The 72,089-nt window shown below is 43.5% G+C and overlaps 1 protein-coding gene and 1 pseudogene across 2 annotated transcripts in view; one reads left to right on the forward strand and one right to left on the reverse strand.

Annotated features, from left to right (window-relative positions):
- me1 (malic enzyme 1, NADP(+)-dependent, cytosolic) overlaps positions 1 to 1,405 on the forward strand; it is a 598,180-nt gene extending 596,775 nt beyond the window's left edge. For both annotated transcript variants that reach the window (XM_041187865.1, XM_041187866.1), the window contains exon 14: positions 1 to 1,405. This exon is cut by the window's left edge and continues 1,503 nt beyond it. The gene's annotated coding sequence lies outside the window, so the exon portion shown is untranslated.
- A 20,200-nt stretch (positions 1,406 to 21,605) lies between these two features.
- On the reverse strand, positions 21,606 to 46,666 carry LOC121277771 (annotated as a pseudogene).
- Positions 46,667 to 72,089: the final 25,423 nt, after the last annotated feature.

Below are 72,089 nucleotides of genomic sequence, written 5' to 3' on the forward strand. Positions count from 1 at the left end.
AAAGCTATTTTTTTCATATTGAGCATGTTATGATTTTTCAGTTTTGCTAAAGTAATTCACTTCAATTTCAAGAGGAAAAAAACCTCATTTAATGTGAGACTTTTCAGCATTGAAAATCAATATCAGGTGCTGGAAAATTTAAAAGTGCTGACAAGATAAGTGTGCTTTAAAATTAGATGTTTGGATATGATGCTGCTGCTGTGGCTTTGAGCTCCCCAACCTTCCCCCACCAAACAACTGTAACTTAAATTACACAAATCTTTTGAACTATAATGCAACTCTTCCAAACAGTCATGAAAGCGATGCTTTATCCCAAAAATGCTTGTATGGGTTATGGGTTTCATGGAAAAAAATAAAGTGTTTGGAGTAGAATTTGTGTATTGTTGCATCTGTTACATCGTCTTCTCCAATATAAGCAAAGTTATAACAACTCAATGTTAAAATGCAAGAGGGAAGCTGAGTACTAAAAGAGCAAAGTACTGGGTAAGTAGAAGTCTAAAATTAAATCAGGGTACATTGTGATGAGTGCTCTTTTATATATTCTGAATTTGATACAAGAACAAAAGAATGAGAGATAGTAAGCATGAATTTAAAAATTGGCTTCATATCGAAGGTTGTGGAAGAAATTACCCTTGGTTTTTCTGATGACTGGGGAAGGTGGAGGGTTGGGTGGTACTATCTAATTTTACATGGCCATTTATCTTACCTCTATATAGTAAAAAAAAATGATTGTTAGAAATAACCTTGAGCATTATCTGTCTGCATATTATATCCTAATAAACAACTATCAACTTCAATTTGAAGGGGAACTCTCCCAATATCCTTGAGTTTTTTTTGTGGCTGTAACACATCAAGTGGACTGTGGAAAGCCACATGTGGTGGTTTGGTACCACCTGCATGATGGGCAACCAGCTAGGCTTAAAACTGCCAAGATTGTGATGAACATTTGAAACAAAGAAGGAATTGGCTAATAGATGGAAAACAGTGAGTAACTAGTTAGGAGTTATTTGAGGCTAAGAAAGAGAATAATTGTTGAGTGGGACGAGAATCAGTATCGGGACTGTTTATTGCTTCTAATTCACATCAGTGACTTGGATTCAGAAGTCCAATCAAATTACTCAATTACCTGATTATATACCAAACTAGGAGACAGTTCAGGAAATACAAAATGAGCTTGGGTGAAATGTAAGTGGGCAGTCTCAAAATTACTATGAACATATAGAATGTATGACTCATCAATGGTTTATATTCTTTAATGCCCTCCTTAAAACTTACCTTTTTGACCAAGCTTTTAGTCACTAGTATTAATTCCTCCTTGGACGTTGTTACTTTCTTTTGTCTAGTTACAGTTCTGAAGCTTCTTGTATTAACCTACAAAATAAATACTGTTTGTGTTGCCATTTTACTGATTGTTACTTTTGTTGAAGTATCAGAGAAATTTCATGCACACACCATGTAACCTCAACCCCAAGATTCAAGTTCGATGGTTGCCATGTTTTATAATGAATTGCTTCACCAGTTATTTTTCAGAAAAAAACACATTTAAAGATTATTTCTTGCAAATTGAGTCTACCAACCTGACATGAGCTGCAATATGTTGCAAAATAACAGCATTGCCATAAATGCATTAATGATCTTAAATGGTTGATAGTTGGGGAAATGGAAAACACAAACAGCACAAGTGTCAAAAATAATTGTTGGCTGATGCATGATCACCAAACATTGCTAATTACTCTGCTATATATTTAGACCGATCAGAGCAGTAATTGTGAAAACATCTTGATCAGGTTGAATTTGCCAATAAAATGCCAAGTTTATTACTTGGCCTAACCAATAGTCCTTAAAAAGAGTGCTGGAGCCTCTATGAAAAGGATGAATTTTTAAACTTACTTTCAATTGGAACCAGGGTTCCTGAGAGCTCCTGCCCACTCTGTTAAAATTGTGGGTGGGCCACTGTCAGCCACCACATTGCCACTGGACTCACTTTAGATTCTTAGTTGGCATTCTGGCCAGACAATTTTGCCAACCTCTACAACTGATGCAATGCCTCTGCCAGCTGTGGCTCACCAGTGCTGATATAATGAAGCCAGCAGACCAACTTGCGATCTGGTCACAGGGCACCTTAGGCAAGTTTCTAGGGCACAGTCCTTTTAATTTAAAATGAAGACAACTTTTCAATTATTTTCATTTACTTGTTGCATGTTAGTATTCTAGCTTGAGATTCCCTTTCTAATTTGCCTTTAGTTTTTATACCCCCATATCCCAAGGACTCAAATCAAACATCACCTTGGGGAAAGAGAAGTAACTTTTGGAGCAGAGATTTTTTTTTAAAATGAGAGCTCATTTTATATGGAGAAACTTTTCTTTGTATTGTAAAGTGAAGTTTAAAAATTGCGGCGTGAGAAAGGGGTAGAAACAACTGTTAATAGCTTAAAGCACTGTTACTTGTAATTGGGTTTGATGCCAGCTGATGGTAGAATAAAAGCAATACTTAAAGCATCTGATTTTTCTCTTTTCTAATAATGTTGAAGACAATAAGTGCCACTATAGTTTGTCGTGGTGATTGGAGCCTAGGGTTCCCTTGTGGGTGCAGCCATCTTGACTCATTGTGTTGTGCTGCTGTTTTTTGGCTGCGTTAAAGTTCGATGTTTTCACCTAAACACTTGTTGGTATTGTGATCGTGTGTGTGTATGTCAATTTGCAAGTAAAAACAACCCAACAGTGTGGCTGGCTGCATCAGAGTATTTTCAAAAACCTCTTCAAATTAAATTGGTGAGTTTATTTGGCACTTATATTCAGATATTGACCTCTATTTAGTCCACAATATTACAGTGCTCTGACAGTGGAGCTATGGCAGCCACGCATTGGGCACTGGAGCAATAGTGCTTATGAAAGATTGAGACAGACAATTCATGTGACCATTGGTGTCAGAACCTAATCTACACTTTGACACTTGACTCTAACTTTGCCCTTCCCTTGTTGATGGTTTCACATGGGAGAAGAGGACCAAGAATAAACCTCTCTGTGGATTCAGCAATAAAGAAGGCGAAGGGACCTCACTGCCCAACAAAAAGTGAACTTACTGGACCTGATGCTGGGGCGGATAGTGAATTACTGCCCTGTTATATCATCAACTCCATAGTTGAAGCATTAATGTCAATCGTTTCAATATGGCAGATCATCCACCCTCATGTTTTCCAGGCCACAGGTGCTCACCTCTTAGACCTGGCTGATTTCAGGTTGCAAGAAGAGGCATGAGGATCTGTGTTAACATCTGATGGCTGCCTTTAAGGATAACCTATTGCAGAAAGGTGGGCTGGGTCATCGTGGCCTATCTCGTGACAAGATGAGGAGATGTCATCTCACTGGAGAGCATAGTGGTTCTACATTAGTTACAACTCATTCACCCTAACCTATCACATTTAGTGAAGGAGAGGCATGGTACCAAGCTCAGATTGCACACCCTGGCATCCATCAAGCCAGAGATCTTCCGAGCCTTGGATTCGCTGTTAGATAAGATTCACACATCTGCTGTTGCCAGGGCTGTCCGTGCTGCCACATCATCCTTCCAGGAGCACCAGACCATTTCACCTTCGCCTTACAAGACCAGACTCCATAGTTGCCTTCACGTTCATTGCAGGTGTCTTGCCCATTATGTAAGTAAGCCAGCCAGCCTGATAAACATTTGCTGCCAGATCAAGACTGTGTCAATATATGGCCAAAGCTCATAAGATAGCAGCTATCTTGGATGATGATAGCATTGCGGACTCTCGTTTAGGTGAAGGGGATGACAAATCTGATGTCTAGATGGAATCAGCTCTATTCCTTGTACAGATCCATTAGTCACCCTACATGTTCTTCATGCATCATGCTATTTGGGTGACAACATTGTGTTAGGCTCTATAAGACCCCCCCTTTCACCAGGCTAGCTATCCAGCCTGAATGTCCCCTCCCTCCTTCACATGCATGCCTACCTGTTGCAAGGCATCTGCCCTTCAAAGAAGCTTACCAATGTTTTCGATGTCAAATACTACCTCCAGGTTGTGACCATTGCATGAGATACTTACCATTCAGCACTTGGAGCCCCTTGCCCCTTCCAGGGACTGTATTATCATTCCATGTGATGTTCTGGAAGGCCTTATCATGCTCTCCACCTACATCTTGGTAATCTATCACGTCATCAGCTCAAATTGATGCCAATGGACAACACGACACCTTGAGGCATGCTTTCCTCTAGTTCTGCATTGGGCTTCGTCCATTCAGCACTTGGAGCCCCTTGCCCCTTCCAGGGACTGTATTATCATTCCATGTGATGTTCTGGAAGGCCTTATCATGCTCTCCACCTACATCTTGGTAATCTATCACGTCATCAGCTCAAATTGATGCCAATGGACAACACGACACCTTGAGGCATGCTTTCCTCTAGTTCTGCATTGGGCTTCGTCCACTGAATGGTCCCGGTGGCTGTCATGCAAACTGATCCTGCCCCTTGCTTTTCCGCCCTGTTAAGGGACAAGCTTCTGCAGGAACACTGCATTGCCATTGAGCTCAGGAGATTGAAGAACCCCCAACAAAAAACCAGTGGCACGGCAGGCAGTACAAGAATTGGAGAATGAGCTCCTAGGCTGCGCACAACGTGAAGGCCCCATCACACCTTTGGCCCTGTCCATTGCCATTGCACTACTCAACTCATGTCTTCATTTTAGGGCCTTTCTGCTAGAGAATTATGGACACTGAGAGACCAGTTCACCAACGTGCAGACTCCCCTGTCTGACGATAGCATTACTGAGACTCAACATCGGCTCTGTCAGGTTCATCACCTATACAGTCAGAAGCCCAAGGTTGCGCTAGGTATCCAGCCAACACTCGCCTCAGTTGATATTGGTGATCTATTCTATCTTCGTTCTGATCAAAGCAAGTCACATGCCCCAAAGCTACTTGGGTTAGCTCCATTGATGACTGCTGGTGCAATATTTGCAAATTCATCGATTCCCAGCTCCATAACACAAGTTATCAAGTCGAGAGACCTGAATACTACAAAGGCCCTTCCTTCTGCACTTGTTTTGCCATCCGTTGCCATTCCAACAATGGTCCAGCGTGGTGAATGCTCCCCGTCCATCTGGCCTGTTCCTGCAAATTCTGGCATACCGGTTGAGCTATCTGACACTACTGGAGCTGTGGATGGGGTAGAAGGGTGAGCTACTGGGTCAACCACACAAGCTGCTACGATGGATCCCACAGTCTGTCTCAATCACTGCCTTCAGAATGAATCCCTGAGCTGCTCCCACTCCCTGATGTGGAGACACTGATATCTGATCCAGGGCCATGGCCTTTGTCCCCTACTCCAGTTTTGCAGCTCCCAGCTCAGACTCCTGATCCTACCAGCTTTTAGCATGCCTTGCCAGCTGTCTACATGTACTACTAGCCCTGTTCACTTGATGCCTGTTTTGACACATCCACACATCAGAGACATCACCAGACTGTCTGACATACTGAACTGATAGTGGTACTTGGGTGCTGAATAAACCTTCCTGTCTTCACAGGAGTGAACTACCCTGGCCTTCGCATTTTTCAGGAAACCTCATCCACGGCCGGGATGAGGTTTCCTGAAGGTTTTATTAAATAAATAAAAACATTTCTGACAATTCATAAACATGCCCCAGCTCATGTGACACTGTCCACATGAGGGGACATGTCTGAATAATTTTAATATTTCTTTTTTCAAACTTTAAAGCTGAACTTAATCTCCCTGAGGCAGTGCCTCAGGGAGATTTCTGTACTCTTTCATGTGCGTTGCGAGTAGCAATCGGCTCTGTGCCCGCCCGCTGGAGAAAATTCTCCCCTTGGGAACATGATGTTGATATCACAGTGACATGGTTGAGGGAAGGGTAGGACTGGCAGCTTAATATTCCAGGGTATAGAATCTTCAGGCGTGATGGAGGTCGGGTGGGTGTAAAAGAAGAGGTGGCATTGCACTGTTGATCAAGGAGTCAGTTACTGCAGTGTGCAGGGAAGATTCCTCAAGCCATATGGGTAGAATTTAAAAAAAAGGGGGACAATCAGTTTGCTGGGAGTGAACTATAGGCTTCCAAATAGTCAGTGGGAGATAGAGGAGCAGATATGTAGGCAAATCTCAGAGAAGTGTAAAAATAATAGGGTAATAATAGTAGGGGCTTTCAACTTCCCCAATACTAACTGGGATAGTTTTAGTGTGAAAGTCTTGGAGGGGACAGAATTCCTAAAGTGCATCCAGGCGTTTTTTGAGCCAGCACGTAGAAAGCCATACAAGAGAAGGGATGGTACTATACCTAATCTTAGGGAATGAAGCCGGGCAAGTGGTAGAAGGCTCAGTGGAGGAGCATTCCGGGGATAGTGACCATAACGCTAAGATTTAAGGTAGTTATGGAAAAGGACAAAGATGGACTGGAAATAAAGATCCTGAAATGGGGGAATGTTGATTTCAATATGATAAGACAGGATCAGGCCAAAGAGGACTGGAAGCAGCTACTTGTAGGAAAGTCTACATCAGACCGTGGGAGTCATTCAAAAAAGAAATAGAGTTCAGGGCCGACATGTTCCCGTAAAAGTGAAGGGTGGGACCAACAGGTCCAGGGAACCCTGGATGTCAAGGGATATAGAGGATTAGATAAGGGAAAAAAAGGAGGCTTATGGCAGATACAGAGGGCTGAAAACAGTGGAAGCCCTAGAGGAGTATAGAAAGTGTAGGGCAGTACTTTTAAAAAGTAATTAATAGGGGGCATGAAAAAACACTGGTGGGCAAGATAAAGGAAAATCCGAAGGCATTTTATAAATATATTAAGGGCAAGAGGATTACCAGGGAAAGAGTAGGGCCCATTAGGGACCAAAGTTGCAATCTGTGCATGGAGCTGGAGGACTTAGCTGAGTTTTTAAATGATTACTTTTCATCTGCGTTCACTATGGAGAAGGACGATGTAGGGGTAGAAATCAAGGAGGGGACTGTGATATACTTGAACATATTAGCATTGAAATGGAGGAGGTATTGGTGGTTTTAGTGGGCTTAAAAGTGGATAAATCCCCAGGCCCAGATAAGGTGTATCCCAAGCTATGTGAGGCAAGGGAGGAGATTGCAGTGGCTCTGACACTAATTTTCAATTCCTCTCTGGCCACAGGAGAGGTGCCAGAGGACTGGAGAACAGTGAATGTGGTACCATTGTTCAAGAGGGGTAGTAGGGATAAACCAGGTAATTACAGGCCAGTGAGTCTAACATCAGTGGTAGGGAAACTATTGGAAAAAAATTCCGAGGGACAGGATTAATCTCCACTTGGAGAGGTAGGGATTATCAGAGATAGCCAGCATAGCTTTGTCAGGGGGAGATCATGTCTAACAAATTTGATTGAATTTTTTGAGTATGTGACTAGTTGTGTAGATGAGGGTGGTGTAGTTGATGTAGTCTACATGGACTTCAGTAAGGCTTTTGACAAGGTCCCGCATGGGAGAATGGTCAAGAAGATAAGAACCCATGGGATCCAGGGCAATTTGGCAAATTGGATCCAAAATTGGCTTAGTGGCAGGAGGCAGAGGGTGATGGTCAAAGCTCATTCTTGCGATTGGAAGCCTGTGGTGACTGGTGTACCACAGGGATCGGTACTGGGGCCCTTGCTGTTTGTAGTGTTCATTAATAATTTAGATGTGAATGTAGGAGGTATGATCAGTAAGCTCGCATATGACACGAAAATTGGTTTCATAAATAGTGAGGAGGAAAACCTTAGATTACAGGATGAGATAAATGGGCTGGTAAGATGGGCAGAGCAATAGGAAATGGAATTTAATCCTGAGAGGTTTGTGGTGATTCATTTTGAGAGGACTAACATGGCAGGGGAATACACAATAACTGGTAGGACTGTAGGAAATACAGCGGTTCAGAGGGACCTTGGTGTACATGTCCATAGATCCTTGAAGGCAGCAGCACAGGTAGATAAGAAGGCATATGGGATACTTGCCTTTATTAGCCAAGGCATAGAATATAAGAGCAGGGAGGTTATGCTGGAGCTGTGTAAAATGCTATTTCAGCCACAGCTGGAGTACACTATCAGTTGGCTCTTACCAGATGCTGATTGGGGGCCACCGTAGTCAACACCATTTCAGTCATGTGACCAGTCTGACTCCCCTCACATCTCTCATTACACTGCAACTCAATGACTGAGAACAGCACAAAAATATTGTTGGCAGTTTAGTTTAAAATCCGTTTACTGTTTAGATTCAATAATAAAATCTCCTTATGACAGAGATATCTGATGTGTGGTTTTTTTTAACCCTCTGTCCCAATGCTAAAATCAGCCCCTTAAAAACCCAGTTAAATCATATTCAACAAAGTGCTACTATTTCATTACTTTTTTTACGGTGAGGCTGATGGTGTGAAACGAGGAAGCTCACGCTTAGGGGATTGTATTCTTAGGGACCTCAACTCTGAACCTTCTGGAGGGGTTTAGAATCACTGACAGCACCTTCTGAATTTACACGCTTTACTTGGTGCTGCAAAATTCCCCAGCCTTTGACTTGCTTTTGCAGCCAACTATCTTGATGCCTCCCTCCTGTACCATAACCCCACCACTAAACACAGACCTTTCCACTGAAATGGGAAGAAAAGCATCAGAAATGCAAACCCTTCCAACCTTGTTTCGCTAATGCCTCAGAGGTGAATTTTTACAGGTATTCTCCGAATTGCCTGTTGTAACTTCAGCAGAAGAACGTCAGAAAATTGGTACATATGCTGTTTCCACCTTTTTTTCTGGTTTGTATGGCTCTTTTTTTTCAAGGTTGTGGCAGACAATCAGGCCAACAAGCACCTTGCTCATTAACAAGTAAAAAAGGCAAGGGAGGGAAGAGCTTGAACCCACACTTGATAAAATTAGACATTAGTTACAGGCTATTAGCTGTTAAAGTGAAAAATTATTCTGAAGTAAGAAAGAAATTTTGGAAGTACAGAGCAGGTCGATCAGACAAAGAAGGAAGGAGCAGGTGTCATCTTTTTTGTCAAAAATCTCCAGCTGACCGAAAATTTGTACCAAGCCATTCCTGAACCAATCATTTAACCCATTTGACCGAAAATCTGTACCAAGCCATTCCTGAACCAATCATTTAACCCATGCACAGTGTCAAAGGTTTCACACCTAGTCTCTGTTCTGCTTTAGAATGGAAAATAATTCACATGGGGAAGCATCCTCCTAGGTGAACAAAACACAAGGTACATTAGGAGGCTTGTTGATGCTTGCCAGTGCTGGTAGAATCTAGGATCTTCCCCCATCAGCCTTGCAAACCTTTCTGCTGGCCAGTGAAAATGGTCCCACCAAGTTTGCGCTGCTCGTTGCATTGATGCCTCTAAATAGAATCAGTATGATATGGAGTGCAAAATTTTTTTTCTGTAACCTAATCACTTGGATATTGTATTTGTGGTCCTTTGTGTTATTCAAACATTTATTGCTCTTGGCTGGCAGGATTACCAACCAGGTGGTTTAGGGGGACCTGGCACCCCTTTTGCAACATTAGCCAAAGAGATTGCTGGTTAAAAGGCTTATTTTGTATGAACACTACAACATGATTGCAAATGGGAATGCGGCATGGCAGGGGACCCTGTCTTAAGCAGACCATTCCTGACCCAGCCAATGTTGAAAGGCTTGCAGTAGCTTAAAAAGAGTGGGTGCCATCAAAAATTTGTTTTTTTTTAACTCAGGTGGTTACTCAGCTTATCGGAGGCAGCCTTGGAATGGCTGCAGGCCTAATTAAGATAAAGGAGGAAGGCTTTATTTGGGACTGAGCGGTGAAGGTGCCCACTCCAGTGAAAGGAAATGAACATGGCAGTCAACGCAATTCTATAACCTTCCATTCTGGAGTTGAAGTGCGATGGAGGGTGCAGAAGTGGCAGTGATTCCTACTTGGGAATGGGACACCTGACCATGTGAGAACAAGTGCTGGTCAGCTGATTAAATAGTCACTCTCGACGAGCTCGCTGATTCTCACGGTGGGCGTGTGCAGGAAGTTGACACCCTTGCTGTTAACTCATCGTGGTTGAAGGGCCAGGCGCCATATTTAAAGGGCACCCGGACAGCCTGCACTATCCCTTCCACCTTTGCCCGCCACTGCTCCACCCATCCCCTTCCTTGGCCGTCCTCTACGCAATATGCACTACCATCACCCAGTTTCAAGCTTAGGCTGGCATTTACACACACGCTCCCCAAAGAGGACAATGCAGCAGCAACTCACCCTTAATCATAGAAGTCTACCTTGCCAGGTGTGTGCCACTTACATGCAGTCGTAAATCTGATCGTTCTAATTTCTGACTGGTGGGGAACTTAATTCCAGCGAGGTGACCTTTTAATGAGCATGCACGATATGCTAATGCATGCAAAAGAACTTCTTCATGTTGTTTGTCAGGAAGATCAACCCAACTTTAGCCCACCTTTAAAGTCCCAAGAGCAGAATTCCAAAAGTTCATCCTGACATTGGGGAATTGAATTTTGGCCTCACATTAAATTAATTTCCCCCTACTGCCATGCTTCCTGCTGCTGACAGGACTGGAAGGTTCAGCCCAACGTAAATTCAGTGCTGCAACAGATTTAGTGAGAAAGCTATGGGGAGCTAGCTGCACCTTCCAAGAATACACTGCACTAAGCATGTCCACAACTTTCAGCCTCCTTCCCCCCACTATGTTCAGAGCTTGTCATCAATGATATAAGGTAGCGTGAAGCCCTCTATATCCTTAGCATTCACCTGCCAGCATTCATTTACTCACAGCTTTACTTTCATGTACCCCTTTAAAATCCTCATGTGGTTTGTATTTGTTAATTGGGGAGAGCTATCAGCTGCACTACTGGTTTTTCTCAGTGCAATTCGTCCAAAATTGTTGCAGAATTTTAAATGTAAATTATGATCAGTGCAGCTTTAGTTTTATGCTAATTTTTTGAAATATTGCACTTGAAGCTCCCCTGCCCACGAAACTGGCCATGACCCTCAAGTGAATTAATCACCATTCGGAAGGCCTACTCATTTGCAGGCGTTGGAGAAGGCTCCAAAAATGAAGCTGATACTTTTGTGCTCAAGGAGACTAACAGCAATATCTATAAGTTTCTAAATGCAATTATTTTTACTTTATGAACAAATTGGCTATTTATCAAATTTCACTTAGTTACCATTCTAAAATATATATCTTAAACTGGATTTAAAAAAAATTACATTTATAAACACGGATTACACTGATGCATGGCAGATTTTGATTACATGGAAATAAGTCTCAGTGGAAACTGGAAAGAAAAAGCTTCTTGAAACAGGTGACTGCAGTCCATGTGCTATAGGTCAGGGGTTCTTAAACTGGGGTCCATTTGAAAGTGCTTACAGTGTCTGTTTTCTTGGCTGCCCTAGCCTGGCGGCACACATGAGATCATTCATGCTCTTTCTGCATGGGATGGCCAACCCCTTCTGTGCAGCATTGGCACTTAGCACCACTGCCATTGCCGGAGTGATAATGTTGCTGCTCCTCCTGCGGCCAGAGCGGGGGTACAGGGCATCAAACCGTGCCTCCATGGCATCCAAAAGATGCTCGAGGGCTGTAGTTTTCTGCCTTTCGGGGCCATGCCTTCTTTGCAGCAGTCCTGGGCTGGAAGCACTGAGTGCGGCTGTACTTTAAACATGATGCCTAGCTTGATGAAGCAGCAAGGTGACAGTGTGCCAGGCGAATTGGAACCTGCTCATCATCAAAATGGCGTGCATCAGGGAAATGCACAATTAATGTGGTGGGTTTGGGATGATATGACGTGAAAAGCTGCTATTGTGGCTGGCAGGTAAAACATCGTTTTATCTGCTTGCTGCTGCACTTAAGGCGGAACCGTCCCAGATTTGTACTAAGTCTCACACTTAACCTGAAAGGATGCCAAGTGACAACTTTGCCGAAGATGCCTTTTTCCTTAAGGCCGGGAAAACAATGTAGAGATCCCATCTGGAAATGCAGGACAATTTGAGTGGCATTCTCCTACATCATAGCAAGGATAGACAGACTCTGCAGTGACCAATTTCACTGATAGCTATAAGTAAGCATCTGTTTTCTTAAAAATATTATTACACTTTCCATGCAACACTTTCATTTTATTGGTATTTTATAATATAGTTTAAATGAGAGGGGCCTATGGTTACTAATCCATTTGAAAAGAGGTCCTTCAACTAAAATTATTTGAGAACCCCTGGTGCAGGTACATCCAAGGTACTGTTAGGGTGTTCTGGGATATTGACCCAGCAACTATGAAGCAACATGAAATAATATTTGCAACTAAAATGGCATATGATTTGGAGGGGAACTTGCAAGTGGAGGTGTTTCCATGTTGTTGCTGCACCTGCTCTTCTAGATGGTGGAGATCACGGCTTTGGAAGGTACTGTCAAAGGAGCCTTGATGAATTGCTGAAGTGCATCTTGCATACGGTACGTACTGCAGCCATTGTGCATCAGTAGTGGAGGGGATGAGCGTTTTAAGGTGGTGAGCAGGGTACTGATCAAGCAGGCTGCTTTGTCCTGGATAGTGTTGATCTACTTGAGTGTTGCTGGATTTGCACTCATCCGGGCAAGTGAAGAGTATTCCATCGCACTCCTGATTTGTGTTTTGTAGATGGTGAACCAGCTTTGGGGAGTCAGAAAGTGAGTTACTCGCCGCAGAATTCCCAGCCTCTGACCTGGTCTTGTAGCCAAGGTATTTATATGGATAGTACAGTTCAGTTTCCAGCCAATGGTAACCCCCAGGATGTTGATAGTGGGGATTCAGTGGTGGTAATGCCATTAAAAGTCAAGGGCAGATGGTTCCATCTTATTAGGGATGGCCATTGCTTGGCACCTGTGTGGCCCAAATGTTACTTGCTACTCATCAGTCCAAACTTGAATTTGTCCAGGTCTTGCTGTGGGCATGTGGGTATGGATTGCTTCACTATCTGAGGCGTTGCGAATGGAAGTGAACACAGCAATCAATCATCAGCGAACATCCCCACAAGCCATTCACTAGACAAATATGATGGTCAAATGAAGATTAGCTGTATCAATTTGAGATTAATGTATCTTGATGCCTGCAACAAACATCCTTGGAATGCTCTTTGATATTGCCACTCCCCTGGCTTATTGTCCTATTGCGTGTAAGAGTCGTCTTCCCTTGAGGCCTTCATGAAGCATATTCACCAGGTAAACTATCAGACATCACTAGTAAAATTCTTGAAAACGGACCTGGACTTTATTTGGAGAAGTCTCACACAGGCCTATGCAACTGAAGTATGCCTTCAGCACTCCAACCATGTCCCCTGTATGGAGGAATGAACTTCACTGTAGCAATGTTCAGTGTCTATCCTGGAAGTGTACATGCACCATTAACCATACCTCTGGGGGATAGCCTTGATTTCCCAGAATGTACCTAGAGACTTGGGCCTCTAGCTGAATAAGCAGGACAGTGGACTGCCTTACAATAAAGTTTGAAACTGAGAAAGTTGGACCCCTCCATGTTGAAGTACAAGTACATGATGGGATTGACATAGCGACCATGTGTCTAATGAAGTGTGGACCTTTCCATCTGTAAAACTGTAGTGCCCAGTAACCAAGTTGCCAGTTGCCCATGAGAATATGGATGAACTGGCATGCTCTAGCAATCAGTTTGTAATGCATCTTAAGTATTAATGTCGCAGTGGCAGCCAAAACTGACTGCAGCAAAAATTTCAGGGTGGTTGTTACCTTTACAGCCATGAGTTTAACTGTAGCTTTCAGAATGCGGTATAATTGATTGATACCTTCCCTTGCAAAGGGAAGCCTCCAAAAGCATAGCTCCTGGGCCACCTGGAAACCATTCCTCAGTCTGTACATTTTCTAATATGAGTTTATTTATGGCTAGGTGTAGTATCCCCCATTAAGCTGCATGATCAGCATGACCTTCTTCTGTTGCACCTGCTTTTGTTCAATTTTTTAAAAAGCCCAGTTATAGAGGGCTCTAAATGCAGCCTTTATAGTTGAGGGTGAAGCAATGGAGCCCAGAGCAGAAAATGTATAAGCAGATGGTAAAGTAATTGTTAGCAGCAAGGAACCTAACATTAAAAAGATCCAAATTGGCTGAGAAGCGAGCTTTCAGCGAAACCTTTTGTGGTAATTGCTGAGATCTTTTCCTTGCAATGCCGGATGCCTGTATTATTTAGGGATGATTGATGTTCAACGTGAATGAACCCAATAATGATATTAAATGGGATGTATAATATTACAGCATTAAGTAACGCCTTATTAAAATAAGCTCACCCATTATAGGTCCAGTGTTCCCACCGCTGGATGAAAATTATGGTGGAAAATTTGTTGCCTGCACATCTGGTGTAATATTTTCACCCTCTCTAGAACACTGCTAGAAATCTAGGACTGCGAGGAGGAAAATTGGGACTATTACACCCTACATTTAAATCCTGATATGATTGTATTAAGCAGTGCAGAACTATTAACCTTGTTATAAAGAAGAACGATTTTCACACTTCCTGTCTATTCATTTGCAATTGCTTAATTGTAACATATTTAATTTTGGAAACTAAAGAATTTCAATACAATTAAGTGCCTTCAGCTCCCAAATAATCCATTTGAGTAATAATCATCTGTGATTTCTGTAAAATTCTCCTGATCTATTGCCATAACTTCAGTAGAAAAGTAGTGGAGCCCCAGAGAAACAGTGTGAACAGCTAAAAACCTGCTGCTTCCCCAGATCCCCGCTCATCATTTACTGAAGCCATGGTAGGAGATTAGATGAACCCTGTAGAAATATTGACCTAATAAGAATATTAGAACCTACAGGATAAATGTTTTCTAGAGGTCTATTCTTTTGGTGGCATTATAAGAGGATATGACAGCGTGGAAGATCAGCAATGATTGCCACCTGATAATGAATGAGAATGAGTAATCTATGGAGGATTTGGTCACTTGCAAAAAGAGGCTCAAGGAAGTTTTGTTTCAAAACCTAAAGTTTTTATTAAGCTTAATGAAGATGGTAAAATACAAGAATACAATTAAATGTACAAAATCTGGCAAAGTTTAACACCAACTAGATTCAGAGGCAATCAATCTTAAAGGACATTGTGCTCACACTTGAGTGATCTAGTCTCACTCTGGGAAAGTTCTTAAATATACCGTTTAAGTCTTCATTATAATCATCCATTCGTTCTTTCAGAATCCTGGGGATCCCCTCCTCCGTTTTTGAACCTGTGCATCAATTATTTTTTCTGTCACATTCCACAAAAAGGCAAAAGCAGACAACTAACAGTTTTCCATGTCATGATCTTACAAACATAAGACAGAGGTTGAGACAGGGCTTCTCACTACTCAGACATACTGAGGACTCACTACTGGAACAAGACATAAGCAAACTTTAGCTGAAGGTTCAAACTATTCAGTACAAGATCTGTAAGCTTTTTTTTTTACAGGAATGTCATGTGAAGTGCAGGTACTTCCACAAACAACAGAAGGAAATGTGGTAGGAAGGGCATGCACATACTGTGCTTTAACACCTTGAGGTGACCATTTCAGATTGCCAGTAATAGAATCCTTTTGGGTCCAGGTTTTGTATCAATTCAGCTGACTCTGGAGGACAAGGATGATATAGAGGGAATTTTGTGCCAAAGCAAAAGGAAACAAGCAAACACTAAGATCCTGTTAGCATAATATACCATTCATCAACACAACTACTTATTATCTCTCAACATGAGAATACATTTTGCATTAGAAATCTCAGATGAAATTCATCATAAAATGAAGCCAAAGTAAAAATCTACACTTTCAGTCACATAGTGATTTAATGAGATTTAAATAACATTGCAATCTAGTGAAATTGTGTTGTTGGACTGTAGCTAAGGGAGCTCTTGCAGTCACAGTGTGATGTAATGGGATCTCAGACTCACACTGCTGCTTAGTGAGATCTCAGATTTCCTGGCCATTCAGTGAAAACTGGAACATAATGATTTAGTAAGATCTGAGGCTCACACTACTATTTGGTGAGATCTCAGACTCACTATTTCTTAATGAGAACTCAGTGTCACTCTAGATTTGGTGTGATCTCTGATTCACAGTGCTGCTGTATGGAAGCTCAGACTCACATAGTAGAACATTAGAAAATTTCATTGAGGGCATTAAGGTGGATGTCAACAAGAGTGGTACTATATTGACAAAAGTAGATTCTGGGCTGCCTATGTTATGAGTTGAATCTTGCCTTATGGAAGTTTGCAGCTATCCATCTTTTTAAATTTGTCCCCTCTAACATAACTTTTGCATGTATAAAACAGTGCAATTTATGATCTAGAGTGCCCAAAACTGTTGGAAAAGAAACAATTTAAAAAGCCTGCCTCATCTAATCCTGGGCCAGATAGGCTGGGCAATAAAAACATGAAGACTCAGCTTGTATTAATAACATATAAACTGATGGACATTTCTTGTTTACAAACCTGAGCAACAGATTCATTCATTAAGTCTGATAATTCATTGAGAAAAAGAAGTAGAGATATTAATTGAACCAATCAATATTGATTCAAATTAGTTTAATACATGATGCTTTCACATAACAAGATTACATGAAAAATAGTATGAGGAATATATTTAAGACTTAAGTATAAATTGTGAACAAGAAAAGCTTCTGTTAGTGGAGCTAATGTTTTGTGGATAATTATGAGGAACCTAAGTCACTACCAATGCATATTGAAATATCATTGGATTTTTCAATATGTTTTCAGTGGGTGAGATTCTACACCCCTTCACGTAGTTAACTGGAAAATGATATTGAAATTGTATTTGTTTTCTAAAAACTGGAGATACTGAGAGATTCTGATCACATCTCGTCCCATTTTTATTATTGCTGCAAATAGTATAATATAAATGGCTCAGAATGATTGTCTTTTCTAGTTTCAGGTACTAGCGGACCTGCTTTGTGTTGGCAGCATTTACTGTTTTTATTTCAGATTTCCAACCATTGCGGTTATTCCTCTTCATTTTAAAAAATGAGCTATTTTGTTTGCAGCTCAAAACAGCTCTTAATCAGTTGAACTGATCCGAACTGCAAATCAAGAAGCAGATATAAAAAAAATCTAATTATAAATCTTTGTTCTCACCAGGAAAGTAAAGTTCAGCACCTGGTATTTTAATAGTGTATTATCTGAATTAGGGTAACTTGTAAGTGGAGACGTGTTTGCATTGCAAGTTTAGCATTCATATCAAGTGATTCTGCCACTAAACAGCCCACATATCTCACATGTTTGTGCTCAATATGACACCAGAGTGAAGCAGAATGATAATGGAGGTGGCTCACAATGCTACAGCCTGACAACGCAAGATGTGTATATCTAGAGAAGTATCAACAATGGTTTGGCAATTACTCATGAGGTCTATTGGATCATCCCTATTCTGGGCACTTTGCAATTCGTGTTTAGAGAGCAGAGATTCATCAATTCCAACACTCTAAACTTTTAAATTTATAATTTTTAAATAATAATGTTTGTATCCAGTTATTCACAGAACTCTCACCTAATCAGAAGACCTAAATCTCTAACCAGCTAAGAGCCAAGTAGTAGAAATTGGGTTGCTCTTGGATAGGTCCTGAATTACATGTACTATTTCTAACCATTAGCTTCAGTATAAATGCCCTGTGTCACCTAACTGAAAGCAATCTCTTTAGAATAAAAATGACCTGTATATTTAACAGAGTCCTTACAGAACTCTTAAAGATTCTTACTTCATACAGTTCTTCAATATGAGCTATTTATATCCTTTGCTAGATGGGAGATGAAAACCAAAAAAATTCCAATCATTGCATGTTTATAGCAAATACCTGAATTTAGTCCGATATGGGCCAGTATTTTACCAGCATGCTCGGATATTGGGACCAAATTGTTTGACCCTGGGCTATGTTGGTAGGTATCAGGACCCTGGAGGCTATTTTGGTGGTTAATGAAGAGGCTGTTGCCAAGACCACCATTCGGTTAAGGAAGACAGCCTTTCCAAACTACTGGCCCAATCAGAGGACTGGCAGCTTTGTAACCTCAGCAGCGCCACTGACAGAAATAGCCGCTGCCGAGGTTGCAAAGAGAAACATTGAGGCATCCTTGGAACTGTTTATCGTGCCAGGGCCAGGCAAACCTCAGAGATTGAAGGTGTAACCCATCTAGCAGCAGTGTTGAGGTGGCGGGGACAGTCACTGCTGCTGGTGGATCCCTCTGTGAGCCATTGGAGTAGACGGAAATGCCCCCATCCCCTCCCAGGAAGCTGCCAGGAGGCCACAAGATGTTCCTGGTGGCCTCCCAACGTGGCGGGGAGCCCTCATGATGCTCACGAAATACTGGTGGAGGTGTCAAAGGACTATTAATAGGCTAGTTAATTGGATTAATTGGTTGGTTGCCATCTAATCCACTTCCATTCCAGCTTCTGGGAATATCCCCTGGCAGGGGGAAGATGTTGGGCTTCCTTCCGATGCCTTTTGCTGCTTTTTTAAGAGCCCTCCCACCTCTCAGCCTGTCTCTAGGGGATTGGTAAAATCCTGGCCGTGTTCATTGGTGAGTTTTGTCACTTGTCCCTCGCCAAAATGTCAGCTTGTTTGCACCGTGAATCTCAGCTCCACAACTTTTATCAATTGGGTTTAGAAAGAAGGGAAATTATTCATATTCAGGTATCTAAATATTTGAGGTCCATGTGTGTTTTGAACCAAAATCTCAAAAAGTCAGAGTTCTCATCCTTACCAGCTTTTACGCTGATTCCCCACATACATCTGAATCAAAGTTGGATTCAGTTCACACTTTGATGTATTCACATGACATGCTATAGACCACAAGGATTCATCAAAGACTGAACCCTGTGAAAAATTGACTAGATCTTGTTGATTATGATACTCCCACAGATGCTTTATGAGTCCCTCGTGTGCATACATCTTTCTTGAAATAAAGGATGTAGCACTTTGGAAAGAAATGGCAACATAAGATGCCATAGTTTGATGCTAAAATTGAAACTACTTCAACTGCTGGGAGATATTGATCATCAGTGCTGACATACACAGGGACAAAGGAAATCCATACAATTAAGTAAATGAGCATGCTGAATGTGATAAACCTGACCTCATTGTAGATATCTGGCAGCTTCCTGCACATAAATGCCAGCAGGAAACAAAATATTGCAAAAATAGCTATATATGCAAACATGACACCAAATGCCATGTTAGAGCCTTCATCACATATTAGTGAAATTACTTTAGGTGCATCATAACTTCTTACAGGGTGGGGTCCTTGGAAGTGCCAACCACAGTGTACAAATAGTTAAAAACAAAAACAGAAATACTTGGAAAAGCTCAGCAGATCTGGCAACATCGGCGGAGAAGAAAGGAGTTGACTTTTCGAGTCCTCATGACCCTTCAACAGAACTGAGTGAATATTAGGAGAGGGGTGAAATATAAGCTGGTTTAAGGGGGGTGGGGGTGGTTGTAGGGACAAGCAAGCAGTGATAGGAGCAGATAATCAAAAGATGTCACAGACAAAAGAACACAAAGATGTTGAAGGTGGTGATATAATCTAAATGAATGTGCTAATTAAGAATGGATGGTAAGGCACTCAAGGTACAGCTCTAATGGGGGTGGGGTGGAAAGACTAGCAGGACATAAAAGATTTAAAACTAATGGAAATAGATGGGAAAAGAAAAATCTATATAAATTATTGGAAAAAACAAAAGGAAGGAGGAAGAAATGGAAAGGGGGTGAGGATGGAGGAGGGAGTTCAAGATCTAAAGTTGTTGAATTCAATATTTAGTCCGGAAGGCTGTAAAGTTCCTCCAGTTTGCGTTGGGCTTCACTGGAACAATGCAGCAAGCCAAGAACAGACATGTGGGCAAGAGAGCAGGGTGGAGTGTTAAAATGGCAAGCGACAGGGAGTTTTGGGTCATTTTTGCGGACAGACCGCAGGTGTCCTGCAAAGCGGTTGCCCAGTTTATGTTTGGTCTCTCCAATGTAGAGGAGACCACATTGGGAGCTAGTTGGAGGAAATGCAAGTGAAATGCTGCTTCCAATCTCCACCCGTCCGTCATTTTCATATGGTCCATCTCTGACACTTCCCTTCCCTTCCTTGACCTCTCTGTCTCAGTCTCTGGTGATAGACTGTCCACCAATATCCATTACAAGCCTACCGACTCCCACAGCTACCTCGACTACAGCTCTTCACACCCCACTTCCTGTAAGGACTCCATCCCATTCTCTCAGTTCCTTCACCTCTGTCGCATCTGTTCTGATGCTACCTTCAAAAACAGTTCCTCTGACATGTCTTCCTTCTTCCTTAACCGAGATTTTCCACCCACTGTCGTTGACAGGGCCCTCAACCGTGTACGGCCCATCTCCCGTGCATCCACCCTCACGCCTTCTCCTCCCTCCCAGAAACATGATAGAGTCCCCCTTGTCCTCACTTATCACCCCACCAGCTTCCGCACTCAAAGGATCATCCTCCTCCATTTCCGTCAACTCCAGCATGATGCCACCACCAAACACATCTTCCCTTCTCCCCCCCTGCAGCATTCCATAGGGATCGTTCCCTCCGGGACACCCTGGTCCACTCCTCCATCACCCCCTACTCCTCAACCCCCACCTATGGCACCTCCCCATGCCCACGCAAAAGATGGTCTTCCTCTCTCCTCATCATCCAAGGGCCCAAACACTCCTTTCAAGTGAAGCAGCATTTCACTTGCATTTCCCCCAACTTAGTCTACTGCATTCGTTGCTCCCAATGTGGTCTCCTCTACATTGGAGAGACCAAACGTAAACTGGGCGACCGCTTTGCAGAACACCTGCGGTCTGTCCGCAAGAATGACCCAAACCTCCCTGTCACTTGCCATTTTAACACTCCACCCTGCTCTCTTGCTCACATGTCTGTTCTTGGCTTGCTGCATTGTTCCAGTGAAGCCCAACACAAATTGGAGGAACAGCACCTCATCTTCCGAATAGGCACATTACAGCCTTCCGGACTAAATTTTGAATTCAGCAACTTTAGATCTTGAACTCCCTCCTCCATCTTCACCCCGTTTCCGTTTCTTCCCCCTTCCTTTTGTTTTTTCCAATAATTTATATAGATTTTTCTTTTCCCAACTATTTCCATTAGTTTTAAATCTTTTATGCCCTGCTAGTCTTTTCACCCCACCCCCACTAGAGCTGTAACTTGAGTGCCTTACCATCCATTCTTAATTAGCACATTCGTTTAGATAATATCACCACCTTCAACACCTCTGTGTTCTTTTGTCTGTGACATCGTTTGATTATCTGCTCCTATCATTGCTTGCTTGTCCCTACAACCACACCAACCCCCCACCACCCCCCCCCCCCCCACCCACCCACCCACCCCCCTTAAACCAGCTTATATTTCACCCTTCTCCTAATATTCACTCAGTTCTGTTGAAGGGTTGTGAGGACTCAAAACGTCAACTCTTCTGCTCCGCCGATGCTGCCAGACCTGCTGAGTTTTTCCAGGTTATTCTGTTTTTGTTTTGGATTTCCAGCATCCGCAGTTTTTTGTTTTTATCTCTGTACAAATAGTTACTTGAATTACATTACAGATTACCAGAATTGCTACGGGTTCATACAAATTCTTCATTGTTTTTACGGTCATTGGGATCAAACTTAAATGCCAGAATGATCTTCAAAGATTTGACGAAGATCCAAGAAACGTAAAAAGTAAAGCTTATGCCAAAGAGTGGCTGTTGAATGTAGCAGCCATAACTTGTCGGTTTACCAATAAAAAACCCAGTACTGACAAAGCTAAGGAGCAATGAGAAGAGTATTACATAACAGAATGGACCTCCAACAGATTTCACTACTGGTGTGTTCAATTTCAGTGTGAATATTATAGCAATGGCAATTATTAGAATAATACCAAAACAAGCAAAAACTACAAGGACAATTGCAAACCCATCATTCCATCTAAAGAATTCTGTGGTTCTGTCATTGCATTTTGAACTCCTAGCATCAGACCACTGGTCATCTGAACATTTTAAGCAGTCGTTCATATCTGTGATGAAATAAAAATCATAATTAGCACCCAGGACAATAAAATTAATATGGAAAAACTGGTAGAATTGTCATATTTGCAGAAATTATAAGCAGCTTCCACATTGTGAGATTTATTTATAAAGGGTCTCTATATTTTGTACAATTAAATGGTATTACATCCCGAAGACTACTAAATAAATGTAGATGAAGGAATTAATTCAGTTTACCGCAATCCAGCCAGTAATCTGCACTGTTTGTTTGCTTCCATTAACAGGTTTAGTAGATGATTTCAAATATTGATCACTCTGTGTGAAGAAGGTCGAAATTGCCTTTTGACCAGATTTAGTCAATTCTCCATTGTTCTGCTGTTATACCTACGTAAAAGTAGTGTTCTACAGTTGCCTTATCAATATCACTTAATATATTTATACATAGGTGATGTAAACATCTAAGACTTTATTAAATTTGATGAATTTGGAACCATGGGATAGTAATTATAATCTACTAACAAAACATAGGCCTGCATTTTTAGAATGGCGGTGGCAGAGAACACATCCCTGTTGAGTCTGGCTGCCCTGGAGCCATTTTATGCTCAAATGAGTGTTGATTGGCAGTAGGTTGGACTTCCCTGCCGCTCACTGGGGAGAAAGTCCCGCCTTGGAGAGTGCTGCAGTGTCTGGAAGAGGAGCTGCCTGAGACTAAGTCCCAGGAACGGGAGACTCGAGTAAGTGTCAGGAGTCCCAGGGTGGGGAGGGTAGGAAAGGCCTGGGGGGTGGCAAAGGGAGTGATTGGAGTCCCAGGGATAGGCTTGAGGGGGAGAGAGGTCCAAAGATCACCGGGCCTTACGGGGAAGGCGACCCAGTCAGAAGGGGGTGACCAACCCCCTCCATCTGAGATCTAATTTCCTTATTTTCGGGTATTCCCCCATGAATCTTCATCCCACCCACCAGCCTAAAAATTGAGTCTGGGTGGGAAACGGCCCTTAAGCGGCTATTAATTGACTACTTATGGGCCTCAATTGGGGCAATGAGAGACTTCCCATCCGCGGCCTTGCCCACCCCAGTGTAAAATCGCTGTATGGTCAGGGCGGATGGAAACCCAGAGGTAATCTATTCCCTGCAGTTTCACTCTCCCACAACCAACCCCCACTCACCCTAAAAACCCGCGAGGAGAAAGCGTCAAATCCTGGCCATAAAGATGGAGTTCATAAGAAAATTTTCATGTGAAAGGTTCTTAATGTATGAAATGCATAATCATGAGTGGCAATTGAAGCTATGCCCATGACAACATTTAAGAAAAAATTGGATAAAATATTGAATAGGAAATGTCTTAGAGAGCAGGAAAGTGGGATTAGAGCACTAAGTTCTGATGTGGACTTCTCTGGTTTTTCCTCAAAACTCAGGCCCAGATTTTTGCCACAACGGAGAACCTCTGTCATGGTGAAAGTGGCTGATGGGCCCAGAAATTCAAAGTCCCATCACTGAACACGGCACTTCCTATTTTCATGGGGGCAGGACTGGAGTTGGGCCAGGATTTGCACATGTGCGTTCGCAAAGGCAGCTTGCCAAATCACCAGTGCCTCCACTGAAGTGGGACTTTGGTAGGCCAGGAGTGCGAAACCCCATGTGTGCAAATTAGACCAGGTAAATGCTGATTTGAACTTTGTGGATTCCTTTGGATAGCCGGGGTACACCATTAGAGAGGTAAAGTACCCCTTTGGATATGGTCCTGGGACACCTTCGGGAGAGGTAAGACATTGTTTAGGATTTTTAAAAGTAAACATGATTGTGCGTAAAAAGTGCTTAAACTCATTGGAACTGTCAAAGAACTGTCGAAGCTGCCAAACAATTGTCAAGCTGTCAAAGAACTGAAAATTCATTGGAACTGTCAAAGCTGTGAATGGATTTAACTCTGCTGGGCTTTAAATGAAAACAAAACAGTCCGAAGTTCAAAAACATCAGGGCTTGATATTTCATTCTGTCTGTTGACATAAGCCCGAGGGCTGTGATCATAGGGTTTGTGTTGCAAGACTTATTTTACAAACTAACGTTATCACAGTGGAATGCCTGTTAAGTGAGCAGTTTGATTGACAGCTCCAAGTGGTTAGAGAATAGAAATGTTTCAACTGAATGGTTTTCTGTGTTTTTTCTAAATAGTGACATAATCAATAGACATGACTTTATTTTATGTCAACGTAGTTCCTGAGATTTGCCCATTGTGGATAATAGGTGAGTTGGCATGGAGGGGTAACGGCAGAGGGTATTGTATGGGAGGCATGGGTTGGCAAGAATTTGCACTAAGTTGGCATAGGGGCTATAAAGGGCCATGGGGATGTGGAGGGCAAAGGGGGTAGGAGGGCCATGGGATTGGATAGAATTTATAGGGTATATGAGTGGCCATGGGGATGTCGCTAGAGGGGCATGGGTTGGCATAGGGGAAGAGGGCCTGTGGGGATGGGGGCATGAGGTGACTTACATTGGCATGGATGGGGAGTAAATTGAGGTTGAGGGGAGGGATGAAGGGCTGTTATTTGTTTTAATCATTTTTAAATTAAATTCAACAAAGAGCCTTCTGCCCAGTCTGCCTCTGCACCCAGCAGTTTCCATACTCGTTTCAGGGACAGCAGGCTCAAACTTCTAGTCCAGCCTTCACCCCCAGAATGAAAGTCAGAACTGTGTGCATCCATTTTTAAAGGTCGGGTTTGCAGATCCTGATTCTGAACAGCCAACAGTGAAAATCTGGGCTTCTGATTCTAGAACTCAGCTTGGTAGCTATGCCACATGTGATAGTACTTACCCCAATCTACTCCCTCTGCGCAAGACACGCCTTCGTATCAACAGGCGTGTGAGGAATTTGAGTTCTTCCTTTGTCCAGGTTGGCAGGGCTGTGAGCAGTTAGAAAATATAGCCTATGGAAATATAATTAATAGTTGATTCATCCAAACTATCAATAAGATGATAGTAGTTGATTTTAAAAGTTATTTTGCTCTCACTAATCACCATGGGCATTCTTTTGTCAGCTGCACATAGAGAAATAGGTACTTTGTTTCTTAGTATGTTAGGAGCGTTCCTCCAACTCATTTTTAAAAAAACAGGTTTTATCAATCTTTCACCGAAGCATAATCACCTTGTGAAAAGAAAGGTTAAATTTCCATGATATAGTTAGATGTTAACTTCAAAAAGTTAATAAAACTTGTGATTTTTAAAAATGTTTTTCCACATCCTTCGACACATTTTATACCAGAGGTGATGTACTTAAATTTGCAACTCGAACCACTGGATTCACAAACAGAAGGTTTGATGTCTAATTTTAGTCTTGCAGTTGGGATTTCTTTAGAAATGAGCATGATAAATTAGGACTGAGACACAAAACACTAAACTGAGTGTATAGGGACCAGTTCCTGCATTCCTTATACCACAAGTGTGAACCTTAGCTCAGCTGGTATCACTCTTGCCTCAGAGGCTGGAAACTGTGTTTCAGACTGCACTGCAATCATATAACCTGGGCTGACACTTCACAGTAGTTATAATGGAATAACAGATTGTTGGAAGTGATGTCCTTTGGATGAAGAAATAAACCAAGATCAACCTGCTCAGATGGATGCAATTAAAAATAATCTAATGGCATTATTCAAAGAAGAGCAATGAGCTCTCCTGGTGCACTGGCGAACATTCCTCCCACAATCAACTTCATCAAATGCAGATTATTGAGTCATTTATCTCATTTCCGTTTGTAAGACTTTTGCAAATTGCCTGTCACATTTGCACATACAACAAAAACAGCGATTGTGCTGGAAAGTGATTCATTGACTGCAAAGCAGATTGGGACATCTGGGGATATGATTCGGCATCATATAAATGCAAATTATTTCTTTCCTCTTCTCTCCAAATGCATTTAAGATAAGAAAGGAGCAGTGTCATCCTCCTATATAGGTTTGCTCCCTTCTGTTCCATGTCACTTTGCAAACACAGAAGTGGATTTCAAGATGATACTGAAATGCTTAGTTTGCAATTATGTGCGAGTAAAGGAACATGTATTACCTTACTAGGTTTATTGAAAACTTGCCTTTTTGGGACAAGATTTCAGGGGTCATTTATTTTTATTCATTCAAGGGATATGGGTTTCGCATTTATTGCCCATCTCCAATTGCCCTTTAGAAAGTGGCGGTGAACTACCTTCTTGAACCGCTGCAGTCCATGTGGTGTAGTTACATCCACAGTGCTGTTAAGAAGGGAGTTCCAGGATTTTGACCCAGTGATGGAGAAGGAATGGCAAAATATTTTCAAGTCAGGATGGTGGGTGCTTGGAGGAGAACCTCCAGGTGGGTGGTGTTCCCATGTGTCTGCTGCCCTTGTCCTCCTAGATGGTAGTGGGTTGTGGGTTTGGAAGGTGCTGTCTAAGGAGCCTTGGTGAGTTTCTGCAGTGCACCTTGTAGGTGGTACTCACTGTTGCCACTGTGCATCGGTGGTGGTGGAGTGAATGTTTGTAGATGTGCCAATCAAGCAGGCTGTTTTGTTCTGGATGTTGTCAAGTTTCTTGAGTGTTGTTGGAGCTGCACTCACCCAGGCAAGGGGAGAATGTTCCATCACACTCCTGACTTGTGCCTTGTAGATTGTGGACAAGCTTTGGGGAGTCAGGAGGTGAGTTATTCACTGCAGGATTCCTAACCCCTGACCTGCTCTTGTAGCCACAATATTTATACGGCTTGTCTAGTTCAGTTTCTGGTCAATGGTAACTCCCAGGATGTTGATAGTGGGGGATTCAGCAATTGTAATGCTAATGAATGTCAACGGGCGATGGATAGATTCTGTCTTGTTGGAGATGGTCATTGCCTGGCACTTGTGTGGTGCGAATGTTATTTGTCAGCTCAAGCCCGGATGTTGTCCAGGTCTTGCTGTATTTGTATCTGAGGAGTTGCGAATGGTGCTGGACATTGTGCAATCATCAGCAAACATCCCTACTTTCTGACCTTATGATGGAAGAAATGTCATCGATGAAGCAGCTGAAGATGGTTGAACTCAGGACACTACCCTGAGGAACTCCTGCAGTGATGTCCTGGAGCTGAGATGACTGATTTCCAACAACCACAACCATCTTCCTTTGTGCAAGGTATGACTCCAACCAGAGGAGAGTCTTCTTGGGCTCCTTGGTGCCACGCTCAGTCAAATGCGGCCTCAATATCAAGCGAGGTCATTCTCGCCTCACCTCTGGAGTTCAGCTCTTTTGTCCATGTTTGAACCAAGGCTGTAATGAGGTGAAGAGCTGAGTTGCCCTGCAGAACCCAAACCGAGTGTTAGTGAGCAGGTTATTGCTAAGCAAGTGCCACTTGATAGCACTGCTGATGACCCCTACCATCACTTTACTGATGATCGAGAATAGGCTGATGGGGCGGTAATTGGCTGGGTTAGATTTGTCCTGTTTTTTGTGTACAGGACATACCCAGGCAATTTTCCACATTGCTGGGTAGATGCCAGTGTCATAGCTGTACTGGAACAGCTTGGCTAGGGACACAGCAAGTTCTGAAGCACAAATCTTCAGAACAATTGTTGGAATATTGTCAGGGCCCAAAGCCTTTGCAATATCTAGTGCCTTCAGCTGTTTCTTGATATCATGTGGAGTGAATCGAATTGGCTGAAGACTGGCATCTGTGATGCTGAGGACCTCCGGAGGCTGAGATGGATTATCCACTCTGCATTTCTGGCTGAAGATTGTATCAAATGCTTCGGCCTTATCTTTTGCACTGATGTGCTGGGCTCCCCCATCATTTAGGATGGGAATATATGTGGAACATCCTCCTCCTTCAGTGAGCTGTTTAGCTGTCCACCACCATTCATGACTGGATGTGGCAGGACTGCAGAGCTTAGATCTGATCCGTTGATTGTAGGATCGCTTAGCTCTGTCTATCACTTGCTGCTTATGCTGTTTGGCTTGCAAATAGTCCTGTGTTCTCGCTTCACCAGGTTTACAGCCCATTTTTAGGTATGCCTGGTGCTACTCCTTATGTCCTCCTGCACTTTTTATTAAACCAAGATTGAACTCCTGGCTTGTTGGTAATGGTAGAGTGGGGAAATGCCAAACCATGAGGTTACAGATTGTGGTTGAGTACAATTCTGCTGCTGCTGATGGCCCACAGCGTCTCGTGCTAGATCTGTTCGAAATCTATCCCTTTTAGCATAGTGGTAGTGCCACACAGCATGATGGAAGATGATCACTCCTACCGATTCTGTGATGCACAGATGCATCTGCAGCAGGCAGGTTGGTGAGGATGAGGCCAAGTATGTTTTTCCCTCTTGCTGGTTCCCTCACCACCTGCTGCAGACCCAATCTTGCAGCTATGATATTTAGGGTTTGACCAGCTCGGTCAGTAGTGGTGCTACCGAGCCACTCTTGGTTATGGACATTGAAGTCCCCTACCCAGAGTACATTCTGCACCCTTGCCACCCTCAGTGCTTCCTCTAAGTGGTGTTCAACATGGAGGAGCACTGATTCATCAGCTGAGGGAGGGCGGTACGTGGTAATCAGCAGGAGGTTTCCTTGCCCATGTTTGACCTGATGCCATGGGACTTCATGGGGTCCAGAGTCGATGTTGAGGACTCCCAGGGCAATTCTCTCCCAGGGCAATTCTTTCCCAGCTGTATACCACTGTGCCGCCACCTCTGCTGGGTCTGTCCGCTGGTGGGACAGGTCATGGATGGTGATGTTGGTGTCTGGGACATTATCTGTAAGGTATGATTCTGTGAGTATGACTATGTCAGGCTGTTGCTTGACTAGTCTGTGAGACAGTTCTCCCAATTTCGGCACAAACCCTCAGATGTTAGTAAGAAGGAGTTTGCAGGGTCGAGAGGGCTAGGTTTGCTGTCGTTGTTTCCAGTGCCTAGGTTGATGCCGGGTGGTCCATCCAATTTCATCCCTTTGAGGCATTTTAGTGGTTTTATACAACCGAGTGGCTTGCTAAGCCATTTCAGAGGGTAGTTGAGAGTCAACCACATTGCTGTGGGTCTGGAATCACATCTAGGCCAGACCAGGTAAGAACAGCAGATTTCCTAAAGGACATTAGCTGGTTTGAAGTTGCAGCTTGATGATTTGCCCTGCTGTAGTATAAAAAATGTTGCTTGACTACTTTGCATTCGGCCTTAGTCAAGGTTTAACAGTTTGAGAGGCTTGTTACTTTGCCTATCTACATTGTACAGTAAAATGATTTTCTGAAGCTGGCAAAATTTGTCTGAAGATTAGAAATGTCTTGCAACAATAAATTAATTGTGCATATCAAAAAAAAATAAATCCAAACCTCTGTGATGTTTCTGATGATATCGTCATAAATGTATATTTGTTGATCCAGAATTTTATACTCTCCAACTATTTTAAACTGTGTAGTGCCATTGTCCATCTCCCACTTTATTAAGTCATATCTGTTTATAGAATCTCCAGATTTATCAAAACGGAATTCTCGGCCTGCTTCAGTGAAATGCACCTTTTTTATTACTTCAAGTAGCTGAAAATAAAAGGGTCAAAGATTAGTATACAATTTTATGAGGCAAGATTGGGAATTCAGAGACTATTACAGCTATTTTTTGGTTAACTGGATATCTGGCGAAAGCTATTGCCAAATATAATAATCCCCAATTCAGTTACTGAGAAACCTAACTACCTCTGTCTGTAAAGTTTTTATATTTTCCCAGTATGGTGTGCACATGGAATTCCCTGTATGGACACATCTCACATTTCTACATTCAAAGGGTCCAGATGCATAGTGGCAGAGGAAAAGCTATTTTACACAAAGCGAATAGATATAGCAACACTAGATCAACCATTTTTCCACTTATGTGCAAAGTAACTGCAACAATTTGCATTTATAAAGTGCTTTCAGTGCAGGAACACAACTCAAGGTGCTTCATTGGCTAGTTAGCAGACTTTGAAATATAGCAAGAAACAACAAAGCATTTTTTTAAAGATTTAGGTAAGAATTAGCAGTATTTTTCTTTTGCAAGCCAGCACTATGCACTGAGCCAGTCACCTACATCTAGCCAATGCCTTTTGAATTGGTAATGCTGAGCCTGTGAATATTCGTCAAATACCACGAGTCGGGAAGTTACAATAATACAGAATCACATGATATCATTCACAGAACACCCATACAATAGGTATAAAAGCGAACCTGGTATCAGGGTATGTTCACGAGCTCAATCACTCTGCTACTATATAATTACAGGAACATTTAACAATTACTTTATAGTTAAATAAGAATAATTTCCTGAAAATAATAATATTAGAATAAAAATATCTACCTTCCATGGTGCAAAATTGAGTGTTTTTTGATATGTTTCTTGACATTTGAGGAGGTTCCTCAGAGCGCGAGCTATTGATTGAATTGCTAAGTATGTTGCATAAACGCCACCTTGCTCAACATTTTGAACCAAATAATCATCATTAAAATCTGCAATGGATTGATTTGCTTTGGTACAAGCAAGAGGTGATACCAGTTCCAAGGAGTCTGGAAGTGGGCAGTCCTTTAAGTTTGAATTGCGTGTCTTTATGTAATTGAGATACTCATCTGAACAAGTAAAATGAAGTTGCTTGTATTTTTCAATAAACTTGTTAATAGCCCCAAGTCCTGACCTTAGGCTCCTTAAGTATTTTGCAAAGCCCGGAATGTTTCCATGTTTGAAAGAAAAGCCAAATATGTTTCCAACTTTTTCAATATTCTGCATCATTGCAACAGCTTTGGATATGGACCAGGCATCACTGGCAACCCATGTTCTCGTAATGTTGTGCTGATTGATTTTCTTCAACAGTTTAATGGTTTAGCGAAGAGAACAATAACATTTGCATTAGGAACGGCTTCAAATTTTGAGACTAAGGCCTGCATTGCTTCATCACCTTGTTCATCAATTGCAAAGATTGAAATGAGTTCTTGAAAACCAATACAAATGTCAAGGTCCTGTGCATTTGCAATGAAATCAGTCATTGCAGATTTGCCATAGTCATCATCTGTTGCGATAACCCCAATCCAGTTCCAATGAGAGTTACTGATGAATCGAAAAAAGGCCTTGGTCTGATGGATGTCACTCAGAACAGTGCGTAAAAATGATGCAAATCTCAACTTCTCACTGAGGATTGCAGCAGATGATGCAAAACTGATCTGTAAAACAAGGAATATAGGAAAGTTGTTTATTTACAAATGCAAGGCAGGGATTTTCCTCTGTGGTCACATCTGAATTTGAATGGAAATAGTTGCTCCATCACTTCCCTTTTGCAACACCTTTGGAACTTTCTTCAGCCACATTTGGGCTCCTGATTGCCCTCGGGAATTGCACAAGGAACAGAGCAGGAATAGCTAAAGAGCCATATCAAGAAATCTGGCGGAGGCCATGGCAGTCATGGTGACAATTGCAAATCTGCGCTATTCCTTTTTGGACTGGGAAAGGAGTAATCAACTCTCAGGGTGAAATTTTCCCTGGGCATTTTTGATGGCATGAGTAGACAATATGGTGAGAAGGCCAGATATCAGTTTCATGGCATCGTGAAACCAGTTTGCAATCGTCCGCTAAGCCCATCGGTGGTGGGTCATGTTTCCCGCCATCGGACCTCGGGAGCATCATTATAATACATCTGCATATCATTATAAGCCCATCCTGCTGGAATTATCCCTCCACGCTGGATCATCCTAGCACCACGCCAAAAGTGTTTCACAACCGCATATGTAAGGCATGCACTTGCCAGGCTGCTCGTCGAGGGGAACTTGGAGGTGAGTGCACAGTAATTGTTGCACTGCACCCACGAGGGTCACCTGTTAGACCTCAAGGTTGAGGCGAGTTGTGGGAGTGGGGGGTGGGAGCAAGGTCTGCACTGCAGTTAATGGTGGTGCACAAGCACATGCGGAGTGGGGGTAGAAAGCGGCCATGCATTGGGGAAATCTTGTTTAAAGTAACCATTACTGACACCAATCAGTGTTATTTACAGAGATTATTGACTACTTTCAGCTTAGTTGCTGACTGGCTTCTACTAGCTATTGTTGAGTTAGTGGAAGTGTTTGAAAATTTGTACTACTATTTAAAGTTGGTGAAGCCTATAAGGTGTGGCATGTATGAAGGCCTTGGCTCTCACTTAAACGGTGCTGCTCAGAAATGGATGGTGTAGTTTCCAACCCCCTTGCCCTGCAACATGACAGGGAGAAGGAGCAGAGGCAACAAGAGGAGGAAAAGCTGCTCAAAGAGCTAGGAAAGAGAGAAAAGCTCTCATTGGAAGGCCATATCCAGCCAGGGTCTTCAGGAAGCATTTCTTCTACCTCAATCGAAGCCAGGAATAGTGTGTGTGACATCTAAAGTTACTAGATGCTCACTGAAATATGCCACCTCTTGGAGGAAGGACAACGGCCTCAGAGCAGGACAAGGAGTAGCTTTGAAGGTGACTGTGCCCATGCCCTACTCCATGTCAGGATCTTTCCAGACTAGAGCAAAGGATGTAGCCAGCATTTTGCAGTCACTGTCTGCTATTGTATAAGAGAAATGACTGAAGCACTATGATGCACTAAAAGAGTTGCTTTCTCTGTGTTTGGACAGAAATAGGTGGAATGTGCATGTGGATTTGCCAGAATAGTGGGCTGCCCTATTGCATAGGGTGCCATGGACTGTCCATGTTCTACTTTGCAGGTGTTCCACTTCCTCATCGCCATAGAAACAGACGGAGCGGACGGGCGCCAAACACCCTGGCCACCATTTTCCGAAGACAGCCACTGCCTCAACCAAACCTCGCCGGGTGTCCAATTGCGAGCCGCATACACACACACACACAAACAAACTCAGCCGCCATTCCCCTCCCGACCCCTGCATGTTTGCCGCAACCTAACCTGCTGGCACGCTGCCCTAACCCCACATGTTTTTGGAAGCTATGTATTTTAGCTTCATTCTCAGTCTTCCCACTGTATATTCCCCAATCTTTGCATTTCATTGGCTAAGGCGACATTTTGTTGGTTGCATTCTTCCCTACACTAGTTAAACTAGTGTAGACTTCACTTGGAGTACCGTGAACAGTTCTAGTCTCCGTATTATAAGAAGGACATAGAGGGACTGGAGAAAATGCAAAAACACATTTACCAGAATTATACAGGATCTGAGAGGTTATATGTATCAGGAAAAATTGAACAGGCTGCAGTTCTTTTCTCTAGAAACAAGACAGCTGAAGGGCGACCTGATCGTGGTCTTTTAAGATTATGGAAGTGTTTGATGGGGTAGGTTTAGAGAAGATATTTCTTCTTGCGGGCAAACTAGAACTAGGGCCATAAATATAAGATAGCCTCTAATAAAGAAAATGGGCTGGACTTTACAGACCCCGCGGCACAGGGGCCACATAAAATAATTCTGGTGGCTAGCCCACCACGCTCCTGCCACTGCGGGCTGGCCCCCATAATATGCTAGGTTGGCGGGTGCCAATATCAGCAACACACCCTCCATATTAAACTGAAAATTAAAGATCAAGTAGGCTTGTTAGCAAGCCTATTAACCGAGATAATACTCTGCCCATGCCATAGTACCGTTAGCGTCGGCAAGCAGGCAGGAGTGGGCAGGCCGCTTTTTGTGGCCTAATTGAAAACTATGGGAAAGAAGGGGTAGCAGTGCATTCAGGAGTGCCCAATTTGCATCAGGGCAGCCCCCACCCCCCCGCCAAGATGCCACCCCTCCTTCCTTGCCTGCCCTCCAAAACTCAGCGCACCGGCCCCCTCTCCGCCTCCCTGTGTTCCCTGCCCTAAAACCTGGGACCTACTTTTCTGTGGCAGTCATTGCTTTCCTCCGTGTTCTTTCCTGCAGTCCAGGCAGTGCCCACTTTCAGCTCTGGCAACCTGATTTGTTGGCAGCTCTCAAGGGTGGGAGTTCCATCTGCTGAGGGGCGGAAGCCCCACTCTCAGCTACTTTAGCCTAGTTTCAACATGTTATGACTGTGGTATGGGCTTCCTTCTGGCAGGTCGACCAGCAGTCCACCCCCACTTCTTCACCCATTCCCCCACTCCCTCACCCACCCCACTGTAAAATGCAAACCAATAGGTAATTTAGGAGAGACTTTATTACCCAAATGACTAGAATGTGAAACATGCTACTACAAGGAGTAGTTGAACTGAATAGCATAAATGGCATAAATAGGAGAAGCCACCTAAGCACATGAACGATATGTTGATGGGGTTAGATGAAGATAAATGGGAGAAGGCTTGTGTTGAGCATAATCAACACCACGGACCTCTTGGGCTGAATGGCATTTTTCTATGCTGTAAATATATTAAATACTTGCAAAAAGGAATATAAATATCTTTGAATGACATAGAACAAAAGTATTACACAAGAGTAATGCTTTATATACCTGAGGCATGAGCGCTACACTAAATATTCTTGTGGTGGGAATTGATGTCTCAGAGTAGGCTTCAACTACAACAGCTTTTACAATTGGTTGGTAATCTGTGTAATTGCATCAAACTTCCAGGCAATTTCTTGAGGTATTTGACTTAGAAAGTAACTTCATTGCAGCTGTCAAAGCCCTGGAGACATCTGTACAGGTGTCATATATTTCATATCCAAGTTTAGTACCTGGTAGTTGAGTAGAGTTGTTTATCATTTTGATGGTGTGTATCATATCCTGGAGCCAGATAAACCTCTGAACATCAAATCTTTAAAAAAAATATTGTTCCAAGTATTAAAAGGGGTAATAATCTGGTAAGGGGTAATGATAAGGGGTAACAATCTGACTGCATCATGTTGACTGCAGGGCTTAGCAGTTCTAGCTTTTGAAAGAAACTGCTAATCCGTGACAATATCCAGATAGATTGGAAGCATCTGTTATTTTTAGATAAGTGCATTTCATAATTTATCACTAAAGGAAGAAGAGTATTAGTTGCTTATCTGTCCCAATGCTGACCCCAGGGAACATCTGGGATTTTGAAAAAAAATGGCATTTTAATGGCAGGATTCTGCTTGCACTGGAGCACCCTGCCAGACCTTGGATACTCACAACAGTGTTAAACTGGCCACCAACAAGAAATTGGCCCTACTGGATCCATTTAAATTTATGTATGTTTTAGAGTGAATCAATCCATTCCTTTTTGGTGGGGTTTAAAATTTAAAGCGCTACTCCCATTTTCTATAGTAATGTTGGACATCTGTTTAACATGGGATTACCCAATGTCCAGCATTGCCATGGCAGCAATGATGGAGAATGTGACAGATGATGTGGCACTGTCATTAATATCGCAATAGAATACCCCATATTTGGGCAGATGTTTTTGGTGGCAGCATGTACGTCTGCTGGAAGATACCAGACATAGCAGCGATCGATGAGAGCTGGTGTAACAGTTCTGTAGCCGATTTCCCACCGCCACCTGCCCCAATACCATATAAAAAAATTGAGCAGCAAGAATCTGGAACATCCAGACCCTCAAACCAAGACAGGTGGAAAGACTAATTTTACTAATCAGTGATTTTGGCAGTGGTGGGGGTTTCAATAATTGGGAGCACAACTTGATTAATCACAGGATCATTAATTTTAATGAGTTAGAATTCATCGGGAGCATGCCTGTGAGCACCAGTTATGTGCTTGTGCCAATCAAGTCTCCCCAATGGGTGCAATTATTCATAAAGGTCAGGCCTATAATGCCAATCCAGCCTATATCCAGAGTAAAGGTCTGACTCATCACTAGAGCAAAGCAGTGTGAGAGTCCCTATTCAGTCTGGTTACACCTTAGATCTGGATTTACACTACATAAATCTAGCTTTGATGCAAAATGAAAATCACATCACACTGACTCGTAGTGAGAAATCACCTTTGCTTTATGCCAGAAGTCAGTAGGGTAGTTCACCTGTCAGTTTCCTATGCTCAGAAGAATCCTTCAAGTAAGAATTGCTTGAAAAATTAAGTGGCACTAATACACACACAATTGTCAGAAACACCATGTTTTATATATTTCAAGTATTCCTGCTCCAGAATAATGGTGCCAGTAATAGAACATTTTCCTTTCACTGCTCGGCTTTCATTCAGTCTTGTCTGTTTGCTAGTCCTAAGGATGTTAAGCAAAGTTAATCTGGGTTGTAATAAACCAGACGTCATCAGCAGTGTAAGAGTTCTCATACTATTCAGAACATACTAGCGATAAGTTGGCAATGTCATTCAGAGAACATACACGCATGGTGTGAAATGAAAATCACATTGGAGTTTGATCAAATATTTTTCTGTCAATCTCATTGAAGCATATTATGGAGCTCTTGAGAATCTGTATCCAAATCAACGTATAATCGAGCAGGAATGCTTAATAGTCATCCTACGTGAAAACAGAAAATAATGTTCCATTTGCTAGTAATAACATTCTTCTCATTAAGAACGTAGTGGGTGCCATGTTCTTCATTTATGGCTAATGATGGGCAGTGAGTGACTGAATCGTTGAAGGTAAATAGAGGTATAATTCATCAGGTAGATGTTTAAATGCAATATTATCTTTTGTGACTAAGAAGGCCATGCTAATATCTTTGTCAAGAGAGATAGAACATGATATTTTCCATCTCACCGCTTTTTTTTATGGGCACAAGTTTCTCTTTGGCTAGAAACATTCCCTTTCCTTGATTGTTATTTGTGACAGATCCAGACTAATAAGAACAATTGCGAAAAAAAATTGCAGAAAGGTAGAAATTGAAAAATTTATCTGTGATTGCATTTTGTAGGCCACTGGGAAAATCCAGGCTACTTTTCCTTTGGCTGGTGCCCAGGGAATAATTTCTCCCTGATGATAAGAATGGGAAATAGGATTGAAGCTCAGGGGTACAGGACAAATAGATACAACATTGAATGATGAGATGGGTAATGAGATAAGTGCATTTAAAATAAAAATAAGGGGATATATTGAATAAACTAATGAAACTCAAAAAAAATGGATTGAGTCATGCTGGCCTGGATGAATTGCATCAAGCATTTTAAAAGAGTATGACTGAAAAAAGAGATACATCGAAGCTTTTCATCTTGCACTCATCAGGACACTTTGCAAGAATACCAATATAAGGGGAAAACAACAATTTATACTGTATGTGAAGATAGTGCTGATTGGCTGGCAAGTGGACTCTGACAGGCAGAGGCATTGCCATAGAGAATGCACCAGTGATGGTGACTGACAGTTAACTGCCAAGCATTGTTTGAAATTTAAACCAGGCAGCTTGGCCCTAGTTGGTTGTGGCATTGCCCTGAGAAATGAGTCAGTAAATGGCTGTCCACAATTTACATTAGCGATTTGGATTTTGGAATAAAATTTTTTTTCTAAATTTGTGAATGACACCAATTGGGGAGATAGTCAATACTGACTGCAAGAAATTACAGGAGGTCATTAATAAGCTTGCAAAATGTGCAAATAATTGGTAAATGCGATATGAGGTAATACATTTTGGTAGGGTGCAAGGTCTCTTGGAATATGTGAGTCTAGGTGGGGTGAGGAACAGAGGGATCTGAATACACATCCACCAATCACTAAAAGTTACACCATAGGTTAGCAAGGGCATAAAAGAAAGCAAATCAAGCACTGGGCTTTATTTCTAGAGGGAAAGCATTGAAAAGTAGGAAGATATTCTAAAATGGTATCAAACCTTGGTTAGATCACTGTGTGCAGTTCTGGTCACCATGAAAAGGATATAGAGGCATGGGAAAAGGGTGCAGACAAGATTTCCAAGTACGATAACAGACATCAGGAAAGAATGAACAAGCTGAGGGCTGACCTTATAGAGGTCTTTAAAATTATGAAAGATCTTGATAAAGTGGATAAGAAAGAATTTTCAATTGTAGAGAAGAGCAACACTAAAGACCATCAATATAAGATAGTCACCAAGAAATCCAATAGGGAGTTCAAAAGATACTTCCCTACCCAAAGAGTGATGAGGCTGGAACCTACTGCAACAGGGAGTGGTTGAAGTGAATAGGATAGATGCATTTAAGGAGAAGCTAGACAAGCATATGAGGGAAAAAGGAATATAGGGTAACAATAGTAGATTTAGAGGAGTAAAGATGAGAAGGGATTCAAATGGAGTATAAATGCCAGCATGGAGGGGTTGGGTTGAATGGCCTGTTTCTGTGCCATCCCATGTATCCTACGTGTATATGATAGTCTGAACAGCACTGTTAATGGAGTTAGATACTTAAGCATAGGCAGAGCACGGCTGGTGATACACCCACATATGTGGACCACGATCCTTCTGTCCTCAATATGGTCCAATTACACTTCTGGCCCAAATAACTATACCATTCAAAGTGAAAATTCATTTTTTTATCATTTAGATAAGCAGGCCAAATACATTTACATTATAGTTAAATATTTGGTCAATTTAGTTCCGCTTCTTACTTTGCAGCTGCTTGAATAGCAAGTTTCCATCTAATTACAGAGTTAGACTTGACATGAGGAATAAAAGTAATTGATTGGTAGAGAATGAAAAAGAGTACATTTGAAAATCTTTGTTCACAGCTTGAAGCTTTGCTCAAGGGGGTGGCGGGGGGGTGGTGGGTGGGTGGAGTAGATGAGATGAGATGCTGAGAGGTCAGTGTGCCTAATTTGAAGTGCAGCCTATTTTTCAGTGATTAAGTGTAATCACCAAGTAATCATAAACACACAGAATTAGACAAATTGACCTCTCTACAATTCCCTGATCCATGTTCCTTCTCAGTAGGAGCTTTGCCTTTCAAACTTTACCCTATAGTGTTGCTTCGATTAGAGTTCAGGAATCATCACAAGACAGTGTGCCTGATCTTGGTGGAAGTGGGTTCCATTTTTCCTGTGGCAATCAATTGCAAACTGGGGAAAGTGAGAGTTAATAAATGAAACTGCAATTTTCATCAACCATCTTTTGCAATAACATGCCACTTTAAATGTATTTTGGATGTCAACATAATACAGTCTTTAAAAATAAACTCAAATATTTAACTTCAATGTGCAATCTCACGCACCTGTTCAAAAAGCAAGCAGTTTTTGTATTATGTGTGAAAGTAAATGAGTCGGTGGGACAAACAATCCATTAACAGATTGATGCTTTAACAAAGAAGTCTAAGAAGACCCTAACCTGCTCTCATTTTCCACACACACTGACTTCCACATTTACTACAGATTTAATATACAAACAGGAACAAGAGTATTCCATTTCTCAATCCTCCATTCTATTCACTAGCACTTGTGAATACAAGTTGATAAGCCCAAAATTCATTGCAAGAGGACAAAAATAATATAGGCCAGAAGAGCCAGCACACTTATAAATGTGCATATTGATGCAATTATTCAACACTCATGCTGATATTGGTTGTGAAAGTAAAAATATAGGCAGTGAAATTGTTTTTAAATAAAAAAAACCTGAAGAACAAAATGTTCTCCTTTGAAATCTGATAATCAAGTGAAATTGTCCCATCTTCGATTTTATTTTTTTGCCAGATTGGATTTCTTGGATAACAAAAAAACATCTTAACGCTTGGAATCTAAACACCAAACCATATCGGTTTGAAGCAGTCATGCTTAACTTTTCATTCTATGCTTATTGTAATAATGTTACAGAATAAAAGAACAAATAAACTTACACTTTGCATGTTGGTAGCTCTGGTTTAGAGCGAATTTCTAAATTCCCCACTTGATGATGGATTGGGAAAATTCCACCAATTTTGATATCTCCTTGGCTTCTGGGTCCTGATATGTCGCAAGCTCTCACGGAGCAGCAAAGAAAAACACAGCACCAAAAGAGGGAAGCCTTCACAGTGAACATGATTCCTAGGAATTTTTAGTTACAACTAAGTAAGAATTTAAAAGTAACCACCTAAAACCTTAAGAAAAAATTAGACTTCAGTACCATCCCTTTAACTTTGACGTACTTATTGGGATATCTGAGAGCAAATTAAAGCAGCTGTCTGTTTTGATCTTGGACACAAGCAAAGCTCTTGCTTTTTCTGCAGCGCACTGATACTCTGAAAGGAGTATCTCTGCTTTTAAACTTATGAAACTTTTTTTCTGACAGATGAGCTCATGCCAGGAATTTCCCTGCCTACCTCACTAACATGTCAAGAATATTCAATTTTCACTTTTAAGATACTTCCTGTTTTCGTTTTCAGGCTCTTTAACTGTTAACAGGTACAGGTATCAGAAGACTTGGTGAAGTAACTGCAGATATGTTTATCTGAAGGCTTTGCTGTTGTTATTGCATCCTGTGACGTGTAGTTAGCTGGGTTGTATATGCTTTTCTTTATTCATTCAAGGGATGCGGGCAAGGCCAGCATTTATTGTCCATCCTTAATTGCCCTTGAGAAGGTGCTGGCGGGCCACCTTCATGAACCACAGCAGTCTGTTGGTGTGAGTTCAGCCGCAATGCTGTTAGGGAAGGAGTCAAGCATTTTGGCCCAGTAATAATGATGAAGCAGCAACATATTTCCTTGTTGGGATGGTGTGTGACTTGGGAGGGATCTTGCATGTTGTGCTATTCCCATGTGCCTACTGTCAGTCTTCTAGGTGGTAGAGGTCACAGTTTGGAAGATGCTATTGAGGAAGCCTTGAAGTTGCTGCAGTGCACATTATAGACAGCTCACACTGCTGACAGTGTGTGTCGGTGGTGAAGTGGACGTTTAGGGTGATTGATGAGGTGCCAATCAAGCTGGTTGCTTTGTCCTGGATAATGTCGCTTATTTGAGTGTCAATGGAACTGCACTTGTCTATCACACTCTTGACTTGCGCCTTTTAAATGGTGGACAGGCTTTGGGGAGGCAGGGGGCGAGCTACTCACTGCAGAATTCCAACCTCTGACCTGCTCTTTATTCATAATATTTAGATAACTACTCCATTTAGGCTTTTGGTCAATGGTAACCTCCCAGGGTGTACGAGAGAATACGGGAGCAGTACTTGGCTGGATTGGATTTGTCCTGCATTTTGTGTATAGGACATACCTAAACAATTTTCCACATTTTCAGTGTTGTAGCTGGAACAGCCTGGGATGCGATAAGTTCTAAAGCACAAGTTTTCATCATTATACAGTAGCTGGGATGTTGTGGGGCCCATAGATTTTGCTGTATCCAGTACTCAGTGCTTTCTTGATATAATAGCCTGGGATGCAATGAACAGTGACACATTTTCTTGTATCAGAATCACATAACAGCAACATATACAGTGGAGAAGACCTTTGGTTCATCCAGTCCACTATCCACAGTATTACCTTGAAATATTTCTAATAACCCTGAATCCTACACATTGACAAGAGCCTGTCTAGTTTCTTCTGAAAACCCTTTTTTTGTTTCATCATCTGTGCTAGAAATTGCTTCCACATGCTAACCACTATTCCAGTAAAGAAAGACCCTCCTGGATTAACTAATTTTCTTTGTTTCCCTTAATTTGCAATTATGACCTCTTGTACTTAGATTATCTGCTTTTTACTAATTTAAAACAGTTGTAGACTTGCTTGCTTTTTGTGTAGTTGTATATATTCTTGACACATTAATTACAAAATTTGACATTACCTATCAGCGTAACTGTGAATATTGGTATTCTAGTTCAAATGCTTCAGGATCAGGGGGCCTGTGGTGAGGCCAAGTGTACCCAAGCTGTTCTATTTCATCTGGGGCTATTATTTGCTTCAATTGCTATTCTTGTGGTCTTTATTTTCATCTGCAACCAGAATTCCATTTGAACTTGGCTACAGAAATGGATCTAGGTAGCCCTGGGCTGAAAAGCTATGCGAGAAATGATTAACCCTCATTAAACCAGGGTACATTCGGGATAAGAGGCTGGATTTTACTGGCCACCTATAGGCAGAAAAGCAGGCAGGTGGACCTGTAAAATAGGGCACTGTGCCTGGCCACCTGCCCCGATCGCACCACAATTTTACAAGCAGTTGGGAGGCATCAGAAGGACCACCTGCCTGCAGGCCAATTGAGACCCTTAGGTGGGCAATTAATGCCCACATGGGCATTAAATGCCTACTTAAGGACCTCATCCCAATGCCTCCAAGATTTAGTTGGTGGCAGGAGAGACTTGTGTCAAGCACCCAGCCCAGCAGGTTTCCTTGTGCAGGTTGTTGGCAGGCAGGAGGGATCGAAGGGCTCCATCCTCCTCTGGGCCCTCAAGGTGCTACCCCCACCTAGGTTTCCCTCCCCCACACCCTCTCAAACCCTGGCCACCCACACTCCTTACTGAGGCCTGCCAGTATGGCCCTGGTGAGACACTCAAATGCCGACCAAGTTTCAGTCCAATGCCCAACGCTTCCTCAGGCCCTGAGTGTAGTATCGGCATGGACCCCTTTCCCAGTGGTGGTCCTGGTAATGGCAGTGCTGCCAACCTCTGATTGGCTGGCAGCTCTGTAAGACCAGACTTCCTGTTGCTGGGAGGGCAGAAGTCCCACCACTAGTTTATTCATGACAATCGGATGTTAAATGGCTGAGGAGCAGCTGTTCTTCCTCTGGGCGGGTTCCCCATAACTTTTTAGCCGGGAGGACTGGGGCCTTGATGCCCTATAAAATCTAGCCCATTTAGATTGAGGTGCAGGGAACACGCCCTCAGCATTAAATCCGGTCCAACACCTCAGCTGAAGTTCAAAATGAAAATTCACTTGATTGTACTTGGAATGTTAAGAACACTCTGTAACCTCAATATCAAATTGCATTTGCATAGTTTGACACTGGTTCAGAAACCTCATTAACACATTGGTAAGCCTTTCACATCAATGGTCGAAAACTCCAAATAGGATTATTAACTAGTATTTAGGAGTACTAATTGGTCACCCTGAAAATTCCAAATAACAACTGGAGCTGTATGCCGCTCTCAAATTAAACCTTAATCTATGCCTGTAGAATAAAGTCAATTAAATAGAAGTTGACCTTTTAAATCATACAGAAAACTTCAGTCAAAATTGTATTGCAGTAAAGAAGCCCTAAAGATCCATAAAAAATAATAATAAAAACAAAAAAACTGCGGATGCTGGAAATCCAAAACAAAAACAGAATTACCTGGAAAAACTCAGCAGGTCTGGCAGCATCGGCGGAGAAGAAAAGAGTTGACGTTTCGAGTCCTCATGACCCTTCGACAGAACTTGAGTTCGAGTCCAGGAAAGAGCTGAAATATAAGCTGGTTTAAGGTGTGTGTGTGGGGGGCGGAGAGATAGAGAGACAGAGAGGTGGAGGGGGTTGGTGTGGTTGTAGCGACAAACAAGCAGTGATAGAAGCAGATCATCAAAAGATGTCAACAACAATAGTACAATAGAACACATAGGTGTTAAAGTTAAAGTTGGTGATATTATCTAAACGAATGTGCTAATTAAGAATGGATGGTAGGGCACTCAAGGTATAGCTCTAGTGGGTTTTTTTATATATAATGGAAATAGGTGGGAAAAGGAAAATCTTTATAATTTATTGGGAAAAAAAAAAGGGGGAAACAGAAAGGGGGTGGGGATGGGGGCGGGGACTCACGACCTAAAGTTGTTGAATTCAATATTCAGTCCGGAAGGCTGTAAAGTCCCTAGTCGGAAGATGAGGTGTTGTTCCTCCAGTTTGCGTTGGGCTTCACTGGAACAATGCAGCAAGCCAAGGACAGACATGTGGGCAAGAGAGCAGGGTGGAGTGTTAAAATGGCAAGCGACAGGGAGGTTTGGGTCATTCTTGCGGACAGACCGCAGGTGTTCTGCAAAGCGGTCGCCCAGTTTACGTTTGGTCTCTCCAATGTAGAGGAGACCACATTGGGAGCAACGAATGCAGTAGACTAAGTTGGGGGAAATGCAAGTGAAATGCTGCTTCACTTGAAAGGAGTGTTTGGGTCCTTGGACGGTGAGGAGAGAGGAAGTGAAGGGGCAGGTGTTGCATCTTTTGCGTGGGCAAGGGGTTGTGCCATAGGAGGGGGTTGAGGAGTAGGGGGTGATGGAGGAGTGGACCAGGGTGTCCCGGAGGGAGCGATCCCTACGGAATGCCGATAAGGGGGGTGAAGGGAAGATGTGTTTGGTAGTGGCATCATGCTGGAGTTGGCGGAAATGGCGGAGGATGATCCTTTGAATGCGGAGGCTGGTGGGGTGATAAGTGAGGACAAGGGGGACCCTATCATGTTTCTGGGAGGGAGGAGAAGGAGTGAGGGCGGATGCGCGGGAGATGGGCCGGACACGGTTGAGGGCCCTGTCAACGACCGTGGGTGGAAAACCTCGGTTAAGGAAGAAGGAGGACATGTCAGAGGAAAGATCCATGGCACTTCTGATGAACTCCGCTGTAACTTCATTAGCAGTGTGCGGGATAGGCTGGAAATTAAACCAGGGCCTGGATACAAAACCCTTCATGATGTTGAACACTTTCTGTCAAACCTCCTTTTAACATTCTTTGCTCCAAGGAGACCAATCCCAGTTTCGTCACACAACTGAAGTCCCTCATTCATGGTACCATTCAAAAACTCTCCTGCACCCACTCCTCCTTAAATTGTGGCACTAAGAATTGAACTAAGTTCCAAGAGTGCTTCATTGTCTTTGAAATTATTTGTGATATCTTGAAGAAGTGGAGGCATTGACATTCTTGATGGGATTCCAGCAAGAAAAAAAATTCCAAGGGGAGGACCCACCACCCGTGATTAACTAAAAGGACTTAAGATAGTATCAAACTTAAAGGGCTGAATTTTCCCCCCATTGTGGGGGGATGTTGATGGGCGGGAGCATACAGGCGTGCTGCTGATCGGCGCCCCGATTGGAGGCGCGGCGCCATTTTACATGGGTGGGCCAATTAAGGCCCACCTAGCATGACGGCCACACGGAGGTGTTATGCACTCCCTGTGTGGGTGGGGGGGGGGGGGGGGTGGCGGGGGGTGCCTAAAATTGAGAATGCGCTCTTTCATGCATGTGCACAAAAGAGCACATTCATCTCCCTGAGGCTAAGTGCTACCTCAGGGAGATCACCTCTACTTTCAAAAACATTAAAAATAGAAAAAAAAAATTCCCTTACATGTCCCCTCATGTGACATGAGTTGGGACATGTCCATAACTTTCACAAAATCTTAATTAAAAATGTTTAAAAGTCAACATGAAACCTCAACCCACCCGTGGATGAGATTTCATGTTTTTTCTATTCCTGCCTGAGTTCATGGCCTGCATGCCAACATTAATGTTGGACGGGCAGGTCCTTAAATTACTTAATTGACCCTGTCAATGGCCTCAATTTGTCAGTGACAGGTCTGCGGGCGTGCAGTTGATTTTGCTGTGCTCCCACCTTCCTGAAAATTTAAATAGGGCTAGGTGACATTGAGAGTTTCCCCCAATGTCACCGCGCATCATTTTATGCATCGGCGAGCAGGCTCCGCCCCCTGCTCGCCGACTCGTAAAATTCTGCTTAAAGAAAAAGCATATCATTGCTCAAAGATGGGTGGCAGGTCAGAAGATTGACAGAATATAAAAAAACAGCAAAGAATGACAAAAAGATTGAAAAGGAAGGTAAAATTAGATTATGAAAGAATGCTAGCTAGAAATATCAAGACAGATAGTAAGAGTTTCTATAGATATTTAAAAAAGAAAATAGTTAACAAAGGGAGCATTGGTCCTATAGAAAGTGAGTCTGGGGAATTAATAATGGAAAATAAGGTTATAGCAGATGAATTGAACAGGTATTTTTCATCAGTCTTCACCATAGAGGATACACGTAATATCCCAAATCAGGAAATGGAAGGGAGAGATAACTCAAAAATTATAATCACCAGAGAAGTGGTATTGAGTAAATTGTTGGAGCTGTGGGATGACAAGTCCCCAGGTCCTGATGCACTTCATCCTAGGGGCTTAAAAGAAGTGTCTAGTGAGATAGCTGATGCATTGGTTTTAATTTTCTGAAACTCCTTACATTTGGGAAAGGTTCCAATAGATTGGAAGATTGCAAACGTAACTCCATTATTTATAAAGGGAGGGGGACAGAATTCAGGAAACTACAGGCCAGTTAGCTGTCATTGGGAAAATGTTAGAAGCTATTATTAAAGAAACTATAGCAGGGCACTTGGATAAGTTCAAAGTAATCAGAAAGAGCCAACATGGTTTTGTGCAAGGGTAATCATGGTTAACCAACATGTTGGAGTTCTCTAAGGAGGTAACATGCTGCAGATAAAGGGGAACTTGTGGATATACTATACTTAGATTTCCAGAAGGCACTTGATAAGGTGCCTCAACAAAGGTTATTGTGAAAAATGAAAGACCATAGTGTAGTGAGTAACATATAGGCATGGATAGAAGATTGGCGAGCTAACAGTAAACAGAGTAGGCATAAATGGGTCTTTTACTAGTTGGCAGGATGTGACAAGTGATATGCCACAAGGATCAGTGCTGGGGCCTCAACCTTTTACAATTTATATAAATAGCTTGGATGAAGAGACTGGAGGTATGGCATCTAAATATGTCTATTCTGTGTATTCTGAAATGCCCCTTGAAATGTCTGTCATTGCATCTCAATTGACCCATCCCTCAACTTCATTTGCCAGGTCACTTTAGCTGGGTTTGCTTTCATGCCATCATATGCCCTTGCTTTTGTTTAAAATACTAGTCTTAGACACATTTTTCTCAAACTGAATGTAAAATTCAATCATATTATGATTGCTGCTACCTAGGGGTACCTTTGCTAATTGATTTTATCAATTATTCCTACCTCGTTGCACAATATCAGGTCTAGTATAGCCTGCTCTCATGTTAGCTTCTGTATGTTCTGTTCTAAGAAACTATCCTGAAACCATTCTATGAACTCCTCATCAATGCTATCTTTGTCCATCTGATTTTTCCAGTCTCTATGTCGATTAAAACAAAGATTGGTAGGATAGTAAGATGAGAAAGGAACACAAGGACGCTACAAAGGGATGCAGGTATGTTAAGTGAGTGGCCAAAATCTGGCAAATGGAATATAATGGGAAAGAATGAAATTGTCCATTTTGGCAGGAAAAATAAAAAAAACATATTATCTAAATGGTGAGAAATCGCAGAGCTCTGAGATTCAGAGGGATCTGGGTGTCCTAATGCATGAATCACAAAAGGCTAATATGCAGGTGCAGCAAGTAATTAGGAAAGCTTATAGAATGTTATCATTAATTGCGAAGGGAAAGGAATACAAAAGTAGGGAGGTAATGCTTCAGTTGTACAGCACACTTGCAAAACTACATCTGGCATGCTGTGTACAGAATTGGTCTTCTTATTTAAGCAAGGGCATAAATTTGTTGGAAACAGTTCAGAGAAGGTTTACTAAAATAATACCTGGATTGGGCAGGTTAATTGATGAGGAAAGGTTGGACAAGCTAGGCTTGTATCTGCTGGGGTTTTGAAGAGTAAGAGGAAACTTGATTGAAACATATCAGATCCTGAGGGGTCTTGATGTGGAGAGGATGTTTCCTTTTGTGGGAGAATCTAGTACTGGGGGCCACTGTTTAAAAATAAGGGGTCACTCATTTAGGATGGAGATGAGGAGAATTTTTTTCTCAGAGGGTTTGAGTCTTTGGAACTCTTTCTCAAAAGGCAGTGGAAGCACAGTCTATGAATATTTTAAGGCAGAGCTAGATAGATTCTTGATAAGCAAGGAGTGAAAAGTTATCAGGGGTAGGTGGGAATGTGGAATTGAGGTTTACAATGATCAGCCATGATCTTATTGAATGGTGGAGCAGGCTCAAAGTGTCAAGTGGCCTACTGCTCCTAATTCATATCTTCATGTCATTGATACCTGAGGACCTTTTTGTGTGTGTTGGGTGGATGCAGCATAAAATTTCTGTTCCTTACTGGTGAGGCCCAAGGCACCCCTGACATTGGCTCTTAATTGGGCCTCATTTCTATCAATCTGGCATGGCTAGCATGAGCCTAACAACAATGAGCCAGCCAAGATTGGGCCCCCATTGATATCAAAAGATAGAAAGTTTGGAAAAGGAAGACGGGGGGAGAGAATGGAGGTAGGGTTGGAAGAAAACTGAGGCCAGTGGCAGAGCTTGAAGCTGGTCTGACAGGATAAACGCTGATCGGGGAGTGCGGAGTTGGCAGCCCATACTCTTTAAATGAGGGTTCTCGTGAAGAGCGGACTGATGGTGCAGAAATTGTCAGGACGATGATGTAGCTGTACAGGAACAGCTTGGTGGGGGGTGGGGTGGGGGGTGGGGTGGCTACTTGTAGGGCACAGGCCTTCAGCACTACTGCCAAGATGTTGGCAGGGTCTATAGTCTTCATAAAAACAAAAAAACTGAGGATGCTGGAAATCCAAAATAAAAACAGAATTACCTGGAAAAACTCAGCAGGTCTGGCAGCATCGGCAGAGAAGAAAAGAGTTGACGTTTCGAGTCCTCATGACCCTTCGACAGAACTGTTAATGTTAGTCTGGATTAGGGTCTGGTTGGAGAAACACACACCATGTTAGTGCTCTGTTGTCTATGTAAATAAACAGCATGTGCTTCATTTCATATTGGTTTCTGCGTCTGCAGTATATTGTAATCGACTCACTTGCCACAGATAAGTGTGCAACCATTTCATGAACAAAGCAACCCCGTAGTAGAACATAACAACTCGCGATGAGGCTAAACATGACCGGTCGATGACACCAAGAAAAGCCGCAAAAACTCAACTGTAGTGAATCAGCCGTGCCCTGCAGAGCAATTGTAAGTACATTACAATTGTAAGCCCTCACCATAGTTGTCAATCTCCCTCCAGTGAACTACAATTTAAACACACTGAACTGTTTGATCAGACCACTGATTACTATTCATCGCATTTTTCTTTTTGGCCAGCGACATATTGGGAGAGGAGAAAAGGCAGGCGGTCCTCTTATCAACGTGTGGCAGTAAAACATACAGCGAAATTCGTAATCTAATGATACCCAACACCCCAGATTCGAAGATCAGTTGGTGAATCTAGTGAAAAGCTACTTTCAGCCGAAACCCGCTGTAACAACAGTGTTTTAGATTCAATTCGAGGTGTCATGCCCTGGAGAGACAGTTGCTTGCTATGTAGCAGCCTTAAAACAATTGACAGAGCATTGAGAGTTTGGGAAGTCAATTAATGACATGTTCAGAGACCAATTAGTGTGTGGGATTAATGAAGACACCATTCAAGAAAGGTTGTTGTCAGAAACAAACTTGGACTTCAGCAAGGCACTGGAGTTGACACTGGCAATGGAGAGCACAGTCAGGGATTCAAAAGAAATTAAGGGAGCACAAAATAGTGCCGTTCTTCCAGTTGGGAGGGAGGCACTGGCTAGAAATGGTGCAGAAGCGCAGGGCTCCATGGAAAGGCGGGAAACAGCCACCATTAACAGCAAAAAGCAATGGTTTTACAGATGAAAGCCACATTAAGAATAGCAGGATTGGAACCAGACAGCTTACAGATGAACGAAAACTTAAAAGAACTGAGTGTTTCTTCTGTCATTATAATGGGCACATTATGCGATATTGCAAAGAAAGATTGAGGCAAAATTTCAAACAAGAAGACAGAAGTCGTGAAATTTATATAATGGAGGAATCAGAAGAAACAGAGCCAGATATTCACTCGCTGCACAACTTAAAAATGGGTAAAACAGAGCCAATCTACGTGACAGTAGAAGTCAACAGAAAGCCATTCGAATGGAGGTGGGTACAGGCGCATCCACGACAGTCATAGGGGAACACATGTTTAAGTATCTGAATGGAGGAGGCCACTCACTGAAGCTGGAAAACTCAGATGCCAGACTAAAGACATATACTGGCGAAAACATACGAATGAAAGGTATATGCAAGGTTAAAATACAATATGGAAGCCAGTGGTAGTGGTGGCAGGGGAGGGTCCAATCCTATTTGGTTGGAACTGGCTTAAGGAAATAAAGTTGGAGTGGACTGAGATTTTTCAACTTAGAATGAAAGATCTGCAAGCATTATTACAGAAATATGCCTCTGTATTCAGGGAAGAGCTCAGGAAGATTCAGGGGCTGCAAGCTAAAATCCACATGGATCCTCGAGCAACCCACAGATATTTCAAGGTGAGGTCAGTCCTCTATGCATTACGAGAAAAGGTGGATATTGAGTTAGACCGGCTGGAAAGGCTGGGAGTTTTACAACCTGTACAATTTTCCAAATCCGCAGTTCCAGTACTAAAGCCTGACCAGAGTGTGAGATAATGTGGGGACTACAAGTTGACCGTTAACAAAAGAGCCAGACTTGATAGGCACCCTATACCAAAAATCAATGAATTATACTCCAAGCTGGCAGGGGGAACCGCATATACAAAACTTAACATGAGCCATGCTTAACAGCAAGTCGAGCTAGAAAAGGCCCCTCGGGATTTTGCTGAAATATCTCACCACCACCTGGAAGTTCCCCTCCAAGTCACTCACCATCCTGACTTGGAAATATATCGCTATTCCTTCACTGTCGCTGGGTCAAAATCCTGGAACTCCCTTCCTACCAGCACTGTGGGCGTATCTACACCACATAGACTGCAGCAGTTCAAGAAAGCAGCTCACCACCACCTTTTCAAGGGCAACTAGGGATGGCAATAAATGCTGGCACAGCCAGTGAAGCCCAAATCCCCTGAATGAATGAAAAAAGATACTTTTATGGCAGTAAAACAGTTACTATGTTCATTGGCCCTGTTGGTACATTTCAACCTAAAGAAAGAATTGATTTTAACCTGAGATGCATCCCCTTACAGAGTAGGGGCAGTACTCTCCCACCAGATGGCAGATGGCTCCGAATGGCCCATTGGCTAAGTCTCAAGAACACTGATTGTGGCAGAATGAAGATACTCACAAATAGAGAAAGAAGGCTTATCCATTGTATTTGGCATTAAGAAACTCCACCAATACATCCATGGTCACCACTTCTCTATCGTATCCTATCACAAGCCACTACTAGGCTTGTTTGGGGAAGATAAGGCAATACCCCCAATCACCCCAGCATGCATCCAAAGGTGAGCACTGATTCTAGCTGATTACGAATATACTTTTATCCACCAGCCGGGAAGCCAGATTGCCAATGCTGATGTGCTGAGCCGATTACCCCAGAAGGACAGCCATGTGATCGTCCCCATCTCTCAAGAACTTTTTTTGTTATTAAGCTTTCTGGATTCATCACCAGTGAATGCCAAACTGATCAGAGAATGGATAGACCATGATCCAGTTTTATCTCACATCAGGGAACAAGTCTTGCAGGGATGGTCCAATGAACCAAAGTCGGACGAAATGAAGCCCTATCTTAACAGGAGATACGAGCTCACATGTCAGGATGGCATCTTACTGTGGGAATCGAGAGTCAATGTGCCTCCCAGAGGAAGGCAACCATTTATTGATAGAATTGCATAACACTTACCCCGGCATTTCCAGAATGAAAATGTTGGTGCGCAGCTACTTATGAGGCAAGGACACTGAAATTGAAAACATGGTCAAGAACTGCATGCAGTACCAACAGATGCAGAAACTGCCTCCTTCTGCTCCACTGCATTTATGGGAATGGCCAGGAAGGTCATGGGTCTGCCTCCACATTCGCTACATGGGGCCTTTTTTGGGCACAATGTTCCTCTTATTTATTGACTTCCACTCCAAATGGCTGAATGTGTACGAGGTGAGATCACCCACATCTGCCAGAGGTAGACAGATTGCATCAGAGTTTTGTGATACTTGGCTTACCAGAGATAATAGTGTCTGATGATGGAATGGCATTCACCAGTGAGAAATTCCAAAGATTTAAAGTCTCAAATGCATAACACATGTTAAGACCTCACCATACCACCCTGCATCCAATGGGTTGGCCGAGCAGGCAGTCCAGACCTTCAAGTCCGGAATGAAAAACTAGATGGAGACTCTATAGCAACAAAGTTATCATGTTTCCTGCTCAGCCACAGGACTAAGCCACATATGACCACCGGTTTTGCCCCCGCAGAGTTATTAATGAAGAGACGTCTCAAGACACGTTTGAGCCTCATAAGACCAAATTTTGTGGAGAGGGTAGGGAGAAGTCAGGAGGCCCAGAAAAATGAACACGATTACCATAGTCATGAAAGAAACGTCACTGTAGAAGAAGCAGTTTTTGCAAAGGAATTTGGAGATGGGCCCAAATGGCTGTCAGGTGAAGTCAGTGCAGTGACAAGACCCCTGTCCTACCATATATAGGTTGATGGTCAGAAAATCAGGAGACATGTAGATCCCCTCAGGAAAAAGGAAACAGATCCACAAGAAAAGGTGTGCCAAACATTCCCATTGGAGTCTACACCACAGGTAGAAAGAATTCCTCTTGCTTTGGAAATACCTGTAGGATCTGTTGAGCCTGAGAAAGTCAAAGAGGCAAACTTACAGGTTCCTATTGGGGAGCCTAGCGGACAGATAACTCCTGAAAGAGAGGCCTCAGATAAATCATCCAATGTTGTAGAACTACGACGGTTGACACGTTTGAAAAAGCCTCCTAAGAGACTGAATTTGTAAATAGTTCATTTTTGTAAATAGTTAATATATTGTAAAATGTATTTTCAAGTAAAGTGGGAGGGATGTGGTTATCTGAGGTGTAATACACCTTTAAGAAAATGTGAGCAGATTGACCACATGACTGTAAGACCCTATAGCTGTCGAGCATGGGCTACCATGTTAATGTTAGTCAACAGTAGGGTCTGATTGGAGAAACACACATCATGTTAGTGTTCTGTTGTTTGTGTAAATAAACAGCATGTGCTTCATTTCATATTGTTATCTGCGTCTGAAGTATAATGTAATCGACTGATCTGCTGACAGATATGCATGCAACCGAGCAAAGCGACGCCATGGTAGAACATAACAACTTCATGAGGAGGCCAAGATGGATCATTGATTGGTAAGGGGATCAAAAGTTACGGGGAGAATGGGGTTGAGAAACTTATCAGCCATGATTGAATGGCGGAGCAGACTCGATGGGCCGATTGGCCTAATTTCTGCTCCTATGTCTTATGGTCTTATATCCGTGCGACACCTTTGGCTGAAGATGATTGCAAATTTTTCAGCCTTGTCTTCTGCTCTGATGTGCTAGGCTACCCTATCATTGAGGATGGGGATGTTTGTAGAGCCTCCTCCTTTGATCATTGTTTGATTGTCTAATACCATTCATGACTGGCTGTTGCAGGACTGCAGAGCTTTATCTGATCCACTGGTTATGGGTTTGCTTAGCTTGATCTATTGCATGCTGCCCCCCGCTTTTTAACATGCGTGTCATCCTGTGCTGTACCTTCACCAGGTTGGCACCTCATTTTTATACATGTCTGGCATTGCATCTGGCATGCTCTCCTGCAACTCCTCCTTGAACCAGGGTTTTCGCATGTCTTAGGCCAGGATATTGAGGTTGGGGAGCGGGGTCCGCTCGCCGACGCGTAAAGTGACGCTGGATGACATCGGGCAGAACTCCCGATGTCACCCCGCGTCATTTCAATTTTCAGGTCGGTGGGGGCGCAGCTGAATCAGCTGTGCGCCTGCCAACCTGTCAACGGCCAATTGAGGCCATTTAAAAACTAATTCAACTGATTAATGGACCTGCCCGTCCAACCTTAAGGTTGGCAGGCAGGCCGGGAGTCCTGGCGGGCTTCAGAAAAGGCATGAAACCTCATGCACGGGTTGGACGAGGTTTCCTGTAGGTTTTTAAAAATTTAATAAAAGTTTAATTAAAAGTGATGGACATGTCCCAACTCATGTGACAGTGTCACATACGGGGACATGTCAGGGAAATATTATTTCTCTACATTTACCATTTTTAAATTTGGCGCCGATCTCCCTGAGGCAGCACTTATTAAAGGTGAGGTTCATTCTGGTTACAGCAGGGGCTGAAACAGTTTGAAGTAAAGATCCAGAAGAAAGGTACATAAATGGCACAAAAGGCCAACATGTGTGGCTAAAGGTTTCTCCGAACCGGTGCTGGAAAGCTTGGTGCACGAGGTGAACAGGAGTTGAAGAGATCTTCTCTCAAGGGGCCAGGAGGCCATTATCCTGGACTGATTTACAAATAACCTTTTTACATAATGCAGTTACTTGAGTGACTTTTGGAGTGTAAACGTGGAGAGGGGCTTTATCTATAGAGAACCATTCTCTAGTCAAGTGGGAAATTTTTGAAGTGGTACTTATGTTTGATGATTTGATTTTGAACTAGACAAGCAGATTTCATGATTTGTGAAAAGCTGCAAAGTCATGTTGATAAGAAACATGATGTTGGACTGGAAGACCACAAGGCTGAAAAGAGTAGCAAAACAACATGATTTACTCAAGATGTGTCATGGGGTTAAGAGAGGTATGAAAAGTGTACATATAAAGGGGCATATCGGAGCAAGTGAAGAGAATAATTGGATCTATTGGATCAGAAGGTCAAGAGACAGAGGGAGAGTGGATTTCTAATAAAAGATGTGGGGATATTATAGAATGAGTACCTTATCCTGAGCAAGCGAATGCAAATAAAAACAGTAAGTGCGAGAAAAAGTCAACTGGTCTGGCAGCATCTGTGGAGGGAGAAACAGAGTTAATGTTTTGAGTCCAATGTGACTCTTCCTTGGAACTGAGGAGAAGTAGAAATGTGATGGGATTTATGTTGTTGAAAAGGGGAGAAGGGTCAGGTGGAGCAAAAGTTCTGAAGAAGAGTCATATTGGACTTGAAATGTTAATTATGTTTATCTCTTCACAGATGCTGTCAGGCCCGTTGAGTTTTTCCAGTATTTTCTGTTTTTATTTCACGTCTCCAGCATCCGCAGTATTTTGCTTTTATTCAAGTGAATGCAAGTGCTGGATAAAGCCTAATGCTTGCAAAATGAGGGGAGGGGGTAGAAGAGAAGGGAAGAACAGGGGACAATGCACATGGCTCCACTCAGCATCCTTATGGGTAGTGATCTGTTTGAAACTGTAAATTACTGCCTAAACATTGTAATGTGTTGATCTCTACAATATGACAATAAAAGGGATTTGCTGCAACAAATTGGATTGGTACAAACCCCTTGAATAAAACTAATCTCGCAAGACCCTCCAGACAGATTCTTAGAAAGCAATAGGGAAGATAGCCACTGTGACCATTACCAACAGTCTAGTCCGAAGACCTGGATGCAATGCGGGAAGAAATTTAAATGAGCTCACACGAGTGGTCAAAGTTAATGAATGCATCCTTGCAGGTCAGATCACACCGACTTCACCACTAGCCTCATACACTGTTCCATTCACCAACATTCAGATTCCAACAATCTCCATCAACCATGACTCAAACTGTACACTCATAGATAAAAGCAAAACATTGCGGGTACTGGAAATCTGGAACGAAAACAGAAAACAGTTCGGAGTGTGTAAGGATGAACGGGGGGATGGTGAGGTCTATGAATTTTACACAGCAACAGTAAATGGTGGAAAAACTCTGCAGGTCTGACAGCATCTGTGGAAAGAGAAACGGAGCTGACGTTTTAAGTCTGTATGACCCTTCTTCTCTGAACGTCTTCTCTGAAGAAGGGACTCAAAACGTCGGTTCTGTGTCTCGTTCCACAGATGCTGTCAGACTTGCTGAGTTTTTCCAGCATTTTCTGTTTTTATATACATTCATAGACCCTGCCCCCGCCTTCCTCATCCTTTAACACTTAGGACTGTTGCAAGCCACTGAACAGCACATTCAGCTCTTACTGCAAGGCACAATTATAAACAGGCAGCACGAACTTTATGTGCTGTCTGTATCACACTGAATGGATGAAGAGCACATTCACATCTCCCAGTTTGCTCGCACTGCCAGCTATTCAGCTGTGGCAGGTACATCACCCAAACACACTGCACCATACTCATAGACATGCTTTTTTCTCATTTGTAGGGCAAGATGGCCTATAATAACAGGCAGCAGCACCTAACCTGTGGGGGCCAGGATTGGGAAGACAGTGCTGGCCATCATTGGAGTTATTACAGAGGTGGTGACCAGAAGCAGGGGTGAAACCATTGAGAATGGCATTATATTGCTACCTCAGGCCTCATCTCAAATCCCATTTCATCATCATCCCGCAATCTGTTATGATTTACAATCTGCAGATGGTGTAAGCATGCAGCTCTTGCTTCTCCCATTTCCTTCATTCCAACCATGCCCTTGTGGCTTTACATCTTGGCCCCCTCCTGAGGTCCCCAGCATCACATGATATCAAGAAATGGCTGAAGGCACTGAATGCTGCAAAGACTTTTGGCTCTGACAATATTCTGGCAACAGTACTGAAGACTTGTGCTTCGGAACTTGCCGCATCCCTAGCCAAGCTGTTCCAGTACAGCTACAACACTGGCACCTACCCGGCTATGTGGAAAATTGCCCAGGTATGTCCTGTACACAAAAAACAGGACAAACCCAACCCAGTCAATTATCACCCCATCAGTCTACTCGAGATCAGCAGAAAAGTAATGGAAGGTGTCATCAACAGCGTTATCAAGCGGCTTTGCTTAGCAACAATCTGCTCACTGATGCCAACTTTAGGTTCCGCCAGGGCCACTCAGCTCCTGACCTCATTACAGCCTTGATTCAAACATGGACAAACAGCTGAACTCCCGAGGTGAGGTGAGAGTGACTGCCGTTGGTATCAAGACTGCATTGCATTTGACCGAGTGTGGCATCAAGGAGCCCGAGCAAAACTGGAGTCAATGAGAATCAAGGGGAAAGCTCTCCGCTGGTTGGAGTCATACCTAGCACAAAGAAAGATGGTTGTGATTGTTGGAGGTTTGTCATCCCAGCTCCAGGACATCACCGCAGGAGTTCCTCAGGGTAGTGTCCTTGGCCTAACCATTTTCAGTTGCTTCATCAATGACCTTCCTTCCATCATAAGATCTGAAGTGGGGATGTTCGCTGATGATTGCACGATGTTCAGCACCATTCGCAACTCCTCATACTGAAGCAGTCCATGTCCAAACACAGCAAGACCTGGACATTTTGCAGGCTTGGGCTGGCAAGTGGCAAGTAATATTTGTGCCCCACAAGTGTCAGACAATGATCATCTCCAACAAGAGAGAATCTAACCATCGCCCCTTGATGTTCAATGGCATTACCATTGCTGAATCCCCCCATTATCAACATCCTGGGGGTTACCATTGACCAGAAATTAAACTGGACTAGCCATATAAATACTATGGCTACAAGAGCAGGTCAGAGGCTAGGAATCGTGCGACGAGTAACCCACCTCTTGACTCCCCAAAGCCTATCCACCATCTACAAGGCACAAGTCAGGAATGTGATGGAATACTCCCCACTGCCTGGATGAGTGCAGCTCCCACAACACTCAAGAAGCTTGACCATCCAGGACAAAGCAGCCTGCTTGATTGGCACCCCATCCACAAACATTCACTCCCTCCACCACCGACGCACAGTAACGGCAGTGTGTACCATCTACAAAATGCACTGCAGGGATTCACCAAGGCTCCTGAGACAGCACCTTCCAACACCACAACCACTATCATCTAGAAGGACAAGGGCAGCAGATAGATGGGAACACCACCACCTGGAAGTTCCCCTCCAAGTACACTCCCCATCCTCACGTAGAAATATATTGCCATTTCTTCACTGTCACTGGGTGAAAATCCTGGAACTCCTTCCCTAACTGTGGGTGCATCTACACCACATGGGCTGCAATGATTCAAGAAGGCAGTTCACCTCCACCTTCTCAAGGGCAAGTAGTGATGGGCAATAAATGCTGGCCCAGCCAGTGAAGCCCAACCCTCTGAATGAATTAAAAAAAAAATTTTCAGATACCTAAAAGCTGTTGCCTGGCCAGGCAATGGTATGGGTGCCTGAAGGCCTGGTCAAATAAGTGACAGAGGAACAGAAAAGACATGACTCGATCTAATACTTGTAGTCACTTGCAGAGGAGTCCAGCACCAACCTTGCAGAGGGCTTCACATAGATCTCGGAACCCATACTTTCCAGTGTGGAAGCCTTGATCAGCTTCATGACAGTATTTGCACATGCAACCATGGTGCAGGGTCTGAGGGATGATGCTTCACTTCCATTGCAGCAAAAGTAGAAGCAGCCCAATGTCTGAGTGTTGCAGTGAAAACTCAGACTGAGTTTGTGCAATCACAACTTATGACAATGCAGGCTCAAAATAATGTCAAAATGGCTGCTTAAATGGCTTTGCAGTGTTTGGTAACAGCAGTGCCATCTGTCATCCAATGGATTACTAGGACAGCGTGGCAGCACAGAGTGAGATAAGGAGGATTAAGCACAATGAGAAATGAGTGCTATATCGAGAATTTGGTACAGGTGAGAATTCGATGCAGAGGAGGAAAGAAGCGTTGCTTTTTACACCCTTTTTCAGCCTGCAGTCTCCAAGGTAGGAGACTTGCTATTAGTTTAGCTGTGTAATTTAATAACTAATTGATTAATTAAATAAATAAACTTACTCAGACATGGCAGGAATGGTGATGTGCCATGACTGCAACATGCGGGAACATGTGAAATGCTTTGCGGTCGCCAACAGCCACAACTCTGGTTTGTGGTTTGAACAACTTTGACTCAAGAGGGTGAAATTATCCCAGATTTACATTAAGTGCAGTAGCAGGTGGGAAATAGAACAGTTTACCCCTGGCCACCACGGCAAGGTTTTGCACCATATCATCCCATTCCTGCCTCATTAATTCTGCATTCCAGGGAAACACACTGGGTTGCAGGTTCGCCCACCCCATTGACACCTCAGTCCATCAGTCAACCAGGCGTAATATTCAAAGGCTGCCTCTGCAAAGAGCTGGCACTCTTCAAGGGAGAGGAAGCTGTTGGGAACTGCCCCGTTTTGGGTAAAGACCAAAGGCAAGTTCACCAATCCAGCATGGGAGGTAGTGGCAACAGTGGTCAGCGCAAAAGAGGCCAGCCATCCAGTGCCAAAAGAGGATGAATGATCTCATCTGTTTGCCACTCTTCTCATCACTCTCAACTCTCACACTCACAAACTCATCACGCATCCACAGGGATCTCTCACCTCAAGGGACAGCACCACTTACACTCTCACACACCCTCACATCCCCATCAGGCTCATATCCTCTGGAGCTCACATCTTCATCCCATCCATGGCTTCACTCACCATGCAAACATTCCATGCAGTGCCAAGTGTCCCGCTCACGTTCTCTGTTTTCACGCAGGAGAATCTGGCTCACAACAGCAGGGAGAGGTCCTAGACTGGGAGTGGATAGGCCCAACACCAGACCCCTCATTCACTTTGAGGAGTGTGCCATCACACTGACTGGTGAGGATGTTAACTGTACCTGCGGCGATGGTGAGGTCGCGGTGAATACCTAGGTGAGGATCCTGCGCCACATCACCCCTCTCTCAACGCAACTGTGAGTGCTCTCTCTCCTGCTTTTGACTCTGCTGCCATGCACTAATTATCCCTACTTTGGTTCACAGGCAGCTCTGCCAAGCAAACAACACCCTCAGGCAGCCAGTCCTTCAGACCCATCCAGGTCCTCACTGCCAGCCATTGAGAGCTGGAAATAAACAGCTGAGAAGACCTGTCAAGGCGTTTACCCACATCCTCCACCACCGCGGGGACATATACCTTGGTGGGACCTAGATCTGGAGGAGGCTTGAGTTCACAATCTGGTGGTCACCGCATGGACATGTGTCCGCAGGAGGAGGAGGCAGGTTCAACTGAGCTCCCTGGCACTTAGAGGGCCTTTGGGGAAGAGGCATCTTCATGTCCCAGTCAGATGATGAGCCTCTGGATTCAGCCTTCCAACTCATCGTGGAGAGTCAGCAGAAGGCCGGGGACCATCACTTAGAGCTGTTGAAGCCCTCAGAGAGTGGCATGCAAGTCGGAGGAGTGTGCCTGCCTGCTCCCTGATAAAGTGGTGCTCACATATGCGCATATGGAGGTCTCCACGGGAAAGATGGCCGTGGAGACCCTGGTCCAGAAAAACATGGAGATGAGCACAGACATGTGCATCGCCATTGCAGTAGCCATGGGTGAGTTCCTACAGTGGCAATGCAAGAGAGAAACGGGGTACCGCGCTGTCCCTCCAGGTGTTCCTTCCCCTCAAGGAGTCAGGCTGGGGCCCTTGGGCACCCAAAGGGAGGAGGAGCGGCAGCTGGATGCCCCTGGATCATCCACTCAGGAATCTGAGAGGCTGCCTTCTCCCTATGAGGCCCCTTTGCCTGTGAGCCCCTCAACCTCATCCTCTGGCACCGCAGAGGGACTAGCTGGCCCACGGAGGACAGCCAAAGCAACCCAAGCCCTCAGGGCCTAGGCTTTCAAGGGGACCCATGCTGGAGGCAACAGGGCCAACCACTGCACAGGCTGTCTCCACCCCTGCTGCGGATGTCAGGGCAGCACCTAGAAGTGGTAGGCCCGTCTACCACTACCATCACACCCTCACCCTCCCACCCTACTGGCTCATTCTGCCCCTTTTCATATTCACTATTCCTTCCTACCACACCTACCCTCATTTTTCTCCCCAGGAGGCATTCATCCACAAATCCCTCCCTTGCATGTTCACCTGGACATCCCCCCCTTTACTCCTTCCTCCGCCCTTACTTGCTCCTTCCCATTAACTCACTCCTCCCCCCAGACTCCTTCTCCTCACTAAACTCCTTCCTTCCACTGCACTCTAGACCCCCTCTGAATTTCCTCCCCCTGAAGTTCTGCCCCCCTCCAAACTCCTTCCCCTCTCCGAACTTCTTCACCCCTCTGAACCCCTTCCATTATTCCTTCCTCCTCCCCTTATATCTACATCCTTAGCTGCCGCATTCTGCCCCGTTACACCTCCTCCTCCCGTGCTCCTTCCCTCTTCTCAACCTCACCTCCCCTGACACTACGGTTTCCCCCTCCCAACTTCACCAGCCCCCCCACCCCGGTACACCTTCCTCACTCTGTCAAACCTAGAACTTCCTCTCCTACCCTCCTGGTACACCTCCCTCTCCCAGTCAAACCTAGTCCTTCAGCTCCATCCACTCAACCATCATTTGTAGCAGCCCAGGGCCAAGACATTGATGTCCTAAAACAGACCCCAGACATCAATGGTGACCTTCCACCTTCCGTGAGCAGCTTCGCAGCGGAGCCATGGCTATCAGAATCCACCCAGCATGCACATGTTCATCAGGGGTTGGTAGCTGTAGGGCTCCAGCATCCTCATCTCCTGGTGTTATAGACAATCAGGTTGAAATGGTTTTATTATATTTTACTAAACCTTTTATCTGTTTATATAGCTTATAACAGTGGCAGGCCACATACCATCCTGATTTGGAAATGTATCAACATTCCTTTATGTCTACAATCAAAATCTGGAAACTCCCTCCCTAACAGCACTTTGGGAGTACCTACACCACATGGACTGTGGTTCCAGAAGGTGGATCTCAAGGGAATTTAGGGATGGGAAATAAATGGTGGCCTAGCCAATGATACCCACATGCTGTGAAAGAATTTTAAAAATCACTACTGCATTCAGAATCATAACAAGGAAACTTGTGATTTTCGTACCTCCCACTTGAGCATCAATATTTTCTTTTGAGATAATTTTTGCTGATAATTCATGACATTTCTGCTGAGGTTATTTTTGTGACAGGACTAGCACAGCACTGTTGCGACAGGTGAGCTATCGTAACAAGTATGATAACACAGCTATTACTGAAAAGAAATTGTGAATGTACTTCTTTTAATATCCTAAGAGGCAACCCATCAGGTCCAGGGAACATATCAGCCTTTAGCCCCTTAATTTCCCTGGGACTCTTTCTCTAGTGATAGTCATTATATTTATCCCCTCCCTACCTTTTGCCCCTTGATTATTTAGTATTTTTGGAATGCTATTAGTGTCTTCTACCACGTAGACTGATACAAAGCATTTATTCAACTCCTGTGTCATTTCCTGGTTCCCCATTATTATTTCCCTAGCCTCATTCTCTAAGGGGCCTGCACTGACTTTGGCCTCTCTCTTTCTGTTTAGATTTTTAAGGAAGCTCTTACTGTCCGTTTTTATATTACTTGCTAGTTTACCCTCAAAGTTTATTTTCTCTTTTTTTTGGGTCATCTTTTGGTGATTTTTAAAACTTTCCCAATCCTCTGGCTTACCACTAATATTTGCCACATTGAGGCTTAAATTTTTCCCGCATTGGGTGGGGTCAGTGGGAGTGGGTGGGGGCAGTTGGGGAGCCGACTGCCGCCTGTGATCAGCTCCGCACCGCGATTTCACGCGGGCAGGAAAATTAAGGCCTGCCCTGTGTGGGTTGCGAGTGGAGCACTGAGCACTACCTGTGCGGGTGGGTAGAGGGGGGGAGAGTCGGGTCTAGTGCACAGTTCACGCATGCGCACGAAAGAGCGCTTCAATCTCTCTGAGGCATGGAGATGCCTCAGGGAAATTGAAGCGCTTTTTAATAAAATAAATAGACATTAAAAATTTAATGAAACATGTCCCCTCATGTGACTGTGTCACATTAGATGGGACATGTTTTTATTTTCAAAAGAAAACATTTATTTAATTAGTATTAGCTTTAGGAAACCTCATCCCACTCGTGGATGAGGTTTCCTCCTGCCCACCAACCATTAGGTTGGATGGGCAGAGTGAATTTTAAGTTAATTAGGTCATTAATGACCTTAACAGACATTTCAATTATCGGCGGACACGCAGCTGACTCTGGCACGTGCCTGCCAAATGAAATATCGTGCCAGTGTGCGATGACATCGGGATGCACACTCGATGTTATCGCGTGTCATATTATGTTCCGACATGTAGGCTCACAGGCCGAAGGTAAAATTCAGGCCTGTGTGTTTTTACTTTCAATTGGGTATTATCCTGAACTTTCTTGGTTGACCATGCTTTCCCTTCCTAGAATCCTTCTTTATATATTTTTGTTGTGAGTCATTAACTATTTTCTGAAAAGTCTGCCATTGTTCATTAACCATCTTTTCTGCTAAGCTCCTTTCCCAGTCCACTCCAGCCAACTTTGCCCTCATTCCTTTGTAATAACCCCTCTTTAAGTTTAGCGCAGTTGCTTTTGGCCTAAGTTTCTCACTCTCAAACTGAATGCTAAATTCCACCATGTTATGATCACTGTTTCCTCTGGGATCTTTTACTCTGAGATCATTTGTTAAACATGCCTCATTGCACATTATCAGATCCAAAATAGCCCGATCCCTGGTTGGATCCACAATGTATCGTTCTAGGAAACTGTCCCGAATACACTCTGAATTCTTGCTCATAGCTACCTCTGCCAATTTGATTTTCCCAATCTACATGAAGATTAAAGTCATCCATGATTAATGTGCTGCCTTTTTTACATGCCCTCATTATCTCCTGATTTATTCTCTGTCTTACAATAAATCTATGTTAGGGGGCCTATAGACTACTCCCACCAGTGTGTTCTTCCCCTTGTAATTTCTTACCTTCACCCATATGGATTCTACATCTTCTGATCCAAGATCATTTCTTGCTATTGTACTTATTCCATCTCGTACTAACAAGGCTACCCCACCATCCTTTCCTTCCTACCTGTCCTTTTTAAAAGTCACATACCCCTGAATATTTAGTTCCCAGCTTTGATCTCCTTGTAACCATGTCTCTGTAATAGAGATAAGATCATACCCATTAATTTCCAGCATCCGCAGTTTTTTGTTTTTACCTCTATTTGTGCTGTTAATTCATTTATTTTGTTCCGAATACTATGTTCATTTAAGTAAAGAGCCATTAATTTTGCTTTCTTACCATTTTTTCTCCTATGACTCTTTTTGCTGCATTTTTTTATGTTTGTACATTTTCCCTTCCTTTTACACTCTGGGTAACATTGCCTAAATAGCTACCCTGCAAAACTGCCATATCATTCCACTTTGTTAGCCTAGGTATCCCCTCTCCAGAACCCTCCCCAAACCTCCATATAGTTTGAAGCCCTCTCTACAGCCCTAGTTATTCAATTCACTAGGACACTGGTCACAGCATGGTTCAAGTGAAGACTGTCCCACCAGAACAGCTCCCTTCTACCCTAGTACTGGTGCTAGTGGCCCATGAACTGAAACCCATTCCTCCCACACCAATCTCTGAGCTACGCATTTAACTCTTTGACTTTATTTACCCTATGCCAATTTGCCCGTGGTTCAGGTAGTAATCCCAAGATTATTACCTTGGAGGTTCTGCTTTTTAATTTAGCTCCTAACTGTTCAAAGTCTTTCAGCAGAACCTCCTTTTTAGTCCTATCAATATCATCGGTACAAACATGGACAACAACAACTTGATCTCTCCCCTCCCACTCCAAGTTCCTCTCCAGCCCTGAGGAGATGTCTTTAACCCTGGCACTGGGCAGGCAACACAGCCTTCAGAACTCATGCTCACGGCTGCAGAAAACAGTATTTAACCCCCTAATTATACTGTCCCCTACCACTACTATGTTCCTATTTCCTACCTGGACTGGCTCCCTGTACCATGGTGCAATTCGTTCTTCCTCCCTGCAGTCCCTGCTCTTGTCCACACAGCTTGCAATAATCTTGTAACTGTTGGGCAGTTGCAGGGTCTAAGGCTCCTCAAACACTGCCCCCGCTCCCCAAACCTGCATCACCTGCAGTCACACCCTCCTGACCCTAATCACAGACCAAATTTGAATCATCTAATCTGAGGAATGTGACCGCCTCCTGGAGCAAAGTGTCCAGGTAACTTTCCCCCTCCCTGATGTGGTGCAATGTCTGCAGTTCCTCATTCTGCAAGCACTTACTACAGATATGTTCTCTCTGGATCATCTTGTGTCCAGCAGCTCCCCCATGCTGCAGCAGCAGCAACACATCACCTGTCCTGCCATTGCTATTGTATTCTATTTAATTACTCATTTAATTATTCTAGTATCCCTGCTCTTTACACTTTATTGCAGTTTTTTTACACACCAGTATCGATCTTATACTTAACAAGCTATTTTTAAGAAAAAGAGAAAGAAAGAAAAAAAGATGAGACCTAAACACAAACTAAAGACCTTACTTTTACTTTAAAGACTAGAAATACAGACCAATGCTACTCACCAAACAGCTGCTCTCCACAATCTTTAATGGTCTCTCGCCACTCTCTCTGCACCATGTAACGGTCTCTCATTCTTCTCGCACTCTCTCCTTGTTAATGGCCCCACTGCTCCTCTTGCTCTTTCGCTGTTAATGGTCCCACCGCTCCTCTCTCACTCTCTCGATGTTAATGGCCCCGTTACTCCTCTCGCTCTCTCTCTCGATGTTAATGGCTCCCCTGCTCCTCTTGCTCTCTCGCTGTTAATGGCCTCGCTGCTCCCCGAACACTCTCGTTGTTAATGGCCCCGTTGCTCCTCTCTCACTCATAAAGGCCCCGCTTCCCCTCTTGCTCTCACACTGTTAATGGCCCAGCTTCTCCTCTCACTCTCTCTTGCTGTTAATGACGCCACTGCTCCTCTCGCTCTCTCTCACTGTTAATGGCTCTGCTGCTCCCCGAACTCTCTCGCTGTTAATGGCCCCATTGCTCCTCTATCACACTCTCACTCACAAAAGCCCCGCTACTCCTCTCACACTCTCTTGCTGTTAATGGCCCCTGGCTCCTCTCTCACTCATAATGGTCCTACTGCTCTCTTTCTGATAATGGCCCCACTGCTCCTCTCGCTCTCTCTCACTGTTAACGACCCCACTGCTCCTCTCGCTCTCTCACTGTTAATGGCTCCGCTGCTCCTTTCACTCTCTCTCGCTGTTAATGACCCCACTGCTCTTCTCGCTCTCTCACTGTTAATGGCTCCGCTGCTCCTTTCACTCTCTCTCGCTGTTAATGACCCCACTGCTCCTCTCGCTGTCTCACTGTTAATGGCTCTGCTGCTCCTCTCGCACTCTCTCACTGTTAATGGCCCTGCTGCTCCTTTCACACCTTCTCACTTTTAATGGCCCCACTGCTCCTCTTGCTCTCTCACTGTTAATGGCCCTGCTACTCCTCTTGTTCTCTCACTGTTAATGGCCCTGCTGCTCCTCTACCCCTGTCTCACTGTTAATGGCCCCGCTGCTTCTCTCGCTTTCTCTCACTGTTGCTGAAACCAGGGCCTGGGTGCACACGGTGCTAATCCCTGAGGCCCATGCTATCAGGGAGCCCAGGCTCAGGAATACCTCCCTTCACTCAAGTGGCAGCCTCACATCTCATGCCTCAATGTGCCTGTAAACAAGTGCACAGTGAGCGCTCTGCTCTGGGACAAAGTTTTGTCGTATAAGGGGTTATTGGAGCGAGAAGCTATGTTCGCGCGGCCATTTGTCCTGACAACCAGGGTGCATTCTGAATGATGTAGTCTGCCCTTGGCCATACACTCGTCCTCCCACGCAGGCACTGGAAAAGTTGCTGAGCAAAATATAATATTGGACTACAGGGGCAGGAATTTCCAGTTGGCGTGCGGGGGCGGGTCTGACACACTGATGCGTTAAATGACTCATGATGACGTCAGGCATGTGTCCCACATCATCGCGCAGTCCCGTGATATTTCGTTCAGTGGGCACACGCCAGAGTCGGCTGTAACTTCATGAGTGGGATAAGGTTTCCTAAAGCTTTTACTAAATAAATTTTTAAAAATTCCTACATATAAAAACATGCCCCATCTCATGTGACACAATCACATGAGGGGACATATTTAAATAAACTTTTAATCCTTTTATTTAATTATTACAATGTCAATTCAATCTCCCTGTGGCAGCACCATGCCTCGGGGAGATTGCTGCGCTCTGTGCTGGCCCTGACTCTACCTCCTCCCCCTGCCTGCACAGGTAGCGCTGAGTGCTATGGCTCACGTATTATGTTAAGGCCCGCCCACGTAAAATCACAGCACGGAGCCGATCGCGGATGGCGATCAGCTCTGTGACTGCCCCTACCCACTCCCGTCGAGCCTGCCTGCTGCCTAAAATTTCAGGCCCAGGAGTCTAGATGGCATTGTGGGATGGGAGGCTCGGAGAAACAGCGGTTTCAGCAGCAGTGAGACCCAGGGCAGCTGGAGTGATGGGGCCCACAGGAAGCACATCTTGCTATCTTCACAGCTGTCCTGGACTGCTCCTCAGTGATATTAATTTCCAAACTTCCTGGTGGAATGAGTGAGTGAGCAAGTGAGAGAGAGTAAGTGTGGGACTGTGAGAGTGAGTGAGTATTTGTGTGTGTCAGTGAGTATGCGTATGTGTTTGTGAGTGAGTATATGTGAGTGTGAGTGAGAATGGGAGAGTGAGGGAGTGAGTGAGTGCAGGAGTGAGTGTGTGAGTGAGTGACAAAGGGAATGAGCGTGAGTGAATGTGTGTGAGAGGGAGAGAGGGAGAATACCGAGACTGGGAATAAGTCAGACAAACGTGCCGCATACACACACCCACACGCATACAAACCCCCCTCCTCCTCCTTCCTCGAAAACTATTCTTGTACTGAGCCAGGAGAGGAGGAAAACCAGGCCGAAAGGAACCTGCTTCTTATGCCCACTTGTGTATGAATTCCACCGAGGCTGGCTCAGAGTGTGCACCACTGGAAACAAACGCAAGATTGGTGTTATTTAAACCCAACTTGGCTCAGCCCCAGTCTCCTCCCTCTTCCCTGGTGACCAGGACTTGGGGCCAAGTCTGTTTCTCTCTCGTTCTGCTTTTTAAGCAAAAAGGCAAAAAGATTTTAATAGTTAGCTCTGCTGCTTCGCATTTTTTAATGGTCGTTTTTATTAATTACTCATTTTTTAAAATTATCAATTTATTGCTTTGATTATTTTGCTCAGCAAGTTGTTTCTGCAATCAACATACTTAACTTTTTAAAAAATTCATGTTTAATGTTGTGCCAAAGCAGCAGCTGCTGCTGGATTTCTTGCTGAGGGGAATGAGAGCCTCACAAGAGTCTGATTGCTTTTTGGAGGTTTGGCAAAATGGGTTCTTTTTGCTCCAATAGAAACAGAAAGTGTTGGAAATGCTCAGCATGTCTGGTGGCATTTGTGCTGAGAGAAACAGGTCAGTGACCCTTCGTCAGAACTGGAGCAGATTGTGGACCTGAAGCGTTAACTCTGTTTCCAGCAGTTCCCCTCCTACTATATGCTCCATGCTGGGCATTTAGAATCATAGAGTCATAGAGTTATGCAGCAGAGAAACTGGCCCTTCAGCCCATTGCGTCCTTGCCGGCCATCAAGCACCTATCTATACTAATCCCATTTTCCAGCACTTGGCCCGTAGCCCTGTATGCTAAGGCATTTCATGTGCTCATCTAAAGACTTTTTAAATGTTGTGAGGTGTTATTAGTGTAGTTCGTTTCAATTTAAAATGAGAAAATATTTTTCACTCAAGGTAAAGTCTAATTTTTCAGTTAACAAAGCCCACTTGTGTGTATACAAATGGCACATTATTGCAGCTAAATTGGTTAGTGCTAATTGACTGGAAGGTTTTGCCAATTTTAAACTTGTAAGTGAAGCCAAGGGCTGAATTTTACGTCGATTGGGTGCCTGACCCGATCGGGTGTGAAATCGTGTGAGATGACATTGGGCGAGTGTCCCGACATCACCACTCACTCGTGTGATATTTCGCTCAGCGGGCGCGTGCAAAAGTCGGAAGCAAGGCCACCGACAACAGGGCAACTAACCCCGGAATCGGCTGCTATTTTTTGTCGCCCAGCCGACCTTACGGTTGGTGGACGGGTGAATCGGCCAGGCGGCCTTTACATTTTTCATGAGGCCTCATCCAAGGGCGGAATGAGGTTTCCGTTATGAAATAAAAAAAAATAAAAATCTGTGGGCAGCATTTTTATCATCTATATTTTCAGGTGCCTGATTGTGATGCTCGGACATTTTAAAACTTTATTGGAATATTTTCGGGTCTGCAGCTCCCTGAGGCAGCACTCAGGCAGCTTTCTCTCAGTGCTCACCATGCCCGCGTTGATGTCATCGCCCACCCTCCTCCAGCCCCCACTCCAGCAGCCCTGAGCTTTTCAATGCATACTTCATGCTGGCTGGCCGTTAATTGGCCATCCAGTGAGAAATTGTGGCCGGGGGCCGAACATGGCTGGCAGTCTGTTTCCCGGCTGATCCCGGGCCCGCCGGTCCCACCCGCCAAGCTAAAAATGAAGGCCCAGGAGTCATGCACCAATAGAGAATATCACTGTTGTTTCAAGATGTTCTCATTTGTTTGCAGTGCTTGTGAGATTCAAGCCTTTTGGATGTTGCTGTCTGGATATTACATAGGACCAGGTTCAAAGAAGCTGGTTACATAATATGAACAACCAAGTTGTGTGTAATTGCCTGACAAAACTGTGGTTGCAAAGTGTATCATGCTGAAACCTGAGCTTCCGATGGGTTTTCTAACTGGAGGCATGGAGTACAAAGGCTCAAAGTTTTACTGAGCCTATATAAGACAGTTCAACCCCACTATGGTTTTCAATTCTGGGCATGGGAAGGATGTAAAGGGGAGGGTTACAGTGGGGGTGGATGTGCAGGAAGGGGGTGGCAGTGGTGGGGGGAGCAAATAAATGGTCCAGAAACAGGCGAAGCACTAGGACCCATGACTTTTCTAACTGAAACATTGCTTAAAGAGGTGCAAAACTGGCAGCTCAGCATTTCTGGTTACAGCCATTTCTACTGAGATAGAGAGAGGGAGGAATTTAAAAAAAGGAGGGGATTTACAACTTTGGTTAAAGAAGCAATTATTGCTGTGGGGAAGGATCATTAAACAGGGCCGCATGGGTTGAACTGAAGAAGAGAAATGGGGTGCGCACGCTACTGGTAGTATGCTACGGATAGCCAAGCTTTCAGAGGGAAATAGAAGAGCAAATACATAGTGCAAAAACAATAGGGCAGTAATAGTTGTAAACTACCCTAACATGAACTGGGATGCCCATGTAAAAGCTATAGAGGGTATAGAATCCTTAAAATAAATTTGAGAATATCTTTATTTAGTATGTAACAAGTCCAACAAGGGTAGGGAATTTCCAAAGGAGAGTCATAAAGAACTTGAAACATTATCTCTGTTCCTCTCCACAGATGCTGCCAGACCCGCTGAGGCTTTTCAGTACTTTCTGTTTTTATTTCAGATCTCCAGAATCTGCAGCATTTTGCTTTTCTGTAACAGAAGGGAAGTTCTGGACTTAGTTTTAGGGGATGTAGGTGGGCAGGTGGAAGAGGAAAATTGCCAAAGGGGTATTTATTCTGTTCTCCATGATTTCTGCTAAACTTACAGTGGGATATTAAGTGAGCTGATGTGGAAATTACACACATTATCTCGTCAATTATTTCTTGTCCATTTTGGAGATCTTACTGTGTGCAAATTGACTGCCATGTTTGCTACTTTACAATTTTGACTATGGGGAATAATTTTCATTGTTGCATAGGAAGCAAGCTGGCAGTTGCATATCGGTTCCCTGAATGACGTGTAAAAAAAATAAAATGGTATTCAAATCGTTACAGAATGAAGATCACAAGTTCAGACATGCCCTTCCCAGAAAATCAATCATGAGGCTAAAGTTGCATTAGGGATATGGCAGGCAGCCAAGCTTTTACGAGAAGCAAAGTTAAAGTCACATATTTTACATTGTCATAAGAAATGTATAGCAGTCATAGAAATGCTCAACTAGAAATCACAGAAACAATTAGATAAAGTGAATGGAATTTTTGAAATGATACACAACAATTCAGCAGTATGATGAGATTCTTCAAATTATAATTATTCAAGAAGAAGTGTGACATCCAGTCGTGCTCAGATTGTTAATGTTGGTTTCACTCAGGGACTTAATCCTTAATAATTAAAATAAAGGGCAAGAGAAAGCATGTGAGGTTAGTGAGTTTGAAGGGGTCTGTTTGAGTCTTTGCTGTTTTCTTCTTTTTCTTCAGTTCTTTGCCGGAATGCAGGCCAGATGCACAGTCCCACAGCCTCCAGCATGATTAGGGCAAGGAGTTAGGTGCTGAATCCACCCAGCTAGAATGGGAATCAAACCCCCATTCTGTTGGCATAAATCCGATTCACACCAACCACCCAGCCAACTGAGCCAACCAGCCCCCAAGAAGTGTGAGTTCTTGTGGTAACATACACTTTTACATACATGTTGTCACCTGGAGCCATGTATAATGATAGTAGAGGCTCTATTTTCTTTCCAACACATGTCTGACCAGGAATTTCTCCCACCTGCCATTGGAAGGATTTACTAGTTGATACCTATTTGGTCATGTTATGAATGCACTTTCCCTGGGCATCAAGTCCTGGAGTGGGACTTGAACCTGGAGGCAGGGATGCCACCCATTGCACCACAGGACTTCACTCCCTCTTCACTGTTTTCACATTTCATAAATAATATGGAGGAGGACTTTCCAATCTAGTTATTAAATGTTGCTGACTGCGGTAAACAATGTGGTCTGGTGATTATTGTATGTACAAGTGATGGCATTCAAAAGAATTTGAACAAATTAGTTGATAGCCTTGGGAATTGTAGACAGAATCTCATATGGGAAATTGTAAAGTTATGAACAATAGTATACAAAATGAAATACACCCTATTTTGAGCAGATGGAGAGGGATGTTGAAGCAGCTCACTTCCTTCCCTTAAAGGAGGTCAGGGTGTGACTTCTGGATCAGTTTTTTAAAAATATTCATTCATGGGATGTGGGCATTGCTGACTAGACCAGCATTTATTGCCCATTCCTAATTGCCCATGTTCAGCGGGCATTTTAAGAGTCAACTACATTGCTGTGGGTCTGGAGTCACATGTAAGGTGACTCTGGAGTCACCAGGTAAGGGTGGCAGATTTCCTTCCCTAAAGGGCATTAGTGAACCAGATGGGTTTTTACCATAATCGGCAATGGTTTCATGGGGAAGAATTTTCCCCCTTTTGGGGGGGAAGTGCAGGAGCGGGTGCGTGCAGGCACACCTCCAATTGGGGGGCCGCACCGCCATTTTACATGGGTGGCTCCACATTTAAAAATGGTAAATGTACAAAAATAAAATTTCCCTGATATGTCCCCTCATGTGACACTGTCACATGAGTTGGGACTTGTCCATCACTTTAAATCAAACTGCTATTGAATTTATTAAAACCTTCATTAAACCTCATCCCGCCCGTGGATGAGATTTCATGCTTTCTCTGAAGCCCGCCAGGGCTCCTGTCCTGCCTTAAGGTTGGACGGGCAGGTCCATTAATTAATAATAATGTAAAAACAAAAAAACTGCGGATGCTGGAAATCCAAAACAAAAACAGAATTACCTGGAAAAACTCAGCAGGTCTGGCAGCATCGGCGGAGAAGAAAAGAG

Source organism: Carcharodon carcharias, chromosome 5 (assembly GCF_017639515.1).
Source record: "Carcharodon carcharias isolate sCarCar2 chromosome 5, sCarCar2.pri, whole genome shotgun sequence".
In the NCBI taxonomy this organism is placed as follows: domain Eukaryota; kingdom Metazoa; phylum Chordata; class Chondrichthyes; order Lamniformes; family Lamnidae; genus Carcharodon; species Carcharodon carcharias.